The 51,812-nt window shown below is 41.0% G+C and overlaps 1 protein-coding gene across 2 annotated transcripts; it reads right to left on the bottom strand.

Annotated features, from left to right (window-relative positions):
* Positions 1-12,343: 12,343 nt before the first annotated feature.
* On the bottom strand, positions 12,344-48,713 carry cdh5 (cadherin 5). Of its 2 annotated transcripts, XM_040139770.1 has the most exons (15): positions 48,058-48,713; positions 37,947-38,186; positions 37,259-37,538; positions 36,593-36,715; positions 36,247-36,414; positions 35,897-36,078; positions 33,198-33,311; positions 32,535-32,677; positions 32,302-32,435; positions 30,863-30,972; positions 30,227-30,329; positions 24,548-24,678; positions 24,140-24,254; positions 19,038-19,170; positions 17,898-18,273 (listed from the first exon to the last, which is right to left on the bottom strand). In XM_040139770.1, the coding sequence occupies exons 2-15, from the start codon at positions 38,184-38,186 to the stop codon at positions 17,898-17,900; spliced, it is 2,352 nt and encodes a 783-aa protein (XP_039995704.1). In that variant the 5' UTR covers positions 48,058-48,713. The 2 variants fall into 2 exon arrangements, with proteins under 2 accessions (XP_039995705.1, XP_039995704.1); XM_040139771.1 differs by lacking the exon at positions 48,058-48,713 and having other exon boundaries at positions 12,344-18,273.
* Between the last annotated feature and the right edge of the window lie 3,099 nt (positions 48,714-51,812).

Below are 51,812 nucleotides of genomic sequence, written 5' to 3'. Positions count from 1 at the left end.
TGATGAAGAAAAACTTGCAATCTCAGATTCCGAAAAATACATTAATCCATATTCATTTTGGATTTGGATTTGGCAGAATTTCTTTTTAATATCGACGCGTATGACTTTTGTTTGATCTGTTTTTTTATTTCATTTGATTATTTATTTAATTTAGTTTAGCAAAAATGAAAACACTTTAAATCCTGCAGTATTTCTTTTGGACAGCTTGTCGCAACTTGAAAAAGACGTAATCCCAGGAAATGAGGAGTTTTGTTCGATGTACGATGTGGCTGGCATTCGTTAATATAAAAGTATTTTCACATGTAAATATAATGGATCTAGCTATGTTTCAGGTCAAGCAATGAAGTGAAGCCAGTTGTTTTACTGACATTATAAGGATTAAATCATATGCCGGGCCTGGATGATGTGAATTAAAAGCATTAAAGTATCTTCATAAACTGATTACTGTCACCACAAACCCAACTGTGTACTATTGGTTTTTAAGAAAGGGAAGTAAAATAAACAACACCAAGCAAATTGCACAACACATAACCTTTAAAAACAAGCAGCTCTGATATAAAAGTTACTGTTGTGGAAAAACAAATGCATATTGTTCTGTTTAATGAAGAATGCGTGAGAGGGTGCTCAGAGGGATTCAGATTTTTATAGACTTGAATGCGCTTTCAAAATGGAAATGATGTCATTTCTCCAAAGACTTGCATTGCTTGTAGTTGCCAACAGGAGGCTACTGCCAATTTCTCAAAATCGCGTATAAATGTCCTTAGGGAGAGTTTGGTTGGAGATGAAAGCCGCCTGAAATTCCTAACTGGACAAGCAAAACGGAGTAAATACTAATAATGATAACATAATATACTTTAGACTTCACAATCACAGAGGCTCTGCTGCTAAGAGTCTGCATGCAAGACAAAGCGTTCCTGGAGATGAGACTGTACACAACTGTTTAGGCAAAAAGCACAACGCTTGATGAGAAACATAATCACAAAACGTCCTAGGGAGGAGGTTTGGAGTTTACACCCTGCTTTGTTCCAACAGTCGGCGTTGGTTTCTTTTACCCATGCAGGTGATCTTTCCCCAACCTTAACCACATAGTTTGAGCTGCTTAACTAAAACACATCGCAGTGATAGATGTTGGCAGATCAGCAAACACTCATGAATTGTTTTTAGTCAAATTTTCGGAATACTTTTTGAGCAACCTATTACGCTCTGATGACTTATATGTGATGTAATGGGAAAGAGCACTGTAAAAAAAAAAAAAAAAAAAAGCATTATTACAATCATTGTAACTTGTCAAGTTGACACAAAACAGTACCTGTAAAACATACGCCACTGTGCAGAGATCGTAATTCTCACCAGACTACAGAGAAGCAGGCAGAGAAATGAAGGGGTGAGTAAGGGACGGGGCCAGCCAGAGGAAAAGAAAGTGAGGGAATCAGGTATCGCCTGGAGCCACAACAGCACTCCATCATTTCCTCATCTGTCTGTCTGGTATTCCCTCTCTCTGATGCTCTCCCTCTCCGTCCCTCTCTCCTCCCTCTCATCCATCTCCTCCCGGCTCTCTCTGACAATCTATTTGGCCCACGCAGCCCTGTCATCCATTCAACCTGTCAGTCCTGGCAGCGGCACCGATCTCGCACACCGCCTCGCGTTTGTGGATCGGCCGGGCGGGCAGGACCCGCGGTCAGAGCGTCCACGCCATCGCTGAAAGCCCGTGGGTTTAATTCCCGAGATGGTTTTGGTCACAGAGTCGACCCCACAGTGAAGAAGGTCACAGGTTCAGGGTTTTCATGCAATCCACAGTTACCACTGTTACTGTATTAAAGTAACTGTTGTGTATTTAAACCTGATTTTTTTCATACCGTTAATTTCACATGGTTTCTGGTGTCATTACTACCAGTCTTAATAACATTTTACACAGCTTAGCTCAGTGAGACGTTGGAGTGGACAAGGCTACAACAGAAGTGAGGCATCAGATTTTAAACCAGTTGTCTCCGTAACCATTTCAAATCTGGACGTAAAAGCAAACCCATCGAGTGTGTCTATTTTTATTGCCAGTTACACTTTTTAATTACTTTGTGCACAACTACCAAATGTACAGTAGGTCCAAGTTTTTCCTTCATCAAATAAATAGTTTGGATGATTGGAGTTTGTGGAAGACCCCGCCGGGGCCCGTGTCGTTTTTACTCTTGTTCTTGTTAAAAAATGTGACTGTTGAAATTATTTGGATGCACATAGAACAAATTAATAAGACGAGCATGTGTTTGGATGATTACCTTTAATTTCATGCCAATTTTCTGCAGTCAGCACACCTCCTTCCTTGGTTTGTTGTATTCAAACTAATCCACAACCTTCAGACACTACTTACAGTACACTAATAACTGTAATATACATCTATGTTAGACTGAGGCCTTGGACTAAATGGACGGCGCTTATGTAGCGCTTTTCTAGCCTCAGCGACCACTCAAAGTGCTTTACACCACACACCACATTCGCCCATTCACACACTTATATTCATACATTGCATTCACACACGCCTCACACACGCTTACGGATTAAAGCAATTATATCTCGGAATTACATATGCAGGAGCGAGTCTCAATTTTTTTTGAATTTGTTAAGGGGTTGTTTGTAGTGGTGACCTTCATAGCTGAGTGCATAGCCAGAGCCTCTCAGATAACGTGGCAGGGCTCTGGTATCCTCTGGGGAACCCAGCACTAAGGCCGCATGCTCTCCTGACGCTGTGAAGCTTTTAGATCGAACCGTCAACCACTGTCACTGAAAAAGTCACACGCACGCTAACCGGAAATATGGCTTTTACCAGAAGGACACAGATGACCACACTTTCGCTGTATCAAGGGAATTATCTCCTGATTTTTATGCATTTTATTTTTATCATCTATTTTCTTTTATCCAGTTCATATATTCTGTTTTTTTTTATCTTGGCCACACGGTTATTATTCTGTCACCTACACCTGTTTGGATTTCCTCTCTTTTATTGGCTTAAATAGTTTTTATATAGCTCAAACACACGAATGGATCCTGGGCATGGTAATCTGAGCGATAAAGTGACCCATGAGAACATCTGGCCCGCATTCCTCTCTGCATTGTGACCGTTGATGATACTGTTACTGTAGGGTTGTAAGGCTACTGTACTTGACCGTTGAAACAAGGGAGTTAAAGTGTGTGGGAGGAAAGCTGAGCGAGAGAGGGAGAGAGATGAGCCTATCCAACTATCACTATGAAACGCCTACAATAGTCCTATAGGAACCCACAGTGTGTTTGTGGGGCTCGATAGTAAAAATAATTTGAATTAAATAATGTAATTGTTGGATAGCGTGCCTGCAACACCTTTTTGCACGTACATTGAGTTTGTCTTTTGGTTTCCGTCCTTTCTAGCATGTCTGTCAAAAATTGCCCATAGGTGAACAAATGGGTTGGGATCTGATGAATACAAGGGGCATTTTGTACTCATCAAACCCGAAATTGACCTCTCGTGCCCTGTGCGTAAGCTTCTAGCTTCAATATTTTTTGGCAGTTCTTTATTCAGGTCGTTCCTCCTATTCCAATATATATTCAGAGCAGTGGTGGAAGTCGTGTTCAGATCTTTTACTATAGTAAAAGTAGTATTGTAGAAATTTTAAAGTGAATATTTACATGTAAAAAGTCCTGCATTCAACATGTTACTTAAGTAGAAGTACAAAAGTAGGATCATCAAAATGCAGTCATTATTTTTAGACCTATATATCAATTATTGGATAATTATTACTGATGCATTCATATGTAGGCAGAATTTTCATGTTATATGGCCACGGTGGAGCTAATTCTTTTTGTTTTTGTTTTAATTTAGTCTTTTTTATGTAATCTCTAATCTAATAGGTAAGCAGTAACTACAGCTGTCAGAAACGGTGCATTTAGTGATGTATGGGTGTAATATTTGCTCCTGAAATGTAGTAAAGTGAAAGTAAGCCGCATAAAATGGGAAGACTCAAGTACCAATACCTCACATTTGTTCTTAAGCCCTTGAGTTGCATGTCACCAGTGACTTAGCTGACCTATACTTGATAGTTTAATATTATGTCCTGTTTGTGTACCTACTGAAATATTACATAACATCACTGTTACAGCATAGGAGGTAAAAGATACCGTGAAGCTAATGTCACTGAGAACCAGACATGTTAAATACAACATTACCTGCCCGTTCTAGTGTCACACTTGTGTGGTATTTACGTTTGTTATAGTTTTAGGATCCACAGAGAGAGAGAGAGAGAGAGAGAGAGACTTGAGCTTGGGATGGAGAGAAAGAGACAGAAAGAGAGAGAGAAAGAGAGAGAGAGCGCGCCATCGGCTGCTTACCTGCAAAAATGTATAAATACGTGTCCGTCCGCTGGCAGGAGTCCTTCCATCAGCTCCTTAACGTCGCCTCACATCACTGACAACAGCAGCAACAACATCCCAGACTGTCCCCGAGTCCGGAGGTCCTCCCCCTTCTCTCTCTCTCCCTCTCTCTCTCTCTCTCGGGACTTGGCCCACCTCCTCAGAATAGCGTTTCGTTAAACTCTCGGTGACACCCGAGATGTACCCGCACGACGATCGACACCGAGCGGGGAAGCGCTCCGGTCGCGCGAGCGTCCCCCTCCGAGCGGTCCCGTCCTCACAGCGGAAACATCCTCACCACCACCACCACCATCACCATCCTCATCCTCTTCATCATCGTCTTCATCGTCACTGTCTCCATCCTCCAACCCAATTTTTCTCCTTCCTCTATGATCACCCCTCTGTCCGTAGCATCATCGTTAGCATCAGCTACCGGCTGCTGCCGCATCCCCGTCGTCCTCCTCTGACTCTGTCCTCTGGCTTCCGCACCGTGTCTCTGTCCCGTGGCTCGTCCCGTGGCTCGGCTCTGCAGCCCAGTAAGTGTGTCACGGCTGGGAAGAGGGAGGCATCATCCAGGGCCGGCATACGCCGACAGCCGGGGAATGCCTCGCCAAAGACGAACAACTTCGATGCTCTGAAAAACGAGTAAAACGATTTAATGTGCAGAAATCCCACCAATGCTGCAGGCCCCCATCCGATTGTCCCTGTGTCTGGTTAAGCTACGGTTTAGTCCCAGGAAAGTAAAAGAATCATTTGATATATTGTAGAATATTATTCTGTCTCGATCCCTAAGAGGTTAAAAATATCATAAAGTGGTGTAATGTTGAGTATGATAAGGTACTTTAAACGCAAGGGTCAAAGCAGACTATGTTGGCAAAAGCATGTGGACACCCCATATTTTTGGCAAAAAGATTGTTTCCAACTTTGTGGCGACTATTGAACGAAGGACGGTCCAGAAAGAGATGGTTTTCCCAGTTTGGGGCTGGAAGAACTCGACCGGCCTGCACAGAAACCCCCGACCTCAACCCCAACCCGACACCTTTGGGTTGAACCGGAACACCAACAATGAGCCGGCCTTATCACCACCCATCAGTGGCATTCAAATAGACACTCCTTCACAGCACATATTTTGACAAGTCAGTCACAATTGAGCTCCCGCGCTGGTCCCACTGTGGCAAGTCAAAATGACAAAAACGGCACTTACTCCAGCGATTAAGTGCGGCCTTTAGTAAAGCTACACGGCTCTTTTCCTCCGTGATATTTCGGAGGAAAATGCAGTTTTGATTGCCGTGATTTAAATTCAACATGAGATGTCCTGATGTACTGCTGTGAAATCTTCCTGATCTCTAGTGCCAGTTACCTGATTTTAAGCGAGTTTCAGCTTTGGTTATTTTCACTGTAATTTAGCACCTTCTTGCTTTTGCTTTTGATACTGGGGTTCGTTTTACTCCCAGTAACGTTTGTTTCCTTCTCCCCGAGGCGAAGCAGGAAAATCGGCCTGGAGGATGTCATTGCTTCCTCCACTTCTTCTTCTGTCGTATAGCAACCGGCATCAAGATGGTCCATTGAAAAGCACAACATAAAAACGTAAAATACAATTTGAACAAACATGGGAAAGGCATTTCCTGCTCAGATATGCTTTACTGGACGTCAGGGAACATTCAGTATGGCTGCCCAGCCTTGTATTTTAAAGAGTCCCTAGGGTCAGAGGAATACATTTGATACAGGGTGTATTTTGTGCTTTACACCACAGTGTGGCAACAGAGCACTGCCAGTTGTTCAGCCAGTTGTCAGTTTGGCTTTTTTGAGGTTGTGCTGTTTTCTCCCTTTGTTTGTTAATAAATTATCCATTATCTCATTTCTCATGCACATAAAGCCTATTCGATGGTAATGAACCAGAGTCAAACCCATGAACAGGCAAAACTGTGCTGCAGTGACGGTTTTTGTCTTGTTTTGTTAAAATTGTCCTTTAAAGCATTTTTCTGACATTTTCGTAAGATTGGATTAACAATTTCTAAAGCACACAGCTACATTTTGATGCAGATCAAACCTCAGCAGATCAAAGAAATCATTCTACTCCGGTAGCACGGTAGTAAATGTAAATACATGATTTTTGCATCATTGTGAGTTTAATTAGAGAAGGAAAAAAAAAAAAGGAGCAAACAAGGAAAATGAGAGGATGGGGAAAGGGGATATCCTCCTCCTCACATTGTTGTGAAGTATTAACCGTTCTCAGACCGGACATTGGTCAAACACTTACGTCACTGTCGAATTAATCTTTTGTGTGTATGTTTTACTTAATATTGCTGCAGTGGATAAATCAGTCTTCAGTGTTGTAGCACCACTCCGAGCGTATTCCTTTCAGTGTCTTTTTTCCAAAACGGAAGAACGTCGTGTCTGGTTCCCGGTTTTGGTTCCCCTGGGTCTCTTTCCAGCAAACATTCGGTGAGAAGTTGGACCTCGGCAGTGTCTACATCTGCGACAGCTCCTGCTTTTAAAACGGTTGTTTTGAAGTCAAGTTTGTTTGTCATTGTGTCAGTGGGATGTTTGATGCAGATCTACTTTTGTGATGGTTGACTGCAGTGCTTTTCAAACCAGGAATGAGGACCAGGCCGGTTTCAGGTGGGCATCCGCATGGGAGGGGCACTGGTGTGTTTGAGTAATCCTGCTCTACCGTGACTAACAAGTAGGGGAACTGAACCCCTAAATCTGGCAATGCCATATTCTACCTACTTAGCTACATGCCACAGCTGTATTTCTGCCTCTGACAAAGACGCAGCCACATCTGCTTTACAGACCAACAGAGGACGTGGAACAAAAGACACCCAGGCACAAATCCTGACACACATCATGAGGCCAGAACCCGTGTGTGCCATAGTGTTTAGTCTGCAGATGCTTGTGTTACACCACAGTGAAATATTTGCACAGACAACCGAAAGAAAAGTGTTTTTCTCCTCCTGTAATAACAATAGAGACAGACTTTATTTATGAGATTTTATCGAAAGATGTGGGCAGATGTTTCATAGATAACAATGGAAGACATTCCTCATGTTGAATTGAATGGAGAGACTGTTTTATGCAACTGAGTTGAGACTTTAAACCTTACAAACCATTTTAGAAACCTGGTCTCTTCCTTAAATCCATTGGAAATTGTTCTGACATTTGTTAAAGATTCCAGCATGTCCAGAGATCCCATGTACTGTAAGTTAGTGGTAGTTATCGGTTAATTATGTGCAAGAAATTATGTTGCACGATTACGTCTAGATTTTTCCATTCGCTGAAAAGGCCCATAGGTTTTAGATTTCACTCTCTTTGCGTGTAATTTTTCTACAGTATGCAAAATAATTTTTTCCCCTTCATATTTGTTTGTCTCAAAGTTCTCGTTAAACAGCTTCAAATTGAGAACATTTTTCAGCCTGAATCATAAACTCAAGATCCCATTCATACGGCTGCAGCATCGCATTAACTAGAAAAATTCAAGGTTATTTGTGAACCATTTTGTGTATTTTTCCCTGAATCATTTGAAATCCGATAATCATTTTTCTTTTTTTTTTTTACTTCCACTAGGTTTTGTTGGTTTGGACATTACTTGGGTGCATAACTTGCATTTATAATGAACCACCCAAGGTTCTGTGAGGTTTGAAATGATAACAGTGCATGATTTGATTCCTTTCCTCATATGTTATGATAACAGCTGTGTGTTACTGCCCTCCAGGGTTATTTTGGTAGAAGTACATCTGTTAACTGAGATGTTTTACAGCGAACGGTTTATGTTACTTCATACACTAACAATACACAGAGTATGAATTTATTATGTATTTTGAGGGATGTGAGACGATTGTTAACCATTACAATAAAAAAAGAATTTAAATTGGTGATGTATGACGACGTAAGGCATCTCAAGGGTGGATTTTCATTGGATTATATGAAGCTGCCGAAGGCACATTTCTGTAGAAAGTCACGTTCAAAGCAGGTAATGAGGCAACAAATGAGAATAGCACGATGAAAAAACACCCCCTAAAAACCTGCACGTATCAAATACTTTTACATGATGTGTGTGTGTAATACAGAAAATGTCTGTTGTTGCAATGAGCACAGGTAGCTGTGCCACTCTTTCATATTCGTTTCTGCTGTTTTTCAAGCTACCAGAAACAAAAATAACTGCTCGTGACAAGACGCAGGGTATTCTCTAACTGGATTATATGCCGTAGTCATGTAAACAGCTACCAGTATCAACTCCTTTTGCATGTAAACACAGACTTCAGCCCACTTCAAAATTCAGACTTTCTTTGATCAGGCTTCAAAGGATTATCCAGCCGCAGTCTCCATGTAATTGTATTCAAGGCTAAAGCATGCCTCCGTTTAATAGTCTGGTTTTGTAGTTTGACCGTAACGCAATGTTCAGCATGTTGCCGCCAGCTGGTCCCATCCCATCCTCGCCACAGGTAGACCAAAGTTGAGCTGAGGTTGAGGGAGGAGGAAAGGAGTTCTTCCATCAGATGGATGTACTCCTTTCCTCCTCTCTCCATCATCTTCCTTTCCTTCCAGTCTCCCTCCTTCCCGTAGACATCCGTCACATCTGTCCTCCACGCCTGAATAACTGATGACAGAGTGAATTTGGTGACCGTGCAGCTCACAAGACTCAGTGAAAGCTTTTTAAAAGCAGCCCTGTTCCTTATTAGGTGGTATTAGAGAGTGGAATAAATATGAGAAAATATCAAAGGTTGCATGTTGGAAAAGAGGTTACATGCTGAACCGCATCACTGTGAGTCGTGTAGTCGTTGTACTGTCCAGGTAGATTTGATGAGGAGTCAGACATCTGCCAGTAATGATGAATCGTGGCTCGATTTATCTAAAGTCCTGGCTGTTATGAAGGTGCACACCTGTGTCGTCCACATGCATGAAGTGTGCAGTAAAATGTCCGTCTGCTAGTGGGAGTTTCCATCTACACTTAAAGCAATATTCTACTAAAAATCTTTTGAGTACCGAGCGTCCAAATCTCAACTCTCTCATATGTGATGTGTTTAGCCGACGATATTATTTATTTATTTATTTTTACAATATTCAGGAGGGTAAGGTCGTATTTTTCCAATCCTGAGAACTGAGTTCTTTGAAAATGCTCATGCAGGTTGGATGAATCTGCTGTGACAACCCATCTTCTTGTCCACCTGTGCTGCCCTTTTTCTTCCCCCTCTGCATGGCCCGGATGGGTCATCAAGGCAACGGGCGGCACCTGAGAGATGGGCGTGGGTTTGGGTATTTGAAGCCTGTTAACCCAGGTTTCCCTCTCTTTTCCTGGGCAGCCTCCATACTGTAATTTCTCCCAGCCCCTTAATTAACCTAATGTTCAGGCTTAAATCAACACTCACACACCTACCTCCGCTCATCCAGCCATGCCTTGAGGTACAGTCACATTGCGTTTCCATTCAATGAAACGACTCCGCACACGGCCACAAAAAAAAAAAAAGAAAAAAGGATGTGATGTCAGGGCTCTGATGTGGTCAGTAAATATAATCAGAATGAGGACAGACCGTGTATGAGAGTGATGCTGTAGTCTATGGTCTGGTAGTGGAACACTGGACATAGTACTATCCCTTTCCAAACACAGCGTATCAGTGTTTCTGTTGGCGAACCGAGCACATCCGCTCGGTCAAAGTTGAACAATGATGAACTCCGATGTGCGAGTCATCCGGGGCCAGCTGGGGTTCGCACCGAAACAGGAAAGGCATCATGGAATTCGTCTGTCATGCAGGTGTCAATAGAAGTGAACTGTGGACGGATTGAATATTTGGAGAAGTGTAATGTGACAGTACCTTTAGACCACTGACTCTTTTGACATCTCCACGCCCCATGATATTTTCCTTTTTTAAAATTCAGTACAGTTAATTGTTATTTATGACCTTCGTATGTGTGCACACTTTGCTCAGCTTTGTAACACGATGGATTCTGATTGTTACTTTTCAAAACACTCGTTTAATTGTCAACTTTCTGTTGTTCGTGTTCTCTCTTTGATCACTGATTTAATGCTCTAGTATTTCCAATTACCCATTACAGCTGGGATAGACATACAGTATCTTGTTACCAGAAGAAGAATACTGCCTGAATATAAACCATTAGCTTTCGGTCGCATTTTTTAGCAATTTTTTCCACATTCTCCACTTCGTGTACATACAAGCTTTCAAGGGTCTGTGCTGATTAGTGCTGGGAAGTTTGAGTGTTACCTTCCCTCAGTGTATACCGAGTCTGGACCTTTAAATACATTGAGTATTTGGGAGTTTTCGAGTATTTCATGTTGCACACCTTTCAGGCAACAGAGTGCAGGGCACACTGACATGACATGCCAGTATCGAGTGGAGGTAAAGCAAAATGCTTCATTATCCTCTCAAAATATTAAGCTGTAGGCTACATTAAGCTACTCAATTATGAAATCAGTAAGTGTTTTTACTTAGATTTGTTTGATAATTCTGCTGATGTTCATAGTTTTAAAGGAAATAAACAAAAGTCTAGTAACCGATTAAAAAATAACCTGTAAACGATAAAAGTGTTTCACTCAAAAATCAAAACAACCTGAAATATACAGAGAAGAAAATATTGTAAAAGGTGAAGGCCAGTTGAATTGACAGCAATTCGCACGATGCACCAGCAAGTCTGTGGTCCTTGTGTTGAAATATGGCCTGAGTGAATTACTTCACCAGAAAATGTATTCGTTATTTGATTATTAGTTATTTGCTCAGTCGCTCCAAAGAATAATTGTATTGACTGTCCTCTCTCAGTAACAAAGGTCGAAGTAGTCAGATATTGTATTACTAACAAAACCTAATCTGACACCTGCGAGGAGGCCGCACAGAAACGCCTTTGAGTCTGATTTGGAACAGTGGTTTTGCAAGGCTCTAATAAAGGAGCCATTTAGACTTTTAGGTATTAGGACCTGTTGGAAATTGAGCTTCCTTACAACATAACCTGAAGTTGTTTATACACCTGGTTCTGTTTTAAAGCACCGTTTGTCAACCAGATCAAAATCGCAAAATCACCTTTTGGAGGGTTTAAATGTCTGTGTGTGTCTGTGTGTGTTCGCGTGTGTGCGCGTGCTCTTGGTACACTCCTTCATGACTCATATGGACATAATCACATATATGGAGGTCTGACCCCGCAATCCTCCGGCCCCTACAATAATAAAACTGCATGAGCCTGCAGTGAATTTACACTTGGGTTAAAGAAGAGGAAAACAGAGGATATCGCATCTGATCACATGTCAGAGATCAAGGTGTTGGAGATCAGAGTTTTCCTGACACTACCTCACAATGTGTAACATTTGACATACTGGATCATTTTACGCAGGAACGGAGCTGATCTTCACAACATGGAATCTGATATATAAAAAAAACGGACTGTATAAAAACTGGCTCATAATGTATACATTTTTTCAGATCCATGTCAACACTCAAACTATAGTTTCTTAGTGAAAATCTGCTACAAATCATGTACCTGACCCAACCCATTGTTGGCTTATATCAGGAAATTCCACCTTCTCCCTTTTATGGGCCTGAGGGATGACTTTGTCATTAAAAACACATGATGTCAATATTTCTCAACCAAGTTTAAAACGCCCGAAAACGGATTTATGATCATAACTCTGTTACACGTTTTAGTAATTGAATATCTTTACTTTTTAAATATACATTTTCCACCCTTTTCTTTTTAGTTGTCCTCCTTAGCTTTGGAAAAAAGAACATTTTCCATGTGTATACTGTTCTCATGACCATAGAATTATAATATAATAATATATATAATGATATACTCATAAATTAATTTTTTTTTTTTTTTTATGAGTACAAGCTCACTTTTTGGCTGCTATTTTGATTCATAAAGAAAACACCAAACAGAAGTGTAGTTTCTTTGCTAACTGTAGCAGAACTTCAGAACACTGATCACAGGACAAGAAAACATATTTGAGTGTTTATTTTTATTCTACACTTACAAAAATGTCAGGTAATAAAAAGTAGTTGCTATACACCATAAAAACAATATAGAAAACATTGTGTTCACCATCAAAAAATGAATTACAGTATTTTTTTTTTTTAAAGAATAAAGGCACATGTTGCTCCCTTGAAGAACCTTATTGTATTTACACCAGAAAAAAATGTATATCTATGTGGCTGTTAATTTTTATTGGTTTGACACTAATTTGTGTGTATGTACATGGGTACAGTTGCAAGCACACACACACACACACACACACACACACAAGTGGAAACATAAACAGAAAATCACATGTTCACTCGGGCAGTCATTTGTCCATCACACACTGCTCTCTTTTGTTCGTAGAAAATGAACCTATTGTCACTTTTTACAGCAATAAAAAGAGATTGTATCAAGTTTAACATCTTCTAAATTTCATAATTGAGGCAAAAAAAAAGTTAAAAATGAAAAAAATTAAACAAGGTGAGGCAAGAGAAAAATCACTATTAGGCACATTTTTTTTTTTATATACATGTCACTCAAGTACGCTCCCTTAATAACACGTGGGATACACAGATGAAATTACAGTTAAATCACTTAAAGATGTGTTTTTGTTTTTTTTTAACCAGTATATTGATATATATGGGGAGTTTGTTTGTTGACATAAAGGTGAACAACTTAGTTTTTTTTGTGCCTGGATCCCAACCTGAGAGATTTTTTTTTTTTGTTTGAATCCAAAGTTATTCTCCGTTTTATAGCGGAGACAAATGCTCTCACACAACTACTGATGGCCAACAAATCTAAATGAATTAAAATATGGCACCTTTAAGGGTATTAAATAACTCAGCCTTACAAAATGGTATCACTGTTCCATATCGGATGTGGGAGATAATCCCATAGTGTTTGGCAATACGGGATTCCTCACGAATTCAGTAATGTTTTTCAATATCTGATGAGGCGTTGTGGAGAAGAAAAAAAAAAGAACATAAATATCTAGAAATGACTGAAGTAAAAGGTCAGCCTCAAATAAGCCTGTTTTACAAGTTGGGCTGAAAGAAACAAATTTCCCTTTCATTCCCCAACAATGCGTCCAGGTCATTATGTTGCCAGCGCACACAACAGAAACATACATGACACTTTTGAATAGGACTCACATTAATCCTGGTCTGAACCCATGCTTCACAATTTGGTTTTCATCAAATGTGTTTCATGATTGATGTATTCTATGAATGTGGTTAATGTGTGCTGTCAGTTTTTAAGAGTTCTGGAACCATCCGTCTCAGATTTTTTTTCATCCTAAATACACCCAAACACTTATTGCTGTTAGGAGAGAAGATAACAGAGCACATACGTCTGCTACAGGCTGCTGATTTTAACATCCTTTTTTTTTTTTCTTTTTTCTTTTTTCGTTTACATAACCAGTTTTTAAAAATAAAACCCGTAATTACGACAATGGTGATAATACACAAATACAAAAAAAACCCAAAACATTGAATATTGTTTCCTTGAGAGCAAGAGGTCGAAAATGACCCAAAAAAGTATTTCCTCCACTGTACAGTGAAGTAAAATTTTAACTCTGCTCTCAAGGTGTGTCTCACTCTCAGACTCAAACAAAGTTGGCAGCCAGAAAAGTAAACCATTATTTGTTAAATGAATGGAGTTATGGTTTTTAAAACCAGTTAAAAATCATCTGTGATTTGGATTTGATTTTGGAAATGTCTTCAGCAGTAAAACGAGCTATCACAAGACTTAATACATTTTTTAAAACAAAAGAATAACAATGGCTTACTTGTGATTGAAATGAAATCATCAGTGCAAACCTATAAAAAATGTAACAATGATAACATAAGAGCCATAAACAAACGGCTAAAAGTTTTTCAAATTTTCAAATAATAAATTTCCTTTGCCGCCACTTTTTGCTAAATTTCAAGATTCAGCTGTTGGTCATTTATATTGATTTCTGAAAAAGAATTCATCAACATTGCTTTATAAAGATGCCAGGGTAACAGGATGTTAACTCCACTTGCGCGTGTGATGTGTCTCAGCGTTTCATCACACACATCTTATGCTCTGAAGTGTTTCTGCTCAGCTGGAAAACTCATCACTGCGCTACATTGTTCTTTTCATCTGTCTGTCTTGTTAACCCCCAGCCTCATCCCATGTTTCTCCCTGCCTCTCGCTCCCTTTTCCTCTCCAAGGTTGTTTCCCAGGCCGGGCTAAAAGGAAGTGAGCACAATGTGTTGGCTCACGAGAGAGATAACACAGAAAGGAAGGGGCGGGCACAATACCCCAGATGGACAGGAAGTTGAGTTCACTGTTTGGTTTAGCTGATTAGAGGACGGAGGGAGAAGGACAGCGCGGGGAAGATTTGGTGAGGCAAACAAGGCGAGCAGGAGAACGACAGAAAGATTGAGAGTGAGGTGGAGGAACAGGCTGCTCTGAGTATATATGTGAACCCAACAGGAAAGCACAGAGAGGGTTTCCAGCTATTGTATCCATTTATCAGATGGAATTCCAAGCAGGCGAGAGTTTTAAGGAAACAAGCTCAAGTCCAAACAAAACAGAATAAACAGGAGCATAAATAAACCAAATCTTCTACACTGGAATTAATGTCCCATAGACATGTAGCTGTGTGACTTTGTTTTCAGCAGAGTAGTTACAACAATATATTCAAATATTGTTACGTCAACTAGACTATTTTAATGGGAATGGGCACCATTTTATAATCAGGCAAACTGATTTTATAGTTGTCACTACATTTAGTGGCCTTTTCCCTTTATATATGGCTTTCTGTGTAACCGATGAATCCATCATTTGTCTCCAGAAGCTAAAATGTCTGTAGTTGCTGTTTGATTGCAAGTGAGTCATTGATAAATGGTTCCTGGCTGGACGCTCTACAGTCCTCCTCCCAGAAGGCTGGGGATCAAATGGTCCCTGGGAGTGGTTGTTCCTGATTGCCTGAAGAGCAAATAAAAAGCAAAGAGACCGCATATCCTCCACATTATCAGAGGATATAATATAGACCCACCAAAGGTCGCTAACGACCTGGCAAACCAAATGATTTAGGAAAATGATCTCTGGAAGGATAGGAAGGTAACCCACTAGAGAGCTGAAACAGCTAGTCAATCTATCCATCAATCAACAAAATCTGGCAGTTTTGGCAGCTATTTTTCTAATTATCATCTTTGAATCCCTTGTCAAACAAAAATAAACACAATACTAAAAATGATAAATAAGAAAGCCTTTGTAAGCTTGCCTTATTGTTGAGTAGCACCAACTACAGCTAATGAATAGTTCCAAGTCAGTAAAAGGGTCCAAGCTTACTTTATGCATGACTGGTCCACTGATTTTTTGTTTCAGAATCAGACTTAAAAAAAATGCTAAAAACGACCTAGAGATTGTCAAATTTTGTATTAAAGACTTTTATGACCTGACAGTAGCCACGAAGGATGAGAGGTTAAAGTTATTCGAGTCACTTCAGAGCCATCACAGCTGCCCAACTAGCTGCTTTTGCCACTTGGTGTTTCCTGAGTTGTCTGAATGACTTTTGTTGTAGTAGGCCTCTGAGAATTGGGCTTTCATGTCAACAATAACTGTGATGATGGGTTCTGTCAAATAAAATCTGGGAACACACTGTAGTTCTGTCTGAGCGGCAGTGCCATTTCCTTTCTCTCTGTCTGTCTATTGTTCTTTCTCGTCTTAGAGCAGCAGATAATTTGGAAAATGGGCAAAATGACTCCTCATTCATACCAGATTGTTGGTTTCAGAAAACACACAAAGGAAAATTTTTTTTTTTTTTTTTGAAGATTTCCATTTTGAAAAAACTGCAACAATAATAAAACATAAGGAACTTTTGAAGCGCCTTATCTGAACTTTTTCATAACTCTGCTGGTAACTGGTAAAACAGCTGATGTCACCTCAAGACTTGCTGCAAGACGGCTTTAAGGGAAATGGCGTAGATCAGTAGATTAGTAATTAAGCGGGCGTATCACAAAACACCCTCTGGACATCACAGACTAATGAACAGTTTGGGTTTTTCACAGTTGGACTTTCCTTAAAGATGGTCCTTTTTTTGTATTTCAGATGAAGAAAACGCAGCTAGAATCTCGCTGTGATCAAACTATTTTGAGTTAAAACTCTTGCGGCTGCTCAAAAGTTTGTCACCTCAAACAATAAACCCCTCAAGCGATCCTATTTACAAATCCAATCAATAAAATTGTCCTTGTCCTCGCTGTGTTTGTGGCCCCTTTGTCAGATGTTTAAAAGATAAAAAACTTCATAGTTCAAAGAGATTACAGGTTGTCGATACAACAAAAAGATGTGGAAAACAGAAAAAGAAGTATGGCAAAAAATTTCAAATCAACAATGAGCTGCTTTGACATGCAAATTTTGAATCCCCAGCAAGACGGAAATAACCAAATTCCATTTATGTTAGAATATTAATCACTAAAATTAGCTCATAATGACAAATCCAAAGAATGACAACTGGATACAAGACTATGCAGACTTTTTAATGTTGTCTTTTGTGGTAAATGTAGGCATTGCGTCCATTTTTTAGACGTCCAAATTTAGTTTTTTCTATATTAAGAGATATGCGGAAATGCTAGGTGTATATGTAAATGAATGTCAGCCCATAGAAAGGAGCAATTTTAACAGAGACAGGGTACAAACAGATCAGGATATAAACTTTTACAAGCAATGCTTTTTGTATGTTAACAAAGTCATTGGTGAGAAAAGGGGACTCAAAATAGTGCTGCATATGAGAGCTGAGACAAGAATCAAATGCGAAAAACAAAGAATTCGAATTATTGAATAACATCGCTGGCCAGCAGTGACTGATTATCCCATCAATTATCCATGATGAACTTTGATTGGCTAAAGCCTGCTGTGGAGTTTCATCTGTTTGGACTCTCAGATCTTTGCAGGTGGAATAAAATGACTGTGATGTCAAACATCACAACACTGTGTTGGAATAAAATGCATCCTCACACTTTCACCAACAATAAACCTTCTTGAACATCTTTGGAGCTTTCTCCAATGGCGTCATGTCTTGGTGTTACTTTAAAAATCTCCTTGGTGGAGGCAAAGGGCAACATGTCACCACAAAAAAAAAAAAAAAAAAAAAGGGAAATGAGAGAGAGATGTCTCAAAAAAACCTTAATTCAACTTGATGGAGCTTCCTGGAGTTAAATGAAGTTCTATTTAGTGACTAGAGGTGAATGGACTGAGGAGGCTCAACAAACTAATGGATTCATTGAATTACATTTGATAACAAAAGTTAGTTGATGTTACACTGGAAACGAGAGCGCCCTGATTCTGTTTTCAGAAGCTGGAGAAGTCTTTTGGAGAACTGGTTCTCTGCTAGATCAAAGCTCCTTTTCCAGAGACAAAATGGACAGCATGAAAGCCTGGTTCTACGTGTGTGAACGTGTACATTTCCTGCATGCTTTTGGCAATTTGCGAGTGTATTTTTATGGCTGTTTTACACGTGTGTGTGTGTGTGTGTGTGTGTGTGTGTGTGTGTGTGTGTTTTGGCATCATGTATGCTTGTTAGCAGACGCTCTCCATCAGTATTGATTGTGATAGTTGGGTCCATCCACTCCGTACAGCTCAGCCAGGGTCCTGAACCTTGGCCCCCAGTCATTCAAGAAGTCGTAATCCAAGTTCGAAGCGCTGGAGGAACTTTCCAGGGAGCTGAGGCTTCCGGCTAAAGACTCGGGTCCCTCGTAGCCGTAGATGTGGAGGGTGTCGTACGGGAAGCCGTCTCTGTCGTGGTCGGCCTCGTCTTTCTTCACCTCGATCATCGCCGCCATGTCGCCCTTACATGCGGTGGGTTGAGGGGGTTTCTGCACCATGGCATAGAGAGGGGGGCGGGGGTGGTGGTCCGGGTGGCGAAGCAGGGAGCCGTCGTGGCAAGCAGAAGTGAGGATTGAGACATCGTAGCTAAAAGAGAGGGAGGAATACTGTATATTAGTAAACTGAGAGCTGGTTAACTCCTCATCTAACAATGCGATCATGGGGCTATGAGCTGAGTTGATCTTATTCAAAATTAAATAAATATATCAGTGATGTGATGTCAAAAACCACGCTGAACTTTGAAATACAATCAAACCTGAAACAGTGCTATCAGAGGAAATAAAAACATAACCTAAAATGATATAATATTTAATCCTATCTCACAACTAGAGAGGAAGATTTTATTCTTCTGAAACATAAAAGTCATTCAAAAAGCCCTCAATCTAGCACATATTTAATTGTCTGAGAACAGAAATGTCAGTAGTAATAAATTCAGTTTACGTTCCCCTGCTTGTCTCGACTGCTCTGGGTTTTTTTGTGCAACTTGGGGTTGTTTGCTATTTTACGCAAGCCATCGGCATCCTTTTGACAGCATATGGTGCAGTTAATATGGATAGTATATAGGATTATGTATGGTTTTGATACTATTTAAATATAAAGTGGGGTCCAAAAGTCTGAGACCACTTTCCAGCTCAGATTTTTGGACCCGACTGTATATAGATTAGATTCAGATTAGATTAAACTTTAATGATTTCTGTTGGGTAAACTGGGTCAGCAAATTGAAGGATACAGAAAAGAATATAAATATTGCAGATGGGGAGAGTTAATACAGTGTATGACTTTCTATGAAACATGAAGCGTGCAATATAGTAAAAGCAGAACAGTAGTGTTAGTTTTTCTTGTGGCCATACCCATTAGTGTCCATCTCTCCTCCTCCCTCCTCGTCATATGTGACCAGCTGCTCATGGATCTCCCCGCTGTTCTTCATACTGGCCAGAGAATCCTTCTGGTAGCGTTTCCTCATCACAAACAGGATCACTATAACTGAAAAGCACAGCAGAGGAAAGTTCATTTGGATTATATTCATTCTCACGTTTTGCTGAGGTTGAATACTCTTTGACAGCGCATTCATCAGCATCTGAAACAAGTTAATATGACGTTGAAATTCTTTACTTATTTAAGACAAAAGAGGTTTAACACAAATGAGCATGACAGCGTTAATGGGCAGCGACTGACAGCCAGTGCCGCAAATCAAAAATCCACTGAAAAATACAAAAGTTGCAGATGAATATTCCCCAGACCTCAAGTTATGTCTGTGTGAGGTCTGGTTTTGGAAGATTAAAATTGTCAAAAGGCAGTCTAGGAAACCACAACCTCAGGAATAAGAAGATGAAGAGAATAAATTCACATATTCAGGCCATATATAAATGATTTCAAATGTAAAATCCCTCTGTTGTATGCCTCATCTGTTAATGGAATTAAAACGGATTGATAAAAATTGAAGACATCCACAGAAGAACAGACAGATTATTATGCCAACAGTTTTTGAAGAATTTAAAAACATGAGAGAAAATGAGGCCAGAAAAACCAAAACAGAATAAGGATGGGGGCAGGAAACAAGTGAGGAAAGTGGAGCACTAACAAGAGACTAGAAAACAGCGCAAGAATGGGGGAATAAATGAGGAGCGGATGGTTTAAGGTGTCTGAGACGTTTGCCCCGAGCATCAGAACCTCAAATGAATCTACTCAGCCAGAGAAAGACAGACACTGGCTCTGCACAACGAGAGAAAGAGAAGGGAGCACAAGAAACAGGAAGAAAGACTCAGGAAATACAGGAAGGGAAGCTGAAACGAGTATGAAAAAACAAGGTGGAGGGGGATGAGAAAGAAAGGAAAGGGAAGGAAGGTTGGACCCGGCAGACGACGAAGGAATAAACAACTGAGAAAGAGAGAAAATGGATTACTAGATCATTAGAAGATGCAAAAACAATCATTTGTTTATGTTCAAATGACAAAGGCCTCTCACAGCAGGAATTATGACTTTTGTCATAATTTTGAGGCCTTGTTCAAGATGTTGCATAAAAAGGTGGAAAAACACCTCAAATTTACACACAACTACATCAACCTCACCACCATTCAGAATGGAGCACAGGCTGAACGACTGAGTACATGAAGAGAAAATACTCTGGGCGACAGCTAGACCTTGATTAGAGCCACATGGCCTGCAATCCCGTGAAAATTCGAATTATCGCGTGACACTGTACCAACACAGAAATGGACATTAATCAAAAACACTTTGCCTGATCGATTTATCCAAAATTTCTGCAGATTAGGGAAAGAAACTGAGGGAAAATGATGATGTAAAACTTTCTACCACAGTGCAGCAAGAACAGTCTTGACTCAAGTCATAGAGGTTCAACCTGTTTGAAAGAATCTTTATTGGGAATGACGGATAGCAACCCTCCCACACCAGAATGTCTATGATTTTATCTCCCGGCTAACCACAGTGATTCCACACTGAAACTGACTCGGTCTACCTTTCGTCTGATTAGTTGTACTGCTCAACTACAACTGACCCAGTTGTAGTAATGTGTGTTCCAAGCATAACTGGAAAGAGAATGGTGAAACTGGGAAAGGCACTGAAAAGAACTAAAGAGGAGTGATGAAATACAGACTTACACCTTATGATTACACCTGGTTCAAATAGTAATCTTGCAGTGCCTTTGTGGCATTTATTTTGTCTAAACTTAGCAAATAAGAAAGTAGGTTGAGAGAAACTGAGTAGAGTTTTTCTTGCTTACGTTCTGCATTTGAGCTAAAGAGGGGAGGAATGGGGACAAGGAAGCAAAAAGAAAGGAAGAGTAGGAAGAATAAAAAGAGAGGAGAAACAAATTAAGGAGAGCAGCCAACCACTGAGGGATGGACGAAGTGGAAGAAAAACAACAAATCATGGCTGAGGAATTCAAAAAAGAAGACAGATGAGGAGCGGAGGAGGAGACGGAGGATACATTTGACATTAGATTAGGCGTTGAGTCTCAGTCCCGATATGAACCTCTTTCTCTCTCAGCAGACGGGCAGCATTATCCATGCTTTTTAGTTGAGGGCGAGCGGGTCTAATTTAAGTTTGCATGGGAAACCAACAGATTAATCTTTTACAACACATGCTCCGCAGTTTAATAAGCTCTGGAGATATCAGACTTAGAGGAAGGAGAAAAGAGAAAAAAAAGACGAAGCCCTTTTCTTTGTAGAAAAACGACTGAGAGAAAATGTCTTTCGGTGTGTCAAACCCGACTTCTTGTGAGAAAATGCGTCTGTGAATGGGGAGCACGGTAAATTGCTTTGGGCCTGGCAGATAATGACAAGTGCATTAAATAGTTAATCTGGCCTGTGTTGGGGGTGTTTGATAAAGAGAAACAGAGAGGGAAAGGGGAAGAGAGGGAGGCAGAGAGACCCAGAGGGAAAGCGAAAGAGGAAAAGAGAGATGAAGGAAAAAACTGGGGGGAAAACGCACGATAGTGAAGGAGTGTATTAATAGTTAATAGGTTGAGTGTTTGGTAGTGTTTGATAAGCAGACGGCACCTAAAGAGCTGATAAACTCTCCTCATTACCACTCCTATTCTTCTGCTGCTTTTCCCACAATTCTCCTCTTTGGCGTCTCTCTTCTTTAACCTCTTTCTGTCTCGCTCTGTCACTCAGTTGGTCTCATTCCACCTCAGCTCCCTGTCTCACTTGCCTCTCGTTTGTCTGCCTGTTTCAACCCTCTCCGCCTCCCCTATCTAAGCCTAGATAAAAGTTTTTTCCATCTGTCACTCCGCCTCCGTCCCTCTTTATCTTTAAGCTCTTCTTCTCCTTCCCTTTCTTCCTCAGCACTTCTCATCCCAGATCCCTCTTGTTTAGCCAACAATCTCCAGCATGCCACTCATCCGACATGACAACTGTCTCTTTTTCCCCAGAAAAAAAAAAAGAGGGAACAGGGAGCGAGGGTATCAAAGAGAATATTGAGCTCACGACCGTAGGCTTTATTTCCACATCCGCCACTGCATTATTCATAAAACCAACAATACCAGGAGGGGAAAAGTTCCCCGCAAAACACAAATCTTATTTATCGCAAAGCAAGGGCAAGTGACTCTGTGCACATGTTCCAGTGGCTCAGCGCTGGCTTTGGGCATCTACCGTTGAGGCTGTCCTCGTGATTTCCTCTCAGAGAATAAAAGTCTTTTGCACCTGTTTGCTAACAGACTGTAAAACAACCAAGTAAAAAATCAATTCATGTCTGTTTTTTCAGCTCTCTATACCAAACCTTTCACAAATGCCCATATACTAGAGTTTGATAAAGCATAAACAAACTCTGAGCCACACAGGAAGTGATGCATTTTATTTTTCCCACTTGTTTGGACTATACTTGTTTTTGGTTGTGTTTCAGATTTGCTTACTTCCAACAGATTTCCTACCTCCAACCACAAAAAATAAACATAGGTTGAACCACACACAATTAACGGGAGATTCTGTTTTTAAAACACTTCTAACGGGCGACTTTAAAAACAAATTGAAAAGCAGTTTTTCACCGCCCTCTGTGGTCCAAAGTTTCAAGAGTCGCCTCTCTCACCACTGACCACACCCAGCGTTAATGACGGGTGTGATCAGGAGTGTGCCGCGCTGCAGCTCGAACCACACCCAGCAGGGGCGTCACGGTGTGCCGGCACACCCTGGAGCACACTTCTACATCACTGAAGGTGAGAAATTAAATAGAACCCCTGGAGGTCAGCGAATGGAAGATTTTCAGCTGCAGTTAACTTTCTGCTTCTACATCAGTCACAGTGTTGTTGTCTCACAAGCCAAACACAGTATCGATTTTTAACGATTCTGCAAAATCGTGGAAAATGTTCAGCGGTGATGTTTTTAAATGTTCACTGGTCTATTTATTATCGCTACAATATCTTTGCGTTGCAGCAGCATTATTTTTATGATTTGGTTACGTTTACACAGCAAAGACACTTGTTTGGTGTATGGTTAAATACGGAAAAAAGACGAGGATTATCTTCAGACAGGATGTGAACCTGGAACCTGGAAAGCGATGAGTTACACACTCATCCAACACCCTGCTCTCCACAGCTATACTTTTTGCTGTGCCGTATGAATATCACTCTAATTCATGCAGTGGCGCTGTAAACGGAAATGGATGTAAATCATATTCCTCAGAATCATCCATTATGTTTATGTTAGTTATTTAAACCTGAACATTTCTAAAACCATCCAAAATTTATTACGTGTATCTACGGTTTTCCCATTTTGATGGATGCACAGATGCTGGGAATTATGTGTTTCACCTTCTCACTTCCAAACATAAACAGGCACAGGATAAGTATAACAAGATTTGGCTATTTAGCATGCAAATAGATGCAGAGGCTAGTTGGAAAAGCAGTCTCACATGCAGTAAATCCAGGTATCCTTAAAAGAGTACTGCACCCATTTAGCATTACACTCCTATCTAACATTGGCAGACTCACGATGGAGTTTTAAAAAAATGCAGCAACAGAACAAGAGATATCGTCTTTTTTATCTTATTCCTTGTCAAAGCCTGGCGCCTACATTACTGATGTAGCACGGAGCTGCTAGCCTCAAGCAGAGATGGGGAGCCGGCTACAGAGGTCTGGTACGTCCACTTCTTTCTAACTCCACGGCCACAGCTTTTTTCACATTTGCAGTAGTACTCTCAAACACCTGTAAACACTACGATGTAAAAAAAAAAAAAAAAAAGTTCCCGTTTGAGGTGCTCTTGAAGATGAAAAACCACAGAAAAAAAAAAAGTTCTTCAGGCACTCGTGGGGAAGAGCAAGGGGTAAAAAAAGATTATCTCCACCATAACGAAAACCCTGCAGGTGATATCTGAGAAGTACTGCGAAGCAATGAACGTTTCCACCAAAAATGGAGACTGTGAAAGAAGAAAAGAAGAACAGGAGGAAATGAAGAAAGGGAAGGAAAGAAAGAAAGAAAAAAACTGAACTTGAACCTACCCAGTATGGTTAGTATGCAGAGCAGAATGGCTATCAGGGCGTGGACACTCACTGACATCCTCCGAGCACTGGCTTTGCAATGCGTGGGAAAACGCCTGGCATCACAGCGGCACGACTACATGGGGTAGCACAAACAGTCACTCACTCAGTCAGTCAGTCAGTTAGTGAAATGAACTGATCAATCGAGCAGTGTTTCTTTACAGTATGTCCACCTAAACTATGGATTAATCACTGCACGTGATAAGATAGTCTGAGTTTTACTGTGTTGAAATCGGTACATTTGATTAAATACAAGATTATTTAAAATAAATCTGCCAAGTCATCTGTGAAATTATTTTAAGTTTTCTGTGCTGAAATAATCTCGAGCAGTTTAGTACACTACTCACACACAGAAAAACACATACAGACCATGATTGCCAGTTTGGTAATTTTACTCTGGATGGGTTGTCCTCCGTCACTAATGTTCACAGCCACATTGTAATCCTTGGGGTCATCCAGGCTGAACGGGCCCTGTTTCACCATGATGTCGGCTGTGTTATCTGTACAAGGAAGCATAAAAATACCCACAGTGAGTGTACAAAATATTACAGCCACCTTTGCAACATAAATACACCTCTCCTTCCTGCTAAATCCATGTCTAATTTGGCTGACTGGTCACCTTGTTTTACCGAGTGTTTACTATAGAGTGTGCAGAGTCTATTTATACAGCACCGTGCTCCACGGATAAAACAAGATATGGGATATGATAGCAAGAAGAGAGTCGTTACATAAAGGCAGAAAGACAATTTGTGATTATCTGTCAGTTTGATGCATTGAGGATTTGAGTATTTTAGGATTATAGATAGTGGCAGCACCTTAAAAAAAAACAAAAAAACTGCAATAGTGGGTCAAAATCAGACCAGAAATGTAAAGAGAACTGAAACACGTGGAGCAGAACAGAGCAATGTCTCCTCTGCAGACCTGACCAACAATGCAGTCATTAATCAAATCCCTGGCCGGCAGAAATTTCCTGCTAAGACGATGGACAGAGGCTTTCTCCACAATATCCCACAGCCGGAGGAATTCTGGAGAACACAATGGCAGGAAAGACCCCCTCTATACTCAAACATACTTAGACACACTGTGAAACCCTAAGACAAGGAAACACATGGTATAGCTCTGGTTTAAGGACAAGTTTAAAAAAAACAAAGAAAAAAAACAAAAAGCAAAACAACCTGGATGTTGCCGACATTCTCACATATTGGACCTCGAATACAAATTATGTGAGTTTTGTGAAAGGAGTGAATCTCTGAGACACAAAATTTTATCCATCCTGAGACTTGTTTCAGTTTCTTTAAGATGAACTCTGATTCCATCAATCACAGGTCTCGCCATAAATTCATTTTGGTAACACTGACGCACTGATTGAAAATGCAGATTCACTGCGACCTGAATAAAACACACAACTTTACTTTAGCTCCAATTTCAAACCTGCACGACGGGTTGAGTTTCCCGCCTCTGCGAATTTCCACTTTATTGGACGGGTTTTGTATGTGAAGGTCTGTGCAGTCATCTTCATTTGTTCTTCCTCTATTAGACCTGTCCTCATTAAAGGGTCGATTCAAGCAAATATTTAAAAAAAAAAAACAAAAAACAAAAAAAAAAGCCAACAACTTTCTGACAAAAAAATATTTCTAATCCAAACGGGTCACAGTTTGTTCTTTGCATTATCCTGAGAAATGGAGAAAGTGTGGTGATACGTGCGTTAAACCATGGGTTGATTGAGTGCTTTGCTTTTAGAGATTTGAAGAGTAAAAAGTGTCCTTTGAGGCCTCCAGCCTGATGGAATTATCAGAGAACTGCTGTAAAACAGGGCCGAGGCATAAATAACAAACAGAGACAATAGTTAGTTACAGCAAGGAGAGACTCTGCCGAAAAAACAGGCCCATATATGGTAATCCAGCCGGCAACAACCGAAGGCCATGTTCTGTTTTGCAAGCACTCGGCATCACCAGCAAAGGGATGCAGCTGGCCTTTAAAGATTAGATACACCACTGTCGACTCCTCAAGGATGAGGCAAAGCCGATAACTCAGGTGTCGCTGTAGGTGTAAAAACTGCACGCTTCCTTGGTCTCTCATCTGACTCGGTCATTAGACGCGGAGAACCACGTGCACGTGTTGATCTGACCGCACTAAACATTCTGGGAGCAGAGAGATGTGGTGTCCCGGTGTTTGGGCGGTGGTGGCTCAGGTGGCGGGACGGGTCGTCGGCCGATGGCAGGGTTGGCAGATCAATCCTCGGCTCCTCCCGTCCGTGTGCCGTGGTGTCCTTGGACACCGAACCCCAGGCTGCCTCGCTTGTAAGGCGCTTTGGATAAAAGCGTCCGCCGATTGGGTAAATTTGAATGGATGTAAATGTTGTTAGGAACACATTTTCATATGGCCGAATTTCCAAATTACACGCAAATAAGGTTTATCGGCGCCCTCCGTGGAATCAAGTTTTTCAATATCGTCTGCAAGACATCATGTAGTCACTTAAGGTGTGTGAGTGGGAGGACATTTAGCAACGATGAAACGTTAACTAACTGATCAAAAGATAAAAACTTTTTTTTGTCCTCCCCTCATCTCCTCCTTCCTCTCTGTCTCGTCTTGTCCTCCTTCTTTGTTTGAAATCATCTCTTTTCCTGTCGCTCTCTGGATTCCCATATTTGTCTCACTGTCCTTTCTATATTTCTTCTGTTCTCTCCGTCTTTCTCCTCCTTTTTTCTCTCTCCATCTCTTTGTTTTCGTTCCTCCTCCTCTCTCTTGTCTGTCTGATATTAATGCAGTGAGCTTTGTGTAGCCGCCTGGTCTGAACACCAAGTCCTGTCACTTCACTGTGAAAGCTACACTGACTGTTTGTGTGTGTTTGTGTGTGTGTGTGTGTGTGTGTGTGTGTGTGTGTGTATGTGTGTATGTGTGTGTGTCTTTCTGGATCCCATAATGAAAGCATGGTTGTTTTTTTTTTACAAGTTTTAAAGAGCTGGTAGTCGATAAATATTTGAAGAGCCTTCACTTTGCAGCTCTTGTTACATGAGTGTGTGTTCGTGTGTGTGTGTGTGTGTGTGTGAGCAGTGTTTCAATTAAGTGGTGCGAGGTGCTGTCAGATGATTTTTTTTTTTTTTTTTGGAGGCCACAGTCCTGAGCCACAGGGGAGAACAGAGGTTCGCACTGACAACCAGCACTTATCAAACAACTATCCACCTCCTCTCCTCTCCCTCTTTCTGTCTTCCTCTCACCTTTTTCCCCTCATCCCTCCTACTTCTCTTTACTCTTCTCATCTATTCGTTTCTATCTTCCTCTTCCTCCTCTTTTCCTCTACTTCCCCCTTTCTTTTTAACCTTTCATTTAAACATTTGATGTTTCTAATGTCATCTTTTCGTCTTTTATCATGTCCTCATCTCCCCCTCTTTGCACTACCACTGTTCTTATTTCTTCTTGTGTTCCTTGTCCTTCTGTCCCTTTTCTCTCTTCTTTTCCTCTGCCATCTCCTGTCCTGTCATCTTTTCTCTTTTTTTCTGTTTCTTCTTATGTCTTTCCCCTTTCTTTCTCCCCCTTTTTTCTTCTTTAATCTTCTTAGTTCCATTTCCTTTTAATGTTTGTTCCTGTCCTCATCTCCTCCTCTTTGTCCTCGTTTCTTATTTCATTCCTTGTCCTTCTCTTTTCTCTCTTCTCATGTTTAGCCTATTCTCTCCTCTCCCCTCTTCGATTTTTCTCCCATTTATTCTCCTCCCCCATTTTTCCTCATCTTTCCTCCCCTTTTTTCACCTTCTATCCATCTCTGCCTTCTATCTTTCTTTCACTGACTCCTGTTAATTTTTTTAGTTTTCTCTCTTTTTTATTTTCTTACCTTTTTTCCCTCCTTACTAAATTCTATTCGTCCTTCTTCCCCATTCCTCCTCTTCATGAATTCCTATTGTATCTATTTTTTCCTCTCTTTTCCTACCAATTTTTATTCTCTTGTTTATCCCTCCTTATAATTTTTTCTCCTTTATGTTTGCTCCCTCTCCTCATTTTAACACATTATCACTTTAATATTAATCATCTGCCTTAATCTTGATCTCTTCCTCTTGCCTCCTTTCATCTTATCTTCCACCTCTGCCTCATCTGTCTTTCCTTTTGCTCTCCTCCATCGTCCTGTTCCTCATCTCGATCAGCCCAACGTGTCAACCCCTCCAGGCACGAGCAGAGAGGAAATGGACGAGGCAGTTCATGCCTTTTTCCCCTCTGTTTATCTTCCTTTCAGTATGTTTCGAATTTCACGTAAATTAAATAGTAACACTTCAGCTAAATCTTTCATCTGACTTCCTAAGGCTTTCATCTATTCAGACTTTTAATATTTGACTAGAACAGTTGGTAACACTTTTCCTTGGGCTTTCATGTATTATAAGGGCATGTGATGATCAAAAATGATGAAAAGTGTTTTACTTGTGCCATTTTGTGTCCTAAGTTGAATAACCCAAGTAAGCTTTGGAAATCTGATGTAAGAGAGCACCAACCTTTGCCTAAATATCCACGTGTGGATTAAAAGAAAACGTCTCTGTAGAGTTTCACACCATCATCTATGTCACAGTCTGTTCCCATCCAAGCTGACATTTCTCAACTTGTACATTTATATCTACACGCTTTTAGTACTAAATGGCTCTGATGAATGTAGATGCTTTTTTGAATTTAGAATAATCTTTTGGTAGCTAGAAAGCTCTCTTTTTGTGTGGTGGGTATGATGGCACTAGCACCAGCCAGCTGCTGTGGCGAAGAGGTACAATACAAGTGTTTCGATTGAAATATACGATTATATACAGTATAACTACACCAGGTGGTGTATTTAGAAGATGCCACAGCATGCTTTTAAAACCACACCACTGTATAGAAATTGTGAAAATATGAAAAGCTGTTTAGTAGCCACGCTAACAGCTTCTCAGTGCTTTGGTCCAGGCTGGAATATCTCCCGACGTTTCGTCTAGCGCCACCACGAGGTCCGCATTTGTGGCTTTAGGTGAAATCTTTCAAAAACTATTGGATGCATCGAAATTTGGTTAAAACATTCGCATGCCCTTCAGGATGAAATGTACTCACTTTGGTGATCCTTTAAGTTCTCATCCAGCACCATTAGAAGGTCAAAATTTCCATTTGTCCAATACTTTGTTACCAAATACCTGCAGAACTAATGACACTCCCATCAGCCTCAGCTGTATTTTGCATTCAATGCTAATTAGCAAATGTTAGCTTGCCAACAGGATGAACTCGGATGAACACAGTAAACATAATACTTGCTAAACTTTGGCACGTTAGCGTTGCCATCGTGATCGTGTTAGCACGCTGAGGTTAGAGTTTACATCAAAGTACTGCCGTGCTTAAGAACCGCCTCACAGAGCTGCTAGCATGGCTGTAGACTTCAGACGTGTATAAACAAATATACAGTGGTCATATGGCGTAGATGTTTTGGAGGAATTAACCCAAGTCATTTACAGCCTTTTCCTTTGTTTTACATTTAATCGAGTTCAGCGACATTTCAGTCAGAACAGTATACTGTACGTCAAAATCTGTTTCGTGCTCGATCAATAAAGCTTTCAAATCGTGAGCTGTGGCCTCTGCTGAATGAACTCCCCTTATGTCTTACACCATCTTAGAACTGAACTACAACAATATACACTTAATGAAAAGATAATTTTTTGAGTGAGTACTCTCAAGCATATCCCTACATTCCAGTAGGACTGACATGTTTCTTTAACATCCTTAGCTGGGATGGGTTCAGAATACAGAGTCATCTGCAAGCCCACCGAGCCACTTGCTCTCATTACTTTCGATATTTGCTGTTGTGCATTCTAGACAGCACTTAGGGTCCCAGACAGGCTCTCTAAATCCCCTGTCTGGCTGGTAGAGGCAAAGCATGCTTTGAGAAGTTAAAGTAATTTCAAATCTCAGCAGCAAAGCACTGTGCTTCAAATGGAGTTTCAGTCGTTGCATAGCAACAAGTGCCGAGGCCAGCGCTTTGCCTTCGAGCACGATTTAGAGCAACAAGCAGGAAAAGAAAGGTAAATATATGCTCAGCGCACAAAAAAGACTTACTGCCGTAGTCTTTGATGGAGAAGTTGGCGCTCTCAGTGCCCAGGCTGAAACTGAAGGAAGCCTGCTGGTCGTCTTTATCTGTGGCCCTCAAAGTACCTATCACCTGAGGAAAGGCAAAAAAAAAAAAAAAATTAAATTAATCCATCCTGGGCACAAATTTAATTTCTATACAATGCAGTTTAAATGTATAGAGCATATATATTTGAGAGATGGGCACAGTTACCGAAATGCAGTATAAGACACATATTGTTGACATTTAAATTACATTCCTTCATCTTTCCAAAACACTGGTTATGGTTGCGGTTAGACTTTCAATCTTTTACTCAGATTTAAAACCTCACTTATTTGAATATCATATTTGACCGGTTAAATCTGTTTGTCACACATCTAACTCCCACCTATTCCGGCTGCACCTCCTTCCTGCGGTGAAAATAAATAAAGCCAGTTATCTGAAAAGTCTAAACCCAATGTATTATTAAGTGACTATAAGATCTGTAAATGTCTATTAAGAGGGCAGAGCCAATACAGAGTCTATGCTGGTGAGACAAATAAAGACACAATTTTCGATCAGGAGTCTGGTTGACTACAAACGTGCCCAAATCAAGTGATGAACTACTTGCAAAAGGTTTTTCTGACCGTATCAGTGACGTCGTTCTCACAGACAAAGATCTCATCCACTACCAGTTCCGGCTTGTTGTCATTAATGTCCTGAACTATAATGTGAACTTTCACAAACGACTCCAAACCTACGGAGAAGAGACAAAAGCACGCGATTAACTGCAGATGTAATGATGGATGTTTGTTGCAGGGGATAACTTTTGTAACATTTTATAGCACTTGGAAATATTTTCTAACTTTTCACTGTAGCACTGAGTTGGCTGGCGATGGAAATAGTCAATAGAAAAGCACAAGATGTTTCAGTGAGCTGCCAGCAGGAATTCTTCAGAGCGAATTAATGCTTGAGGATAAAATAAATCCTTACATGTAAAATCTGAAGACGTGGTGTAATCTTATTTAATGCATTTGTGCTCCTCAATATAAAAGCAAAACGAATCATCATGTTGAAACAGAGACTGTAGGTGACAGGGTTACCAACAGGACAAACAGTTATATTTCAAATCATATATCCCTCATCATTTTCTTTCACTGGTCGCTCGATTTTCCCACTTATTTATTGAAAATATTAAAAATCCTACAGAAGGAGGTTCTTTGGAAAAACGATTACTACTATCAAAAGAATCCATCTACATAGTGACAGATTCTCCAAATTTTTCCAAGTCTCCAGGTTTTTCCTCAGCATTTTTTGCCACTTTTGTCTTACGTGGCTCACTTCACACCGTCTGTCTGTCCTCTACCTTAACGATCAGCTCTGACAGTGATTAGCCATGATACTGATCAGGTGTGTGTATCTCTGTGCATTTAAGGAACTGATTAAGGTCAACTGACTGAAAGCGTTTCTATTCGTGAGCTGTTTGTTGGCCTTTTTTTTTGTCACATTAAAGCAGCTTTTACATTTACTTTGCATCAATGATGTTCTTTTTGAATAGTCCTCTTTTGATTAAATGTGCGGGTCTCTTTCCTGTCTCTTGTACTGAGATTTTGAAACTATCTTTAGTGAAGTACATGTACTGTATATCGAGGACCTTGTCAAGCTCAGGGGACCATTGTGTTCCGTAAACATCATGACAGGCCACTAAAATAGATCTTTGGATTTCATAAATTGCTGGTCTAAAAATATAGAGTTTGGTTTTGGAGCTGCAAATGAGAAAAAGAGACCCACTAATGTGATTTTTCCTGTTTACTGTCTCTTCACCGTGTGGGTCGACCAGGTGTTTTGGCAATGTGTTAAATCTATAAAAGTCCTTGTTAATGTGTTACCCGCCCAACCCTCAATAAATTCAGCGAAGCTGCTCAGTGGATAACAAGAGAACGCACTGTCCTTTTTGGCGTCTCACGTTACCATTGTTAGAGAAAACACATGGTTTTCATTTTTTATGTGAGCATCTATTGTTTAAAGGAAAAAGGATTAATAAACCCGTGCAATGCGTGTGTGTGTGTGTGTGTGCATGACATACCACTTGGCTCCTCCTCTGCCTTAACTTGAAACATGTGTGTGGCCTCCAGTTCCCTGTCCAGTATCCTCAAGGTGGACAGCTGACCCGTGAACGGGTGGATACTGATGGGACAGTCTTTGTCTAAGATGGAGTACCTAAACAGAGAGAACGAGGGATCAGTGGAAGCCACTGTGCAGAATTACAAACAATATTAGCTAATACAGTTATTTTGGGGAATCTTTACAGCATTGTACCGTATCTTCTTGTTGGCTCTGTCAGGATCCTTGGCTGTGACTTTTCCTATGTTTTGCACAATCCGTTCCTCCAACACGTTGAAGGTGTAGGTGGGCTGGGAGAAGACAGGGGGCTCGTCTACATCTAACACCTTGATGTTTACCTGTCAATTTTAAATCATTCATAACGGCTGACTTGTTATCCGTGCTCATCTGGTCAACATTACAGATTTAAACTTTTTTTTTCTACAATGTCGTGCTTCAGGCTCATTCTGGCACTGGATGTAACCGGTGGATCCGATGACTGAGCCGCTCCATGGTTGGGAGCTGGTCTCTTCAGGGGATGCTTAAGAATGTACAGAATTTACAGAGAAGAAAATGACATTTACCAGCTCTCCATTTCTAAATAAGCTACTTTTGAGTCAAGTTTACATCTGTAATATGTCAATTTTGAAGTGACCTTACCAACAAATGTTGTGTGACACTATTTCCTGTCCACTAAAACAGACACTGTTGTATGTTTCTGCCCTCAAAATTAGCTGAATTCACATTGATTTTGCATGTGCCTTTGGTACAGTGCTTCCTCTTCTAACTAAATTTTTTTAATAGAAAGTGAATGAAAAGCAGGGGGATAACATCCCTGAAGGAGGCCTAAAGACTGCAGATGTCCCGTGTGAGATCTACCTGGGCTGTGGTGACGGCGCTGTTCACGTTGTCAGCAGGAAAACGCAGGTTTCTTAGGTTTTCTCGCACTTGCACAGTGAAAGTGTAGTTGTTCACTGCCTCGAAGTCCAGAGCCTGGGGAGAGAGTATCGGTACCGATTAGGTCCTTGCACTGGCTATATTTACGTGCACAAATAGTTTTGTCCAGTTTTGTGACAACCACCAAGGGTTCATAAGGGGAGCTGAGCCAAAAGGGTTAAGAACCAGTAAGACAGAAGACCACAGGGCTCCTCCAAACTTACGCACAATGAGCATTGTTTCATTATTATGAATGCTGTCAACAAATCAACATGTTCATCCGTAGGTTACAATATTTCAAACACGGGGTACACTAGATTTCTGGGGTATTTCATAGGTTTTCAAAGGGCCTTAAACTCGATTACACACTTGACCTGCAAGGCTAATACCTCTCATCAGCACGCGCCTCATATTCATGCTGTCTAGATCTGATGCAGCTGGGCTATATTTAAACCACGTATTTAAAATGCTTCTTAGGTACACATTGAAATCCTAAACTCCTCTGTTGTCTCAACAAAAAGCGGCACACTCACTCAACATCACCTTCCCTCATTAACAAAATGTCTCTGAGGCTTAACTCAAATGTCTTACCATGTCTTTAGTTGACGCTTGATGTCACTTTTTTGTCATTTGTGAAATTAATATTTTCCATATTTGGATTTATCCTCAAGACTGTAAACTGTATATCTACATATTTTAGTCCTGTTCTTGGATAAGGAACACATTGCATTTGCACTTTTGCACATTTTTTTATGTACTCCAATTCATCTCTTTTCATCATCCTCGGTGCATTTACACCTGTGTCTGTTCACTCTGGACAGCTGTTGATGCCAGGTGTGAAAAGGCTCTAAATGTCACTTAACTCCGCTAAAACAACCTGGTTAAACTCATGCTCTGGATTTTAAGAGACACAGCAAAATGCTGGCTTTTTCCTCCATGTTAAATATGTTACTGTAGCATGGAAATACCTCATTCCTTTCACTTTTTCATCATCTGCACAAATTTAGACCTGCATAGTGTTATGGATGTGACAGCAAGCAGTGCTTACTGTCACATTTTCCCTGGGATTATCATTTCTTTCCCCTGCATGAGAAATAGTCTACTGTTCAGTCAAATGTTTTTATCTGTGGATGGGACACCACAGGTAAACAGGAATATTCTGTTAACTGGATTATTCATGGCAGCACGAATACTCACTGACGGGGTATCAAAGGCGTAATGTGTAAACAGCTTAACAAGAATAAGACCTTAACCATAGTGTGGCCGATAGCCGGCTTACTCTGTACATGTAAACACAGCCGGCGAGAGAGATGAGAGGGTCTGCAGAGCTGAGGGGCGAGTTGAGCAGAGAGAAGATTGTGGTGCGATTCGATTCCAGGCCAGCGTGGTACAAGCTGTTACTGAGCTCATTTCATTACAATACATTTCCAGTTCTCTGATGTCCTAAATACATTATCTGAAGAGCACAAACCAGTAAAGTACACCTGCTAGAATTCCTGCAAGTATGAATATCTTTCCTGAACAGCAGGCCGGGGCTTTTGGGTTTGAATTTGGGGAAATGCATCATTGTCATCCTGCAAAAAATTTCAAATTTGACACCACAAATCGTACTTTTCTGATGTAATTGGTGGCCATGCAGTGGCAGAATCTGTAAGTAGCCATAACCAAAAAAACACCTTTAAAAATTTCAGTACATTAGGATTGATATTTTGCCATAATCCTTATACTCTTTAATCCTGGATGTTTATAATGCTCACTTATTGTATTATTTGCACATGAGGTTTGCATTGGTTTTGGGGCTACAACATTGCTACAAGTGTGAATATCTAAAACTAACTAAACCACTTTCAGTTAATGTCGGTTTAACTATATCAATGAGCTATCCATGTGCTGTTTTTGATTCCCAACCTGGGGTACATGTACCTCAGGGGGTAATACTGCAATTGCCATGGGTGTCTCTGGAAAGACTGGGGAGCAAGTCAGCAAATTTAAATAAAAATAGAAATAGGACAACAAATTGGATAATAAATTGGTGTGGTGCCAATCCAAAGTATATATTCATTGTCTCAAAACCTACCAACTATTGTAGTATGAAAGGTTTCCTCTGACCTTAGCCTGTTGGAGCCGCGCAACACCAAGTGCTGTGGCTGAGAGCATGTGAAAACTAGTTAGCAATAAGCCAACACAAAGTCACCATAAAATCATAAATCGTCAAAAGACACAAAGCCTAAACATAAACAGTTCCAGGATTACTATGTTTCGTATGGAATCAGGTTTACTTCTTCTTGTTCTGTGGTCAATTACTATCCAATAATGCCATGAAACCATCACATTTTTCAGTGCTGTAAAATGAAGAGGAACTCGATCCCATCTGAGAGGGCTGTCGGAGTATGTTGGATAAAAAAGGTTGGGAACCACCGCTCTACTCAATATCGCAAAATGCAGACAGCTAATATGGCAGCAAATTCACCAAAGGTAAAAAAGTTTAAAATCCAAAGTAATATGTATTTCCACATGAAAATAACTTGGCGTACCAAAAGCAAGGACTGCTGTAGCTGATTTACAAATTCAGAAATAAAAACAACTTAAAAACGTTTTGGGCTTCAGATATCGGCTCTTCATTCGCCATATGTGCCACCTACCTGTTTGAGCATGAGGTTGCCGTCTTTGTTAGGGCTGAGTTCAATATTAAATATTTTGCTGTTTTCACTTAGAATGGCGAAGATTGGCTCTTTGTTCTGGATCTGATCTCTGTCCTCCAACTCCAGAGTGCCAATCTTCTCATTCAACTTGTGGTCCTCTGGAACCTGCAGTTCATAAGCCTCTGCACATAGAAATTACATCAAGTTTAATTCTGTGTGTATAAGACAGTGACAATTAATCTGTTAATATAATAGCATTAACCCTGCGTTCAAAAATAAGAACAAATTATTGTGAATATTTAATAGAGAATTTATTAGATTTTCCTATTATTCAGCAATCTGTTCCTTACTACGGGTGAAAGAAGCTATGTTGTCGTTGGTGTCTGCGATGGCGATGGTGACAGAGGTGGTGGCTGTGCTGCCAGAGGCCATTCCTCTCATGTCCTGAGCTTTAACCACCACCACATACTGGCTCTTGGTTTCCCGATCCAGTGTGTTTATCTTGCAGCTGATCACACCTGCAGAGAGACAAAGAGCGAGGCAGACAGACAGGGTGTTATCTTCTAGGTCAGCTTTGACTCATATTCAAGTGTAAAAAAAAAAAAAAAAGCCTGTAAATCTAAAGCCCCCCTAAATGAACTTGTTAGGGAAGGAAAAGATAATGTGATGGCAGGATAAGAATCATGCTGAGCCCACCTGTGATGCTGTCAATTTCGAAGGCAGAAAGGTCTCCATCTTGGGTCAAAGAATACCTGAGCTCTCCATTAGCAGTGGTGGGGTCATCGGCATCAGTTGCCCTCACTTCAACTACTTTGGTTGCTAGACAAGTAAGATAAATGTAGAAAATAATTAGCGTCACTAATAAACACCCAACTATAAGGTAAAATGGCTGTTTAACTGATTGATGCAATATGATAATGTGCTAAGGTTGTGTCACCAACTTGCCTTTTTATCACAGAAGGATGTGCTAATGATTGTAACACGTCAACATTATGTCTAATTTTTTCATGACTTTTCCCAGTCCAGCATATTTTTAATCTAAATTATCACTGGATAGTAAATGTCAAATGTCTTCTTGAAGCAACAGAAACTTTGTTGTGCTGCTTCATTTATTATCTTCCTTTTTTTGTTGTTGTTGTCTTCTCATAGCGCTTGGGCTGGTTGGAATACACTGATGTTGTGGGCCTGTAAAGCCCATTTAAGACACTGTGTGATATAGTGCTACACGAATAAATCTAAATTTGACTTTCATCTCCATATTCCATCATAGCTTGAAAAATGAAACATACAAGCAATTTTTCAACCTGATATCAACTGCTAACGATTTTTCCAAACGATCATTTTAACAGTAACCCTACTTACCCATTGGGGACCTCTCCGTAATGGATCCATTGTATGTTTTGGGGAAAACAGGGCTGTTGTCATTGATATCCGTCACCTGGACAACAAAGTCTCCCGAATCCTCGATCACCTTGTTTTTCCCATCAAACATCCTGGCAGTCAAATGATACAAATTCTTCTCTTCTCTGTCCAGAGACTTCGTGACAAACAGGTCTCCTTTTTGATCCACAGTGAAGATGGTGTTTGCTCCTTCACCTTCTATTTTAAACCTCTTCACATCCACTGCTTGACTTGACTTCAGCTGTGAAAGAAAAAAAGAAGTAGAGTTGACTCTCTCGTAGTTATCGGCATTCAGTTGTTTTTCCCAGCTGGAGTGAGGCCTCAAATCATCAAGCTTCCAGCAAATTTCTGCAAATAATATGAGTATTCTGGCAAAAATTGCTATTGGATATTCATTAAAGATTTGGTTGGCAAGAAGTTAATTCCCCAGCTTCTTGGCATGCCACAGCATCAACGTGAAAGGAAGTGAAAAAAATACCCCTTTGCCTTTGCTTTAGACACCCATGAGAAGGGGATTATTGAACATTTAAAGACTAAATTGTAGAAGGTAGGCCCAGAAAGTAGACAAGAAGCCTAAAGAGGATCCTTTGTCAGGTTGTTTTAGTTTAGAGCTTCCCACAGTGAGGTCAAAATGTTGATGTTAACTTACTTGTCCGATCTTGTAAGCGATGGGTGCAGGTTTCTCCTCCTCCACATAGAGAGAGTTCCAGATCCACTCTCTCTTCTGCCTGAGCAGGACAGGATGGGACTCCTTCTTCACAATTTCAACAGGGCCTCGTTTCTCGGCTTCCACCACAGGAAGACCGGAGTCCTCAGCAATGATGAGAGAGATGGATAAGGCCATAGGGGCCAAGAGCCCCATAGTCCACAACTGGAGCCAAGCCATCATCTGTGGCAGAGAGGGACAAGAAGAGGAGGGAGAAATGAGGGAAAAGGGGGGAAGAGAGGGTTAAAGAATGAATAAGAGTGGGTGCAGGAAGGAGCAAGACAGGAATCAGAGATGTTGGGGTGCAGAGAGGAAAAAGGAGAGAGAGGAAATTAGAGAGGAGAGAGGAAGCAGAAAAGAAGAGAGAGGGGATCACATTAAAACCACTTATCAGCCTTGGACAGATCCCTTCAGTGTGCCAGGGTGAGACTCAGAGTGAAGGCCAAGGACTTGCTGTCCCCTTACAGACTGCCGCTGAGCTCGAGGTCTAGCTATCGTTTAGGACCAGGGCTCTTAAACCTTTTCAGCCTGGGACCCAAATGAAACATTTAGCTCCTCATCATGGGGCCTGGGCTGAAAGCATATCACTACTGTGGTCATATGGGGATATATTAAACATAGGCTTGTGACCCATTTTAGGTCCTGACCCACTGGTGTTGCATGAGAGAGAGACAGACACAGAAAGACAGACGGAGACAGAGACGGAGAGAGGCGCTGACATTCAAAGTACTTAGGATAACTGTCTATCAGCCATTAGAAAGGCCATTCGGACTATTTAGAATAGTCCCTTCATTTTCCATGAAGGGACTATTTGACATTTTGAATATTTGATGTTTTTGAACGAAAGCTCTTGGATGCAACACAGTGAGGCCTTTGTGGCCAAAATGAGTTCTTGATTCAAATCTAGTATAAAAAGAGAAGAACGGGTCAGTTTTATACATTAATTTTACAGTCAAACACGATTGTGCTCTGACAGACGTCAGCAATAAAAAAGCCGCCTCCTCTGTGTTTCATTAACACAGCTGCATTTGCACAGCAAGGGCCCGAACAGAGAGGACTCCGGCAAAACCAACTCATGCAGCCATTCCGCAAAAAAAAAAAGAAAAAAAAAAAAAAGAAAGTTGAATCTGGATCAACTGTTGCTCATGACGTTATGCAGCGTCATCTGGCAAGAGACTGCACCGCATTTGATAAAACAAATAAGCAAGCCCACATTCCTGGTAGATTGCTTCATAAAATGAACGATGTAATTCTACTGTTTACCTTGAGTTGATCGAAACGGAGGATAAAAACTATTAATACTACATGAGTTGTGAAACCCCCCTTTGTAGCTTAAGAAAGTGCTGTGCAGGGTTTTGGCATCAGGTAAGCGCTGAAAACCATGGGTTTATCACCAAAGTTTATTTTGTCATCTGAGCTGAACCTGTACTGTAGCTACACACACCCATCGACGCAGCATTTTTTTTTAAGGCAGCACTTTTTTCCATCAGGCAGGGAAAGAGGGAGAGAAGAGTCTGCAGCCACCTCAGTGGATTTGTGAGGCTGTAATGTTCATTGTAAATAAAGCTGCACCGTTACAGAGATAAACCAAAGCACCGAGCAATTTTGAAATATTGACTTAATGATGGAGATAGAGGGAGAAGTCAGGCGATCGCCCAAATTCACCCACGTTGACGGCGAAGGCTGTCTCGTGACCTAACTGCTTAAACAATAGTCCCTCACCACACCACTGCAGCATTACATCGTCAACGCGGTGTGCCATGTAACACACAAACAGTTCGATGCATTCACCCTCTACGCTCCAGCAGTGTCCACTGACACATACCAGAACTGTCCTGAGCCAAGAGAATCAAAACGTGACGTGGAAATTTGTTGGAATGGCCTTTAAATTTAAACTTTACTGGCACTTGGTCTGATTTATGGGTTTTGATTGATTACGAGTCATTTCACTGTCTTGCATCAGCTGCCCCTGCCTGCAAGCCATTTTAGCACCATTTAATCAGAATAAAAATGCATAAGGTACACAAACACCAGCGGTCTAGTAAACTTGAGCTTTTCCTCCCTTTCTTCCTTACTGTCTCTCCCTCTCTGTCTGTCTCTCTGTCATCCCTGTCTCCCCCCCACCGGGCTCTATCTAATAAAGCAGAAATGCCAGGGAAATAATCTTCAAAACATTTTAGTCTATATGTGCTCTGTGCTCCAGCTGATATCTCAGCGCAGCCCCGTGCCATCCCAGTAGACAGATTAGTGCATTTTATTGTCTTCCAGCCATTAGCAGCTGGGAGGGAGAAAGAGCGATTAGGATGAGGGGATTATGATGGCAGAAAGTCTTCTCCCTCTAATGGCCTAATCTCGTATTCTGCTGACCTCCCCTGACCTCTTCACACGGCTCCCTGCAAATCAGCTCAAACAAAGACTCAACTGTGTTTTTTGGCCTTTAGTTCACATCCTTTTGTTTGGGTTTTATTTTTCCTCTTGTGTTTTTCTTTGTGTAGTTTCCTTTCAGGACTAAATTAATTAAACGGAAGTCCATCGGCTTTTTATTGAAATTTACTGTGGACTTCTGAATGGAAGCAGTGAGAATAGGCTACAGTACATGTGTGCATTGCCAATAAATATCCCTATTTCTGACTGTAGATCCCCATATCTCTGTCCTCATAGGCCGGTTATAAAGCCATCATGACTAAATTAAAATGTAATAACAATGAGAAATTATTTCATCTCCTAATACTTTAATCTCACTTGTTACTAACCCTCTCTTACTTTACCACTTTGTTCTCACTCAATAACTTCAACAGCAAGTGTTGGCATCCCTCTGTTTTTCTGTCTTCCATGTAGTTCCTGTTTGGAGTCTCATTATTTTGAAGCAGTACTTCTGCTATACCTTGATTTAACCTGATGTACCCACGTAATTATCAGTTTGCGCCGAGCTCCTGATGAGAGGATGCCCGTCTCGATCTTCTGCCATCATATATGACACCTCAGAAATGCAAGCCGCACGCTGCTTTGGTGCCTTTGGTGAACTCTCATTCAGCCAACCTCCCCTATCGAGAGTGTTAATCTCCCTGGGATAGAAGAGCCACATTGATGGGATATTCTGAGCCTTTGAAATTTATAAAAAAAAAATGTACTGACTGGATTACTGTCGATGTCTGAATGATGACCTCGAGGCTATAAGAAGTATCTTTTTAAGTATCTTTTTCCTCCTATGATTTCAAAGCGGATTCGTGTGCATTTTACCTTCTGTCGACCACGCTGTAAAGTCTGACTTTTACTAATTCCAGGAGTGAGCGTGTGTGTGTTCATACTCTACTTAATTACGCGTCATAGAATAAGCAGTGCAAGGTCGGTGGGAAGTGATTTATTTCCCATTCTCTGTGCATCCCCGCACACTGGCGCCCGATAGACGATAGCCTATAATATTAATTTTACGCAAATAAAACTGATAAATCATCAATGCTGATGTTCAGTATCATACACTCCCATAATAAACTCACCTTCTCAAATGTCAGTATCTTTAATTATTATTCCTTATTTCATTTTCTAGCACCGGTTGTGTATGTATTTGAGCTCATTCAGCTCAGGATCCGTTTTTATTTTTTATTTTTTTATGTACTGTTTTGAATTCTTTAGTTGAGTTCAGGTGAGTTAGGTTTAGCTCTCGTGCTGCTGACTTTTATCCATTTAAGGTCAGTGTGTCAGTTTTTCAAAAACGTTCGCCCACATTACAGAAGTTGATAGTGACTGAGTGCATTCACTTTGTTTGTTTTTTTTCAAACAAACATCCCTCTCATTCCTTAATCGTAACACATGCGTTTCACAGTGAGACGTGGCTACTGTTCAAGACCAAACACATTTCCTGACAGTGTCTTGCAGTGTCCCTCTCGTCGCCCTGCTTTGCTTTCACATTGCGTCAGCCCGCATCCTTCCTCTCAACATGTCCTGGACAAACAAAGTAATCGCACCCTGTGCTTAACATGTACTGCATGTTCTCAAGCAGTGAGAATAGGCCTGCAGAGGGAGGAGGAATTCCTTAGATGACTTTTAAGAAGAAAAATCAAACGAGCAGGGTCTGTTATCTTTATTTTAAGACCAATAATCACATCGTAAATGGGCCTTGAGTTAGCTTTGTGAAGACTGAGATGAAAATATTTTTAACATATTTTAAGCTAACTCAGAAATGTTTAATGTAAAATTAACATGCAAGAAAGCAAACAATGTGGATGAACGGAAAGTTTCTCCTCAAACTCATGAAAGTTGAGTTGTCTAACTTTTACTGAAGCACAACTGAAGCTGTTTAACAGAATAGATTTGAGCACGAAGACATTTTTTTAAGGGACCAAAACATAAAAATGTGTAAAATCTATTATTTGTCAAATAAATGTATTTTTTTAGAACTGGTTGACCAAGACTGAGACTCATTTAAGCGTGTTTAAGAAGACTGCAGGTAGAACCACTGCAATAAGTGTAGCTTGCTTTTTACTGGGAGGCTTATCCTAGTGGGTGGGTGTAAAGCCTTTTTCAAAGAAAGAACTCAAACAGTAATGGGATGTGATGGATAAATTCATGAATCACTCGTTGATTTGATCATTACTTTAAAGTAAATGAGTGGATCAGATGCTTTCATTGCCTTGCTGTCTGTGGTTTGGCATTTTCCAGTTGTTTTTAGTTACAGTATGTTGCTGCTCATGCTGGGTAGGTGGCTGGCCTAATCCAGTGGAACCTAACAACATAACGCACCTAAAAACTGTACTGAGTTTAATATCAGTAGCGAGCTGGGATGAGATTTGGGGGAATTTCCAGTGCCACTGGGCCCTGAAAATTCGAGACTGTCTCACTAATATCATGTTAACAGAAATAACATTTCCAACCCTGAACCTCGCTATCCTTCCTATGGCCATTTCGTTTTTCGGGCCTTAGCTGTCCTGGGATATTACAGAACATCACATTATACAGTAACATCTTACTCACACATACATAATAACATCCTATGTCTCAGTTCCAAGCAAACACGTTCATAGTAATTTCTGTGATGACAAATCCTTTGGGGGCATTTTCCCAAAAAGGGCATTTTTTAAAACAGCGTTTCCTCCTTCAAAGGCCAGCGTCTTACCCCTCCCCTTTTATCAGCAACAGGAAGTGTGTACACAATGACTTCTGGGGTCTGTTAATGAGGGGGTCATCATTAGTGAGTGGACACACCCTTCCAGGCATTTAGTTCTGTTGCTGACTACATGTCCGCCTCAGTTTCTGTCCCCAAGCCTAACTTTGCTTCTTGTCAGTTGTGTCACGGTCTTCGTTCCACTCGTCCTTTCTTTTCTTCCTGACTGTATCTTTCGTGCTCGTTCGCCCATTTCTTTCAACTTAAACTCCACTTCTTTGTAGTTGAATCTCTCAAGGTGAAAACTGCATCTTGTTTTTCACACTGTCTATTTCTGTCTCCTGTCTATCATTCCTCCTTTTTCCTTTTCTCACCTTTTCTTTCTCACCTCTCTTCTTTTTCATCCCTGTCACCAATTTAGCACCTTATAAGATGGTGTGGAGGATAAACACATTAATAGACCCTGCGTGACAACTTTTTTTTTAGTCACAATTTAACTCCAGTTTACTTTTAAATCCTTTACTGTTACTTGTAAATCAGTATAAGGTATACCAACTGATGTTTGGAAAGTGACAGGAATCTTGAGTGTGTTCAATAAGATAAGATGTAGATGAATTGTTTAGGTTTTTGTTTATACCTGTCATTTTTATTAATGCTGGCAGTTGTTAGTTTTAATTTTCTTCTCAAGTGCAAGAGTCATACACGCAAATCTCACACACAGGATTATACAAAGTTATTTAGGACATAATTTATCAAAGGCATCTCTCAGTGGTACGAAGAATATGTAACATCCAGGAATATCTGTAATTACATCTGTACGTTGTCTGCAGGCAAGAGAGTGTGTGAGTGTGACAGAGGAGCAGAAACAGACAGACGCAGAGATACAGTTGTCATTCTCCGGGATGTTTTGTGACTGGCAGACAGGTCTGACCTAGTTTCAGTGAACCAAAGGCTAAAGCACAAAAACAAGTCAACAAGACTTCATAATCCTGGCGGCTGCTGAAGGGTCGGTGAAGTTCAATCACACGTCTTGTGTGTTCTGTGTTTTAAGGACAGAAATACAATCCCTCCGTGACAAAATCTGCAAAAGGACCAGAAATCCTTCTCTCCTTTAGTCCACCTATGATTGTCTGTATATCGTGCACCGTATCACCGTGTCCTCTGACTCCGACAAATACATTCAAGAAACAAGGACGTACAGTACATAATTTCTGTTTGATGTTCCACTACAACTTTGCATCATTGGCAGGAATTGTCATTTTATTTTTTAATTATTTAAATATAGAGTATGACTGGGCTATATATTTGAATAATGTCATCTAAGTTAGGGCCAGAGACAGGCGTGGTGGCTCAGTGGTTCACACTGCCATCTCCTCACTGGCAGGAAATTTGAAGACCAATCCTCACCAGTGGCACCCGACTACAGGATGAATCTAGCCTGGTTCCGGACCTCTAAATCGCCGCTGCCACCACCACCAGTTTCTAAGAAATTCAAATAGGCCCGGCGTTGTGCTCACTGGCTTTTTCCAGAGCTGGAAAATCAACGTAGTCAATGACTAGCCAGAAATAAAGATTGGGGACGTCATCTTCCTGTGCCACACCCAGAAAAATGGCGTCAAGCATGAGCTGACTGATGCGTACGTAATGATATGTCAACTTACAGGAATAAGAACGCTTAAAGGGGACAGTCACGTGAAAAATGTTAACTGCTCGAAGCACCTGCTACTGCAGCTTCACTCGCTACCGATTGAACAGAGCAAAAGTGACCACTGCTTTTTTTTCGTTTACCTTGATAAAATGGTGTATTTCTGTCCTACCAGTGCACAAGCCAAAGGATGAATGGTGTGTCGGTTGGTGAGTCTGTCCATCTGTCCATTCGCCTGTCCAACGCTTTGGTCAAAAGTAAAATATCTCAAGAAGAACTGGCCAGATTCCCATCATATGATATTTGTTGTAGATATTCACTGTGCACAGATTCTTAAAGATCCTGCTTGTGACTGCCTGAACATAGCTCAACATGCCAAGGCTAAAATATACAAATTAAAATACCCAGTTTTGCACAGAAAACATCAGTGGGTAGATTATGGAATATTTTGAGCATTTTCATTGGACACGTTTTTTTGGAAACTCCATTTCTTTCAAGCCAAAACCTTCCACTCTCAGGAAGTTGTCAAGGCTTTCCAAGGTCCCCTGTTGACTTAAATGATCGCATTACCTTTACCTGACAATTTTTTACTTGAGCACAAGAGACCCCGCCTGCATAATGAAACAGTCTGACCGCCATGGCATTTCTTAACACTCCCAAGAGGTAAAACCCGTTTATATTTGGTGATTCTTTCTGTAGAGTCTTCCTGGGGTCAAATTTGCAAATTATCCCAGTTAGTGGCAAGGCTCCAAGAATAACAAAATCATGACTATGATGTTCTTTCTGTCCAGCATTTTCTAATGAACACATCACCCCCTGTGAACACTAGTGGAACTTCAGTATTTAATCCTTACATAAAAATCTGCCTCAACATGGTGTCTTTGACACAGTTTAGCCTACTTTACTTTAACAACTCTAAAATCAGGGCGTTTGTTTATTTGTGTGTATGTGGCACAGGAAATCATTTCACAGACTCAAATCTGTGATGTTAGACAGCTGAATAGAGGAGTGTGTGTCTGTGTGAGATTAAAACTTGTTTAATCACAGAACAGCTTCTAACAATCTGTCCGACAGCAACTCACACCAGGAAACACTACTCCTTGCACACACACACACACACACACACATGTACACCCACACACACACACACACACACACACACACACACACACACACACGCACACATTTGGTGTCCTCACTGACACTCTGTCATGTCACAGAGTGTATTCAAGCTCTGATTGGTGGCCAAGTGCTTTCTAGTTGATTCTATTTTCTTTCACAATCAGACAAATTGGATTTTATTACAGTGAACCAGTTATGAATGATGTCGGCCGGCTCTAAAACTGACAGTAATGACCAACGGTGATTTGAAAATAATTTAAAGCCTGGTGTGTCACGCTGATTGGTTTTGTCTCAGCTGTCAGCCCCTGTCTGTGCTGAAATTGGCGAGATTTCCAACTGCAACGCCTCAAATAGTGAAGACGTTAAAGGAAAGGAAATTTTCTCGTCCATATAGACCGGACTGCATGATTTGAACATGAATCATCATATGTGATGTGCATATTCTTAAAGTAACACTGATTATTTTCAAAAAAAATCCAGCCTTTTGTTGCAGCCTCCATTTTCTATCAACACATCAAAACTAACGGGGTGTTGATTAGCTCTCATTAATAAACAAATGTTTAAATGTCAAATAGGTCCGTTGACAGCATTTGAAAGCCTTGAATTCCCCATATTAAACTGAGGCGGAGCTGTGGACCAAATTTTTTGATGCATTAACATGTTTCATGTTGTTGAATTTACTGCCGTCTAAAATGTCCGATATACTTTCTTTTTTTTTTATCATTGTATGTACCTGTTGACTCATTCCTTCAGGATGGGATGTGAAAACTGATTAGAAAATACTGATATGGAAAATTAAAACTTGTTCAAATACAAGGTGAAGAGTGGTATATTATGTAAAATGGAGAATACAGGTCAGTCACTGAAAATAAAACTGTAACTGGGTCTTTCAATAGTAATCAGTGACTTCGGCTGGACTAACTTTGCCACAGCTGGACAGCTTGTCAACCACTCTGACATATACTGTATCTGAATGAATGAATGGCTCTAATCATGAATCTTGTGTGTGTGTTTGTGTGTGTGTGTGTGTGTGTGTGTGTGTGTGTGCGTGTGTGTGTGTGTGTGTGTGTGTGTGGGAGAGTGAAGTCTCCCAGATGGCACCCAAGGGATTTTCCCTGATAGTCCCCTGTCCAGGAATTAGACCGCTGGTTTAGTTGTATCAACGGCTTTGGTCGTAACAACCAAATCAAATCACCTCTGTCACTCCGGGTGCCAGACACACAGAGAAAAATCCACCACTGCCGAGTAACTATCCTCACATTCCCAGGGTAGAAAAAAATAACAGGAAGACTCCCGGGACTACTACAACACAAACCACAGCATCACAAATTATATGAATCAACTCTAATAATAGGATCAACGAAACTTTACTTCTAAAAAAACAGGTGGTTGTACAAAGACCATTTTGTCATTTTCAGCTGACAAAATGACACCACTCAACTGACAAGATCTTCACCTCTTCGGAAATATTAAATGGGGATCATCAATACTTATAGCCACCTCAACTTGATATCTCGTTGACAGTTGCAAAAAAAAAGCCCCAGAAAAACCAAAAGGTTTTTTTTTAAGCAAAGCTCTTCAAAATGAACAGCTGAAGACCTCCTGGTGGATTTTGTCTGCTCGTATTTTTTTCTGCCCTGTCTACATATCATCCTATATCGTCTTAATGGTCACAGCCGTCTGTCTGCGGGAATAACAGTCCAGCCTCTGGGGGGGGTAACGGCGCTCAATTACCGCATTCAAATCTACACCGAGCTGTCTGAGATCATTGGCATAACATATGAGAACAGTGATGGGGGCCGACAGCCAGTCCTTAAAGGGGTTATAACCATCATTTCAAGTTATTTCTGTACCTTCTTCGAGACAGTTTGACCAGTATTCATGAGCAATTCCCCCTGGAGTGACTGGAAAAGTAGCCTGGAGCGTTTTCAAGGGATCTGGGTTACGTTTTCTGGATTTTCAGTCAAAATGAAACGTATAATCACACAGTCCCAACAGGAAACCTCTGGGTGTATCTATCTGTACATTTGTTTCTTCTTTAGTTTACCACCTACTCACACAGTTGCTATCTAGGCACATGCACACACACACACACACACACACACACACACACACATAACACACCTGTGCGATCAGGATTTCTCTTACGATTTGCCCGACTCTATGATAAAAACAGAAAAACTTACCACAGAGAAGGAGAGTCCAAACCAGGTAGAATCTCAAAGGTGCCCTCTTTCTCAGTCAAACTGTAGTAATTTGGCAGGCTGCGGTAGAAATCAGTGGCTGGTTGGTGGTCGTAAGCCACCTACTGATTCAACTATGCCTCCTCTTCACTCTTACGCTCTCTTCTTTCTGTCGGCTGGCTTTTCCGATGTCGAAGGACGGCAGCAGGTGTTGTTGTTCTGGCAGGGATTTCTCTCTCCGCTTGATTTGCACCAGGTTTCTATACAAATCCTTTTTCTGGACCGTGGACCAGATAGTAAAGTCAGTGATGATGATATATCAGGTAGTGCCTCTCGAATGAGAATGTATCCAAGAGCTGAATTTCCAAAGACAGACTGACAGACTCTCCGAGAGTCAAACAAATTTATGAATAAAAAACTCACTCAGCAGGTAATCACTGAGGTATCACTCAGTTGTGGACATTTCAGTACTCTCTTCATTTGTATAGTTTTTCTCAAAGAGATAAAAAACTCCAGTCGCTCCAACTCTGGAGTTTTTACCCAAAAATGTCTTTGTCGCCCTGTTTTCCCTCCTCCAGTTGTTCCGCAGGTGAGAGTCTAATAGGCTTTGAGTCTCTCTTGCTCTTTTTCTTCCTATCACATCTGACGTGGTTTTCTCATCCAGTGGCAAAAAGTGTTTAACAGCAGCTGTGCAACCACAGCGATCTCTCATACAGGTCACTGCCCACTTCCTCTTCCTGTTATTGTGGTCAGTCCTCTTCAATGGTGCTCTCGGCTACTGCTCCTTTTCCTGTCCCGGTGGGGAAAACAGAGAGAGACAGAGGTATGGAGAGGTATGGGATTAATGGAAAGACTGGAAAAAGAAAGAGGCAGAGAAGAAGAGAGGGAGCGCATATGTCAAAACAGCTCAGAGACACTCGGAGAGGCAGAGTAAGCAGCCGGCTCATGTTCATGAAGCAGATGGAGTGAGTGTGTGAGGGAGAAGAAGGGAGGGAGGGTGATGGAGAGTAAGGTGAGAGAGGCGTTACTTCTCAGAGCGAGGGAAAGAGACAGAGAGAGGGGGAGAGATTTATTATTCATGTGTGCGAGATAAGGATTAAGTTAAACAGGTTATTGGGGATAATCCTCAGAGATTTCCCCACATGAGGCTAGTAAATATTTCAGAGGGCTGACTTAGGTGGGTGGGTGTGTGTGTGTGAGTGTATCTGACAGAGAGATCTTGTCTAAGCCGGTAAATGAGATGAGAGGGGCGCCCCGCTACACACACACACACACACACACACACACACTCCTATCTATCTCATCCCCCCTCTTCTTCTCTTCAGGGGGGAGGCGGTCATCAGTAATTTGCTGAATTGGACAGGAAAGCCGTCTGTGTGTTTTTACATGGAACCTCTCCTGTGGCAATAGCAGTCCTGTCTTTCTTTTTCACTTCCATCCCTCCCTCTCTCCCTCCCTCCCTCTCTCTCTGTCTTTTTTATCGCTCTCTCTGTTTGCTCACTGTCTTGTTGTTTGCAGTTTCAGTTCAGCTCTACATACAATATTTTCATTAGAGCTGGGAGCAGCATCGCCATGTATTGGCATGAATAAAATCAACAATTACTTTTAATCCCCTCCACCTTAGTGTAGTAGCTGTGTATGTACAGTCTCTCGCTCTCTCTCTTATAGTGGTTGCGGTTGGTCAGAGCCACAGCATTATGCAAAATCCATTTTTTTCCTGAAATGTTGTTTGCTGTTGCCTCTCAAAAACATCACAAACGACTTTGACGAAGTGACTCAAGTGACCTTTATCTGATCAGCTACCTCTATGGTTAAGGAAAGGTTTATGACACTAAAACTACTTGGTTAAAGGAAACCTGTGGAGTTTTCGACCACTAGTAGCCTACGGAGTAACGTTCTTAAGTGTGGGATCCCATTTTGTTTATTTCACGCACATGCCCAATGGCGGCACAGTTCGCCTCCTGCCGTTGGTTACACGCTATTCCGGTCGTGAACAGTTGGCGGCGCTAACACGCCAACAAACATAGCAGGGTACGAACAAAAGCAGTGAAGAAGAAACTGCTAGCAAGTAAACACGGTTGTGAACAATGCACGATTTACAAATGATTTTTTTTACGTGTCATTTTCGTTCATTAAGGTTAGGGGGAAAAAGTGTGTTCACGGTAAAAAGAAACCAGTGTGGACTCTTGGTAGGAAACCGGACACGGCAGGCATTCTCCCATGTCAAAGTCACATGCTGTGTTAACCCAGTCACCCACCCTGACCTCCTCCAGAAGGCCTTGTTAAGAGTGACGTTAGCACTGTGTGAGGCGCAGCGGGGGATGCCAGTGCACAGCACTCCAGCTGGCCAATAAAAAACCTGCACAAGCACATTACTTTGTGACTGAAATGCCATATTTCTAGTTCGCCTCATGACCGTCAAGGAAAAAATGGCAGAAAAATGATCGGTGTATGACGATTTTTTTCATGAGTTGCTCTCCTGTTCTGGCATCTTCGAACTCATGGATTTATTAAGAATCAGAGTCAGAATGGCATTTATTCACCAAGTATGTTAACACACACAAGGAGTAATGAATCAAACAGTCCTTCTTGGATTATATGTTATTGTCTAATTCTACATGAAGCAACACAGCCCAGCGCGTTTTTTTTAACACAGTGCTAAACGGATCCTCTGAATTCCTGGCTAGACGTCATGTTACAGCAACATACTTCCGCCTTTGCATTTGTCTCCACAGTTGGACGTTTTTTTATTCCTCCATTTGTTCATTTTGTTCCCCCAGTGAACCGTGCTTTTCTAAGTGTCTTCATGTTCTTGACAAAAAACCTTCAGGGAAAAATTTTCGCTCTCTTCACTCTTTCTCTGTATGTAAGTGTGTGTGTGTGTGTGTGTGTGTGTGTGTGTAAAACTGCCATTTTATTCAGATAAGGGAGAGACTTGTGGCTTGGATGGCAGACACACCAATCTATCACCCAGCATTAGTCTAATCAGCATTACTACTACTACATCATAATTAATAGTCTGTGATTTATGTATCTGTATTTATATTGTGCTTTGTGAGTGTTATTCATTTTTGAAAACCATGCCTGTAAATCATCTTAAAGTTGAGTGAATTTTTTATGAATTGAATGGAGCAGAGACTGTGATGTATGTATGTAGAAAAAAGGAACAAGATGGAGGAAATAAAAACGAGAGGTTGTCCTCGTGTCACCCGTCGTGTACGAGAGTGATGGTTGTCCCGCAAACAAACAAAACGTCAAAACAAAATATGTGACAAAACCTCACAAATATGATGGAAACCTTCTTGTTTACACATCTCTTTTCCCCCTACCCCTCTGTGTCTCTCTCTCATTCTGTCTTTTCAAAAATCCTCATGCTCTTGGCCTACTTTCCTAAAAGACTCTTTGGCACTAAAAATTGCATCCTCGCTCGACTCATGACATGTAAGGAAACGGCTGATATTCCCCCATCGGTGGTTTGACTGGAAGAAGACCGCTGGGAGCTGAAGATCAAGAACTGGAGGACTGAGAGAGAGACAGAGAAAAAGAAAGAGAAAGAGCGGCAAACGTCTAACATGACATGATTTCTTTAACAGAGCTATATCTGCCAGAAGGATCCACTTTCATCACTAACAACTACAATGCTTTTGCCGTAAGCACATTCAGAGGGTAGACAAACTAACCTAAAGTACCCAAATCACCACCGCAAACACTGCTACAAAGGTGGGTCACACTGGCTTGAAGATCTGCTGGTTACTCCG

Source organism: Xiphias gladius, chromosome 11, assembly GCF_016859285.1.
Source record: "Xiphias gladius isolate SHS-SW01 ecotype Sanya breed wild chromosome 11, ASM1685928v1, whole genome shotgun sequence".
NCBI classification, from domain to species: Eukaryota; Metazoa; Chordata; class Actinopteri; order Istiophoriformes; family Xiphiidae; genus Xiphias; species Xiphias gladius.
Note: the sequence above shows the minus strand (reverse complement) of the source record. Positions and strands in the feature narration are given on the sequence as shown.

What these genes read in the sequence shown, in the direction of transcription:
- cdh5 (XM_040139770.1), bottom strand. Translation starts at nt 38,186, where the DNA reads ATGATGGCTTGGCTCCAGTTGTGGACTATGGGGCTCTTGGCCCCTATG. An exon ending in GGCAGAGGAGGAGCCAAGTG is followed by an intron (nt 30,973 to 32,301) that starts GTATGTCATGCA and finishes TCTTCTCCGTAG; the next exon opens with GTTTGGAGTCGTTTGTGAAA. An exon ending in CTCCATCAAAGACTACGGCA is followed by an intron (nt 24,679 to 30,226) that starts GTAAGTCTTTTT and finishes TTCCTTGTACAG; the next exon opens with ATAACACAGCCGACATCATG.